The sequence below is a fragment of the Pinus tabuliformis genome, chromosome 5_1, assembly GCF_031772625.1.
Source record: "Pinus tabuliformis cultivar Carrire ecotype Pingquan chromosome 5_1, CPIR1, whole genome shotgun sequence".
Taxonomy (NCBI): Eukaryota; Viridiplantae; Streptophyta; class Pinopsida; order Pinales; family Pinaceae; genus Pinus; species Pinus tabuliformis.
In genome coordinates, this window is record NC_142305.1 from 34,513,956 (window position 1) to 34,586,044 (window position 72,089).

The following is a 72,089-nucleotide window of genomic DNA, read 5'->3' on the forward strand; positions in this document are numbered from 1 at the left end:
ATTAGATTCTGCAGATCTTGAACCAAAACTTACAGATCTGATCTGCAATTTCGCCACCCGAGAAACCCTGCAAAATTGAAAAAAAAAATTCTCCACGGTTTGCCCAAGAAAGAGCTCTGATACCACTTGTTGTAGATATGGGGTATCTAGACCCTGGGCTAACAAGTGGTAGATATTATGGGTACCACTTGTTAGCCTCTAGGTACCCCATATTACAAAGATACAAGGGGTTATCTTTGTAGATCTAGCCCAGGCATAGGTTGTAGATCTGATATGAAATAGCTCCGATACCAATTGTTGTAGCTCTGATACCAATTGTTGTGGATCTAATCCAAGAATATTATAGATAATGCAAACAACCCATAAAGATATATGAGAATAGAAAATAACCCAAGAACAATAAGATCAAAATAGATAGAGATTCTTCTTTATTGATATCAAGACCCTTATGGTAGGGCAACACCATACATTCACTCCTTAAGGAAGGAGAGCACTCCACAAGCCATATGCCTATTCATACAAGAATACTTCTCTTCATATCTCTCCATGTGGAGTCTCTAGCCTCTATATAGGCCTCATACATACAATACCATGCATCATTACCATGGTTTCCTCATACCATCAACTAATACCATGGGCCCTTTACATTATTATTAACTACTTGTGGTCCCTTACATGACATGGGTTAACCACCTTATTTATTACTATGACCCATCCCATTATCACATTATTACCTTGGGTACCTCCCTTGTTACCCCATATTACCCCCCCTAGGTACATAACATTCCACCCCCCTAAGCATGTTTCGTCCCCGAAACATGGGAAGAACATAAATAATAAGATCTACTCAAAAGAGTAGTCCACTGATACCATGCACGTGCATCTAGCCATCCAAGAGAAAGGTGAACCCTCGATCTCGCTGGTGCCTCACTCGCTTGAGATGGAAGTTGACTGCGGTAGCTCTTCTGTGTGGATGTGTAGTAGGTGGATCTTTGTTCCTCTCGATCTGTCCTACGGGGTTTGTTGTCCATGTGGCTAATTGGTTGCCATCTTGATTGTTGTCTTGCTGGGTGATGTGGGTGATGATATGTTGAATTTTTAACCCACGATGGCTTTTTCTTTACTTCACCTTGCTGTGGTGCCTGTTGTGGTGTCTTCTTTTTCAATATGACTTCAACCACTGAACCGTCCTCAGATGTATCAGCACCTGTAACCTTTTCTGCTTCAGCCTCTGTTTGTGTTTGATTGTCGACCATCAATTGCTCATCATCTGATATGTCAGTCCCTGTAACATCTTGTGCGTCAACCTTCGTGGACTCTACCTGTTTATGGATGGAAATATCCTGTAATGTAATTTTTTTCTTTTTATACCATAGCTTCAGGAATTTCTTCTGCACATTAATATTGATAGTACCCATAGATTCCATCCAAGGATATCCCAAAACAACATCGATATTATCCATCTTTGCAGCATAAAAATCACCATGAAACACATACTTATCCATAGAAAGCTTCAAATCCTTATAGATTTGAACATCCTTATCATCAACCTGTGTATTTTCAATTTGTTTTGCTGGGACTTGCAATTTCTTTGTCAAGTTGATATTTATGAGATTTTGCTTGCAACTCGGATTTATATACACAATGATTTTCTCCTTTTGAATCAATCCATGAACCTGCAATAAGGAGACACCCGTAGCAATTAAACCCTTATGTGTCTCATTCTCCTTTTTTCTAGCCCGAGACCATTTGTCTAAAAGGACTTTTTCAAATTCTGCATCTGAGAGTTTGGTCAACTGTTTGATATCAAGTGAGAAATACCATTTGTAAGCCTCATCTTTGAAACCATACCACACTGAATCCCTCCAATATTTTGCCATTGCTGACTTTTTTCGTTTTATGAATTCTTCAATAGTAAGACCATTATCTTTCCCTGTAAAATAATAATTCTCCATGAGATAAATTCACTTACTTGGCGAAAATTTGTAATTGTCACAGTTTCGTCAATATTGCTCAGAATCTCTATTATAACCTGTTTTTGGAAATAGAACAACCATTCTGCATCTGCCCATGTGATAGAAATCTTGATTCAGACACTGGAATTTCAGATCCGCGTTGCTACTCTCCCGCCGTCACCCAAAATTTCTGAAAAAAGAGCTGATTTTAAATCAGCGATATCTCCCTCATCCAGACTCCGATTCGACTGATTTTTTTTTTGAAATCAGGTGTTTTCTCTCAAAGATTCCAGATCTACAATTATATTTTTCAGATCTGGTTCCAAGAGATATAGATTTGCGCCGCAAATTCGCTGCCCCGAAAAATTATCTGCAACCCTACTGATTTTTAAATCAGTGATATCTTCTTCATCCGGACTCCGATTCAACTGATTCTTTTTTTGAATTTGGGTATTTTTTCACAAGGAATATAGATCTGCAACTAGATTCTACCAATCTTGCACCAAAACGTACAGATCTGATCTGCCAATTTGCCACCCAAAAAATCCCTGCAAAAATAAAAAAAAAATTCCACGGTTTGCCCAAGAAAGTGCTCTGATACAATTTGTTGTGGATCTAATCTAAGAATATTATAGATAATGCAAACAACCCATAAAGATATATGAGAATAGAAAATAACCCAAGAACAATAAGATCAAAATAGATAGAGATTCTTCTTTACTGATATCAAGACCCTTATGGTAGGGCAACACCATACATTCACTCCTTAAGGAAGGAGAATACTCCACAAGCCATATGCCTGTTCATACAAGAATACTTCTCTTCATATCTCTCCATGTGGAGCCTCTAGCCTCTATATAGGCCTCATACATACAATACCATGCATCATTACCATGGTTTCCTCATACCTAGGGGGGTAATATCGGGTACCAAGGGAGGTACCAAAGGTAATAATGTAATAATGGGATGGGCCATAGTAATAAATAAGGTGGTTAACCCATGTGATGTAAGGAACCACAAGTAGTTAATAATAATGTAATGGGCCCATGGTATTAGTTGATGGTATGAGGAAACCATGGTAATAACCCATGGTATTGTATGTATGAGGCCTATATAGAGGCTAGAGACTCCATATGAAGATGAAGAGAAGTATTGTAGATCTGATCCAAAAATATAAGAGAATAGAAATAAACCCAGGAATAACAAGATCAAATATAGATAAATGCTTCTTTATTATCAAAACCCTTACGGTAGGGCAACATCATACATTCACTCCTTAAGGAAGGAGAACACTCCACAAGCCATATGCCTGTTCATACAATAATACTTCTCTTCCTCTTCATATGGAGACTCTAGCCCTTATATAGGCTTCATACATACAATACCATGCATCATTACCATGGTTTCCTCATACCATCAACTAATACCATGGGCCCATTACATTATTATTAACTACTTGTGGTCCCTTACATGACATGGGTTAACCACCTTATTTATTACTATGGCCCATCCCATTATTACATTATTACCTTGGGTACCTCCCTTGGTACCCCATATTATCCCCCCTAGGTATATAACATTCCACCCCCCTAAGCATGTTTCGTCCCCGAAACATGGGAAGAACACAAATAATAAGATCTACTCAAAATAGTAGTCCACTGGTACCATGCACTTGCATCTAGCCATTCAAGAGAAAGGTGAACCCTCGATCTCGCTGGTGCCTCGCTCGCTTGAGATGGAAGTTGACCGTGGCAGCTCTTCTGTGTTGATGTGTAGTGGGTGGATCTTCTCTCCTCGCTATCCGTCATGTGACTACTTGGTTTCCATCTTGATTATCTTGCGGGGTGATGTGGGTGATGATATGTTGAAGTTTTAACCCACGATGGCTTTTGCTTGACTTCACCCTGCTGTGGTGCCTGTTGTGGTGTCTTCTTTTTCAATATGACTTCAACCACTGAGCCCTCCTCTGATGTATCATCACCTGTAACCTTTTCTTCTGCAGCCTCTGTTTGTGTTTGATTGTTGATCATCAAAGGCTCATCATCTGATATGTCAGTCCCTTGAACATCTTCTGCTTCAGCCTCCCTGTACTCTACCTGTTTATGGATGGAAAGATCTTGTAATGTAATTTTCTTCTTTTTATACCATAGCTTCAGGAATTTCTTCTGCACATTAATATTGATAGTACCCACAGATTCCATCCAAGGATATCCCAAAACAACATCGATATTATCCATTTCTGAAACATAAAAATCACCATGAAAAACATACTTATCCATAGAAAGCTTCAAATCCTTATAGATTTGAACATCCTTATCATCAACCTGTGTATTTTCAATTTGTTTTGCTGGGACTTGCAATTTCTTTGTCAAGTTGATATTTATGAGATTTTTCTTGCAGCTCGGATTTATATACACAATGATTTTCTCCTTCTGAATCAATCTATGAACCTGTAATAAGGAGACACCCGTAGCAATTAAACCCTTATGTGTCTCATTCTCCTTTTTTCTAGCCCGAGACCATTTGTCTAAAAGGACTTTTTCAAATTCTGCATCTGAGAGTTTGGTCAACTGTTTGATATCAAGTGAGAAATACCATTTGTAAGCCTCATCTTTGAGACCATACCACACTGAATCCCTCCAATATTTTGCCATTGCTGACTTTTTTCGTTTTATGTATTCTTCAATAGTAGGACCATTATCTTTCCCTGTAAAATAATAATTCTCCATGAGATAAATTCACTCACTTGGCGAAAATTTGTAATTGTTACAAATCCGTCAGTATTGCTCAGAATCTCTATTATAACCTAATTTTGGAAATGGAACAATCATTTTGCATCTGCCCATATGATAAAAATCCTGATCCACGCACTAGAATTCCAGATCTGCGCTGCTACGTTCCCAGCGTCACCCAAAATTTCTGCAAAAAGAGCTGATTTTAAATCAGCGATATCTCCCTCATTCGGACTCCGATTCGACTGATTTTTTTTTTGAAATCATGTGTTTTTTCCCAAATATTCCAGATCTACAATTAGATCTTACAGATCTGGTACCAGGACTTCTAGATCTGCGCCGCAAAACTCGCTGCCCTGAAAATTGTCTGCAACCCTACTGATTTTTAGATCAACGATATCTCCTTCATCCGGACTCCGATTCAACTGATTTTTTTTTTGAATTTGGGTATTTTTTCACAAGGAATACAGATCTGCAATTAGATTCTACAGATTTTTCACCAAAATGTACAGATATGACCTGCAACTCGCCGCCCCCGAAACCCACTTGTTGTAGATCTGATATGAAATAGCACCGAAACCACTTGTTGTAGCTCTGATACCAATTGTTGTAGATCTAACCCAAGAATATTATAGATCTGATATAAAAGTATAAGATAATGCAAAGAAACCCAGAGATAGTATGTTATATACCTAGGGGGGTAATATGGGGTACCAAGGGAGGTACCCAAGGTAATAATGTAATAATGGGATGGGCCATAGTAATAAATAAGGTGGTTAACCCATGTGATGTAAAGGACCACAAGTAGTTAATAATAATGTAATGGGCCCATGGTATTAGTTGATGGTATGAGGAAACCATGGTAATGACCCATGGTATTGTATGTATGAGGCCTATATAGAGGCTAGAGACTCCATATGAAGATGAAGAGAAGTATTCTTGTATGAACAAGCATATGGCTTGTGGAGTGTTCTCCTTCCTTAAGGAGTGAATGTATGGTGTTGCCCTACCTTAAGGGTTTGATCAATAAAGTATCATTTCATCTTATTTCTGGGTTTCTTTGCATTATCTTATACTTTTATATCGGATCTATAGTATTCTTGGGTCAGATCTACAACAAGTGGTATTAGAGCCAATTGCCCTACCATAAGGGTTTTGATAATAAAGAATCATTTATATCTATTTTGATCGTGTTCTTTCTTGGGTTTATTTCTGTTATCATATATCTTTTGGATCAGATCTACAACAAGTGGTATCAGAGCACTTAAATAATATCAATTGTTATAGATCTAGCCCAGAAAAGTTTGTAGATAGTAGCAGCGAGATCAGGCCTCATACATACATACATGGGGGGGTAATATGGGGTACCAAGGGAGGTACCCAAGATCTAACCTCCACAAGAGCCCTGGTTAGCTCTAGATCTAAGATTCCTCCAGGTATCCAAGGAGATCAGAGCTATTTATGTTCTACTTCTTATCTTATTGGCATGATAGCCAGGTTGTAGCTCTGATACCACTTGTTGTAGCTCTGCTACCAATGGTTGTAACTCTAACCCAAGAAGTATTATAGATCAGATACAAAAATACAAGATAATTCAAATAAACCCAAAGATAATATGAATTGATACTTTATTATCAAAACCCTTATGGTAGGGCAACACCATACATTCACTCCTTAAGGAAGGAGAACACTCCACAAGCCATATGCATGTTCATACAATAATCCTTCTCTTCATCTTCATATGGAGTCTCTAGCCTCTATATAGGCCTCATACATACAATACCATGGGTCATTACCATGGTTTCCTCATACCATCAACTAATACCATGGGCCCATTACATTATTATTAACTACTTGTGGTCCCTTACATCACATGGGTTAACCACCTTATTTATTACTATGGCCCATCCCATTATTACATTATTACCTTGGGTACCTCCCTTGGTACCCCATATTACCCCCTAGGTATATAACATTCCACCCCCCTAAGCATGTTTCGTCCCCGAAACATGGGAAGAACACAAATAATAAGATCTACTCAAAAGAGTAGTCCACTGATACCATGCACGTGCATCTAGCCATCCAAGAGAAAGGTGAACCTTCGATCTCGCTGGTGCCTCGCTCGCTTGAGATGGAAGTTGACCGTGGCAGCTCTTCTGTGTTGATGTGTAGTGGGTGGATCTTCTCTCCTCGCTATCCGTCATGTGACTACTTGGTTTCCATCTTGATTGTCTTGCGGGGTGATGTGGGTGATGATATGTTGAAGTTTTAACCACGATGGCTTTTGCTTGACTTCACCCTGCTATGGTGCTTGTTGTGGTGTCTTCTTTTTCAATATGACTTCAACCACTGAGCCCTCCTCTGATGTATCATCACCTGTAACATTTTCTTCTGCAGCCTCTGTTTGTGTTTGATTGTCGATCCTCAAAGGCTCATCATCTGATATGTTAGTCCCTTAAACATCTTCTGCTTCAGCCTCCATGTGCTCTACCTGTTTATGGATGGAAATATCCTGTAATGTAATTTTCTTCTTTTTATACCATAGCTTTAGGAATTTCTTCTGCACATTAATATTGATAGTACCCACGGATTCCATCCAAGGATATCCCAAAACAACATCCATATTATCCATTTCTGAGGCATAAAAATCACCATGCAACACATATTTATCCATAGAAATCTTCAAATCCTTGTACACTTAAACATTCTCATCATCAACCTGTGTATGTTCAATTTGTTTTGCTGGGACTTGCAATTTTTTTGCCAAATTAACACTGATAAAATTATGTTTACAACTAGGATTGATAGAAACAATGATCTTCTCCTTCTGAATCAAGCCATGAACCTGCAGTAAGGAGACACCCGTAGCAATTAAACCCTTATGTGTCTCATTCTCCTTTTTTCTAGCCCGAGACCATTTGTCCAAAAAGACTTTTTCAAATTCTGCATCTGAAAGTTTGGTCAACTGCTGGTAGTCAAGTGATGAATGCCATTTTAGAGCCTCATCTCTCAAATTAAACCGTACTACAGTTTTCCAACATATCCCATATTCGGACTTTATTCTTTGTATGAATTCTCCAATAGTAGGACCATTATCTTTCCCTGTAAAATATAGCTTCTCCATGAAGAGGGTTTGAGAAAAATTCACTTACTTGGCGAAAATTTGAAATTGTCACAGTTTCGTCAATATTGCTCAGAATCTCTATTATAGCCTATTTTTGGAAATGGAACAACCATTCTGCATCTGCCCCTGTAATAGAAATCCTGATTCAGACACTGAAATTTCAGATATGCACTGCTACTTTCCCGCCGTCACCCAAAATTTCTACAAAAAGAGTTGATTTTAAATCAGCGATATCTCCCTCATCCGGACTCCGATTCGACTGATTTTTTTTTTGAAATTGGGTATTTTTTCCCAAAGAATTCAGATCTGCAATTAGATTTTGCAGATCTTGTACCAGGATGTCTAGATCTGCGCCGCAAAATCGCTGCCCTGAAAATTGTTTGCAACCCCATTGATTTTTAGATCAGTGATATCTCCTTCATCCAGACTCCGATTCAACTGATTTTTTTTTTGAATTCGACTATTTTTGCACAAAGAATCCAGATCTGTAATTATATTTTACAGATCTTGCACCCAAATGTACAGATCTTACCTACAAAGTCGCCACCCCCAAAACCCTGCAAAAAAAAAAAAAAAAAAATCACCACTGTTTGCCCAAGAAAGTGCTCTGATACCAATTGTTGTAGATCTGATCCAAAAATATACGAGAACAGAAATAACCCAAGAACAATAAGATTGAAATAGATAGAAATGCTTCTTTATTATCAAAACCCTTATGGTAGGGCAACACCATACATTCACTCCTTAAGGAAGGAGAACACTCCACAAGCCATATGCCTGTTCATACAATAATCCTTCTCTTCATCTTCATATGGAGTCTCTAGCCTCTATATAGGCCTCATACATACAATACCATGGGTCATTACCATGGTTTCCTCATACCATCAACTAATACCATGGGCCCATTACATTATTATTAACTACTTGTGGTCCCTTACATCACATGGGTTAACCACCTTATTTATTACTATGGCACATCCCATTATTACATTATTACCTTGGGTACCTCCCTTGGTACTCCATATTACCCCCCCAGGTATATAACAACATTCCACCCCGCTATGGTGGTATCAGAGCTACAACCTGGCTATCATACAAGATGAGGTTGATGGCTAGATGCACGTGCATGGTATCAGTGGACTACTCTTTTGAGTAGATCTTATTATTTGTGTTCTTCCCATGTTTTGGGGACGAAACATGCTTAGGGGGGTGGAATGTTATATACCTAGAGGGGATAATATGGGGTACCAAGGGAGGTACCCAAGGTAATAATGTAATAATGGGATGGGCCATAGTAATAAATAAGGTGGTTAACCCATGTGATGTAAGGGACCACAAGTAGTTACTAATAATGTAATGGGCCCATGGTATTAGTTGATGGTATGAGGAAAACATGGTAATGACCCATGGTATTGTATGTATGAGGCCTATATAGAGGCTAGAAACTCCATATGAAGATGAAGAGAAGGATTATTGTATGAACAGACATATGGCTTGTGGAGTGTTCTCTTTCCTTAAGGAGTGAATGTATGGTGTTGCCCTACCATAAGGGTTTTGATAATAAAGTATCAATTCATATTATCTTTGGGTTTATTTGAATTATCTTGTAGCCAACTAATCTCTCCACCAAAAGATCGCTATATACCTACTTGTGATATCTTTTGATAAACAAGTGGTATCAGAGCTCTTTCTTGGGCAAACCGTGGAGAATTTTTTTTTTCAATTTTGCAGGGTTTCTCGAGTGGCGAAATTGCAGATCAGATCTGTAAGTTTTAGTTTAAGATCTATAGAATCTAATTGCAGATCTATATTCCTTGTGAAAAAATAGTCGATTTCAAAAAAAAAATCGGTTGAATCGGAGTCCGGATGAAGGAGATATCGCTGATCTAAAAATCATTGGGGTTGTAGAGAATTTTTAGGGCCAGCGAATTTGCGGCGCAGATCTGGACGTCCTGGTGTCAGATCTGTAAGATCTAATTGTAGATCTGGAATCCTTGTGACAAAACACCTGATTTCAAAAAAAAATCAGGCGAATCGGAGTCCGGATGAGGGAGATATCGCTGATTTAAAATCAGCTCTTTTTGCAGAAATTTTGGGTGACGGCGGGAGAGTAGCAGCGCAGATCTGAAATTCCAGTGTCTGAATCAGGATTTCTATCACATGGGCAGATGCAGAAAGGTTGTTCCATTTCCAAAAACAGGTTATAATAGAGATTCTGAGTAATATTGACAGATTTGTGGCTATTTCAAATTTTCGCCAAGTTTTTTCAAAACCATTCATGGCTTCTAGCAAGGTTCTACACTTTACAGGAAAAAATGATGGTCCTACTATTGAAGAATACATAAAACACCAGAAGTGGGCATGGGAAAAAAATTGGAGGAATTCATGGTGGTATTGTTTCACAGATGAGGCTTACAAATGGTATCTCTCACTTGATAACAAACAGTTGACCAAACTCTCAGATGCAGAATTTGAAAAAGTCCTTTTAGACAAATGGTCTCGTGCTAGAAAAAAGGAGAATGAGCCACATAAAGGGTTATTTCCTACTGGTATATCTTTATTGCAGGTTCATGGATTGATTCAGAAAGAGAAGATCATTTTTTCTATCAATCCTAGTTGTAAACATAATTTTATCAGTGTTAATTTGGCAAAAAAGTTGCAAGTCCCAGCAAAACAAATTGAACATACACAGATTGATGGTAAGGATGTTCAAATCTATAAGGATTTGAAGCTTTCTATGGATAAGTATGTTTTCCATGGTGATTTTTATGCTTCAGAGATGGATAATATCGATGTTGTTTTGGGATATCCTTGGATGGAATCTGTGGGTACTATCAATATTAATGTGCAGAAGAAATTCCTGAAGCTATGGTATAAAAAGAAGAAAATTACATTACAGGATATGTCCATCCGTAAAAAGGTAGAGCACAGGGAGGCTGAAGCAGAAGATGTTTAAGGGACTGACATATCAGATGATGAGCCTTTGATGATCGACAATCAAACACAAACAAAGGCTGCAGAAGAAAAGGTTACAGGTGATGATACATCAGAGGAGGGCTCAGTGGTTGAAGTCATATTGACAAAGAAGACACCACAACAAGCACCACAGCAAGGTGAAGTCAAGCAAAAGCCATCGTGGGTTAAAACTTCAACATATCATCACCCACATCACCCAGCGAGACAACCATCAAGATGGAAACCAGGTCGTCAGATGACGGATCGCGAGGATATGGCCCATAACGTACCCTAGGGGCTAGATCTAGATCTGATACCTACAAGTGGTCTAGGTGCCCCTTATCTACAAGGTTAACCCACTTGTGGAGGGGTAATAATATTATTGGCCCATACTTGTGGATGGGTAAAAATATTATTGGCCCATACTTGTGGATGTGTAATAATATGGGTTAACCTCCACAAGTGGCCCATGTATCTAACCTCCCTTGGTGTTATATACCTAGGGGGGATAATATGGGGTACCAAGGGAGGTACCCAAGGTAATAATGTAATAATGGGATGGTCCATAGTAATAAATAAGGTGGTTAACCCATGTCATGTAAGGGACCACAAGTAGTTAATAATAATGTAATGGGCCCATGGTATTAGTTGATGGTATGAGGAAACTATGGTAATGTGCATGGTATTGTATGTATGAGGCCTATATAGAGGCTAGAGACTCCACATGGAGAGAGGAAGAGAAGGATTATTGTATCAACAGGCATATGGCTTGTGGAGTATTCTCCTTCCTTAAGGAGTTAATGTATGGTGTTGCCCTACCTTAAGGGTTTTGAGATTAATAAAGAAGAATTTCTATCTATTTTGATCTTGTTATTCTTGGGTTATTTCTATTTCATATTATTTCTGGGCTAGATCTATAACAAGTGGTATTATTTAAGTGCTCTGATACCACTTGTTGTAGATCTGATCCAAAAATATTATAGATCTGATATGAAAATATAAGACAATGCAAATAAACCCAGAAATAAGATGAAATGATACTTTATTGATATCAAACCCTTAAGGTAGGGCAACACCATACATTCACTCCTTAAGGAAGGAGAACACTCCACAAGCCATATGCCTGTTCATACAATAATACTTTTCTTCATCTTCATATGGAGTCTCTAGCCTCTATATAGGCCTCATACATACAATACCATGGGTCATTATTATGGTTTCCTCATACCATCAACTAATACCATGGGCCCATTACATTATTATTAACTACTTGTGGTCCCTTACATCACATGGGTTAACCACCTTATTTATTACTATGGCCCATCCCATTATTACATTATTACCTTGGGTACCTCCCTTGGTACCCCATATTACCCCCCCCAGGTATATAACATTATATACCTAGCCTAGATCTAACCCTCCCATTATAACGTATCTGATCCCAAAATATACGAGAACAGAAATAACCCAAGAACAATAAGATTGAAATAGATAGAAATGCTTCTTTATTGTCAAAACCCTTATGGTAGGGCAACACCATACATTCACTCCTTAAGGAAGGAGAATACTCCACAAGCCATATGCCTGTTCATACAAGAATACTTCTCTTTATCTTCATATCTCTCCATGTGGAGTCTCTAGCCTCTATATAAGCCTCATACATACAATACCATGCATCATTACCATGGTTTCCTCATACCATCAACTAATACCATGGGCCCATTACATTATTATTAACTACTTGTGGTCCCTTACATGACATGGGTTACCCACCTTATTTATTACTATGGCCCATCCCATTATTACATTATTACCTTGGGTACCTCCCTTGGTACCCCATATTATCCCTCCTAGGTATATAACATTCCACCCCCCTAAGCATGTTTCGTCCCCGAAACATGGGAAGAACACAAATAATAAGATCTACTCAAAAGAGTAGTCCACTGGTACCATGCACGTGCATCTAGCCATCCGAGAGAAAGGTGAACCCTCGATCTCGTTGGTGCCTCGCTCGCTTGAGATGGAAGTTGACCGTGGCAGCTCTTCTGTGTTGATGTGTAGTGGGTGGATCTTCTCTCCTCGCTATCCGTCATGTGACTACTTGGTTTCCATCTTGATTGTCTTGCGGGGTGATGTGGGTGATGATATGTTGAAGTTTTAACCCACGATGGCTTTTGCTTGACTTCACCCTACTGTGGTGCCTGTTGTGGTGTCTTCTTTTTCAATATGACTTCAACCACTGAGCCCTCCTCTGATGTATCATCACCTGTAACCTTTTCTTCTGCAGCCTCTGTTTGTGTTTGATTGTCGATCATTAAAGGCTTATCATCTGATATTTCAGCCCCTTGAACATCTTCTGCTTCAGCCTCCCTGTGCTCTACCTGTTTATGGATGGAAATATCCTGTAATGTAATTTTCTTCTTTTTATACCATAGCTTCAGGAATTTCTTCTGCACATTAATATTGATAGTACCCACAGATTCCATCCAAGGATATCCCAAAAAAACATCGATATTATCCATCTTTGAAGCATAAAAATCACCATGAAAAACATACTTATCAATTGAAAGCTTCAAATCCTTATAGATTTGAACATCCTTACCATCAATCTGTGTATGTTCAATTTGTTTTGCTGAGACTTGCAACTTTTTTGCCAAATTAACACTGATAAACTTATGTTTACAACTAGGATTGATAGAAACAATGATCTTCTATTTCTGAATCAATCCATGAACCTGCAATAAAGATATACCAGTAGGAAATAACCCTTTATGTGGCTCATTCTCCTTTTTTCTAGCACGAGACCATTTGTCTAAAAGGACTTTTTCAAATTCTGCATCTGAGAGTTTGGTCAACTGTTTGTTATCAAGTGAGAGATACCATTTGTAAGCCTCATCTGCGAAACAATACCACCATGAATTCCTCCATTTTTTTTCCCATGCCCACTTCTGGTGTTTTATGTATTCTTCAATAGTAGGACCATCATCTTTTCCTGTAAAGTGTAGAACCTTGCTAGAAGCCATGAATGGTTTTGAAAAAACTTGGCGAAAATTTGAAATGGCCACAAATCCGTCAATATTACTCAGAATCTCTATTATAACCTGTTTTTGGAAATGGAACAACCTTTCTGCATCTGCCCATGTGATAGAAATCCTGATTGAGACACTGGAATTTCAGATCTGCGCTGCTACTCTCCCGCCGTCACCCAAAATTTCTGCAAAAAGAGCTGATTTTAAATCAGCGATATCTCCCTCATCCGGACTCCGATTCGCCTGATTTTTTTTTTGAAATCAGGTGTTTTGTCACAAGGATTCCAGATCTACAATTAAATCTTACAGATCTAGCACCAGGACGTCCAGATCTGTGCCGCAAATTCACTGGCCTGAAAATTGTCTGCAACCCCACTGATTTTTAGATCAGTGATATCTCCTTCATCCAGACTCCGATTCGACTGATTTTTTTTTGAAATTGGGTATTTTTTCCCAAGGAATCCAGATCTACAATTATATTTTGCAGATCTTGTACCAAAGCGTACAGATCGGATCTGCAAATTTGCCACCTGAGAAACCCTGCAAAAATGAAAAAAAAAAAATTCTCCACGGTTTGCCCAAGAAAGAGCTCTGATACCACTTGTTGTAGATCTGATCCAAAAATATACGAGAACAGAAATAACCCAAGAACAATAAGATTGAAATAGATAGAAATGCTTCTTTATTGTCAAAACCCTTATGGTAGGGCAACACCATACATTCACTCCTTAAGGAAGGAGAATACTCCACAAGCCATATGCCTGTTCATACAAGAATACTTCTCTTCATCTTCATATCTCTCCATGTGGAGTCTCTAGCCTCTATATAGGCCTCATACATACAATACCATGCATCATTACCATGGTTTCCTCATACCATCAACTAATACCATGGGCCCATTACATTATTATTAACTACTTGTGGTCCCTTACATGACATGGGTTACCCACCTTATTTATTACTATGGCCCATCCCATTATTACATTATTACCTTGGGTACCTCCCTTGGTACCCCATATTATCCCCCCTAGGTATATAACAGAGCTTTCTGATACAGCTAGTGAGTCAGCATGCATATTTTCATCTCTGGGAATAACAGTTATTTTAAATCATTGAAAGAAATTTTCAATTGTGTCCCAAGCTTCATTTCTATAGGACCTATGCCTTGGGTGTTTTGTTTGACAAATATTTCTAACCTAGTTCACTATAAGCTCTGAATCAGAAAAGACACTCATGTTTTGAACCTTTAAACTCCTAGCTAGCTCAAGACCAGGAAGAAAAGCCTCATACTTAGCCACATTATTGGTGACCTCAAATTCAATTTTACATGACTGAGTTATGTTTTCTTTATTTGGTGAAATTAAAACAATTTTTGCTCATGCTCCTTCCTTTGAGCAAGAACCATCAAAATAAAGTTTCCAGATATCTGATTCTACAACTTTAGGTTTGGAAACTATATTTTCAATGGAAATTTGAGTGTTTGATGAATTCTTTGAAGACAAATGAAAGCAACCAAAATCCTAATCTACAACATAAATAGGTTGGTTTTTTTCTTGATCGGATCTACAAAGAGTATGAAGGAATTTGACTACCCTATATACTTTAAATGCTCACGTCCATAGATTGGGATAGTATCAAAAGACATGTCCAACTGAAGTGATCCTCCATGTTTAGCAGATCATGATCTAGATAGAAGCATGTCATACTTGGCAGGAATATCAGTTACACAACTATGTCTAAAACTATGCTCTTAACAGGTATTTGCACTAAGGTCACAACTAGGTCTTTGATCAATTCTAGGCATGGTACTTTCTTTTAAGTAAAGGTGTGAAGGTCATGATAAGAACGGGTAACTTGTAACTGAAGCTGATCCATAATTACCTTTGGCATAAGATTATGAGAAGATCCAGAATCCAACATGCAGTTATACAAAAGAAAGTCATCAGCCTTTAAAGTTACATAAAATGGTGGAACAATTTCATCGATCATATCAGAACTAGGACAAAATACAACTGAGGGATTTTCCTTCTGCAAACTAATAACATCTCCCTCAGCATCTACACTAGAAGACTGTATCCATTTAGACACTTGATTTTTATATTCATGATTTTGGGAAAGTTCAGCTAAAGGTATAGGAATCTTGACCCTTTCCAATTCCTTTTCAATATTAAAAGTTTTCAAAATAGTCTTGTCAGATGAAGAGGTTTCAGTGGATGACTTTGTAGTCTGAGGTGTTGGAGTTTCTGTTTAAATGGTTTTCATTGCAAGTTCAATTATGGTGGTAGATTTTGGAGGTCCACCAGGACCTGATCTAGGCCTTAGATCATATCCTTTATTCAATTTTGCAATCAAAAATTCAGAGAATGCTAAGTATTTCGAAAGTTAATTGTCTCCTGGCTCTTCTTCAAAAGACTGAGGTGAAGGAAATATTGTCCTTTGTACTGATGAAGAATCAATATTATTGATGTCTTCAGTGATTAAAGGGCCTATATCTCATGACTGTTGATCATCAATCAACAAAGGTGGTTGAATGTTTTGATCAGAACCTGGTCTGTGAAGAATTTACATTTCAGGAGTTCTTCGAAATTGATTTTTAGCTTGAGGTATGACAACAATTTGCTGAACGGCTCTAGGTTTTGTTTCAATTTTAGAAATCCTATTAGAAAGGTTTTTGAGCAAAGAGGTAATTTCATCAATTTTCTGATCTTAAAGTTTAGATTGGGAAGAGGATGAATCATCAACCTTAGCTTTTAGTTTTATTTCTTTTTTCTATTTTATCATTGAGTTTGCCAGAAGCTGACCTATTAGCTTCTACCTCTATGGCAATTTTTTTCATGTCTTCTAATGTATTGGAAACCCTTTCCCTTAAAATGATTGCAAAGTCATCATCAAATGCTTTGGAAAATATGACCTTTGTAGCTGCTACTGGTGGTTTAAAATCAATAGGCATTTTATGATAAAGTTTGTTAAATCTTTTGATGAATTCAGCAATTGGTTCACCGGGGTTTCTCTTCAATTCTTCAAATTCAGTGAGAAAGTAAACCAGATCTTTCTTTACCCCCCATTGGTTTTTAAAGATAGTTATGAAATCATTCCATGTTATGATAGAGTCATCTCTAAATTGCCTAAACTAGATCCTAATCTCATATAAACATTTTCCTCTTCTATGTTCATATTGTCAACAAAATCTAGGAAAGTTGATACATGATCTTCTGTTGAGGGACCTGTTTCTCCATTAAATCTAGGCAGATGTTTTAGATAACCATCAAGAAAATTTCCCAAGTTTGTAGGGAGAAATAGAGCAGCATACCTTGCTTACACAATGGGTCGAAAAGCCATTATAGTAGGAGGAGTATGGGGTGACTGAGTGGATGATGACGAATAGGAGGAGGATGATGAGGATGATGAGGATGATGATTTAGGAGATGAAGATGAATCCGTAGGAGTATTAGTATGTGGAGGAGAGGGAGGAGGCCTTTTTGAGGATCTGAAATGGGTTTTAATAACCAACTTCTGAACTCCTGGTGGAAAGTCTTCCTTATTATCAAACAAAGGATTTGAATAGATAGAAAATGTCTCTTCAAGATTAGTAGAGGTTGATGGAATAGAATAAGGAGTTGGAGTAATAAAATCTTGAGGCTTGAATTCAGGTAAATGTAAACCCAATTCTTCCTCAGATGAAGGTGATTTGATAAGAATGGTTGGAACTTGATATGACTTAAGTGACTGTATTAAAAAGGTTGATTGAAGATCTACTCCTCTAGAATGGAGTTCAGAAACCCTAGGAGGTAGTTCAGTCCAATCAGAATGGGATGGTATAGCTGAAAAGGGATCTACATATGAGATGTCTTCATGGTGTAAAGATGAAGAAGAAGAAGGTGTGTTATGAAGAATTTGGTATCTATGGATAAATACTAATTCCCTAGATAGTAGCTATATCTAGAACAACAGTTTAAAGCACTTTAACCTTTCTCTATAAACAATATATAAGACAAAGAGAATGAGATGACCTACTCGTACTTTTGGTTTCCTCTTGTCTCCTTTGTATCGATACTATCGCTCCTTCCTATACTTAACACACTTGAGAAGTACCCATAAACATCAACAGAAGACAAAGAACTGATCAAACCAAAAGATCTATTGATTACAAGTAAATGGAATGAGATACATTCACACATATAAGAATCACATATCAAGATAAGCATACAGAAAAAGGTGCAAATACTTTATTGAATAGAAGGAATAATTACAACCATGAAGCCTGATTCGAAGTCACTCCTCCAGCTTTGGTTCCATCCACATCACATCATAAGCATGAAAATCTAGCAGCATAGTGACACTTACAATAGTCTCAATTATCCAACTAACATTATCTCCTTACAATCATCAAAGTCTAGCTCTTGATCACTTAGATGAGTGCTCAATTTATCGGAAGACGGAGGAGGCTTTGTCATTAATGAAGATATTGAATGGCCTTCCATACTTAGAATTAGTTCCATGGAGGAAGGGATGAGAGGATAGGGTGTATCTTAACTCATTCCTCATCCATTTTCGAGCTCATAGGAGGTGATAAGTGTGGGAATCATATAGAAGGCTCCAGAATATAAGAATATTCCCCAAACCCTATGTGAATTTCACTCAAACTCACCTAGCGTAGGTAAAATAGGGCCTAAGTGCTCTATAGAGCACACTGGCATGGACTCAACTGCTCTGCAGCACACCCTTGCATGGGCCTAACTACGCTGGTCCCTCTAGAGGTCATTTCAGGATGTCTTCAGGCAATGAAACTGTCTGGGAAGGAGGCATTCAAAAGGTTGACTTGTTTATGGCATGTAGCAACTGGAATTAGGGTTTGATGAGCCCTAAAACACTGATCTAGATGATGGGAATGATGTGCCCAAATGGATCTGTAACAGCTGGCCCCTAAAGCATGAAGTCGAAAATTTAATGTCGAGTGAAATTCTTTACGATGTGATGAGGAGGTTACGAAGTGGTTGGTGACTTGCATCGATTACAATATAATATCATGATATTTTGACTTTTTTTCAAGAATCATTGAGGGAAGGCATACCCATGCTCAACATACAAACTTTCTATTGGCTTATTGGGCCCTGACCCAGGTTCGGAAGAGTTATTAGCCAAACAAATCCCGTAGCTACCGCCCCTTTCGGCAATAGCCCGCAGAGCACGGACTGAGGTCTCACCTGAGGTAGTAGGGGAGGGTGCTAGAACCAAGTTTCCACACCCTTGGGATGTCTTGATGTCGTCTGGAGGGGTTGTGAACCATTCTATGGCCCCGCCCCACTCTGTGCTATTACCGAGATTCCGCGTAGATCCGCACGGGTGTACATTCTTATTAATGAAATTATTATAGTTCTGATCTTCTTGTTATAGTCTTTAAGCAACCATTTAACAATAAAACCTAGTGCGTGTAATAAAATGATATAAACTCATCTAACAGATGCATAAACCAGAACCCAATAGATCTGCAATAATTCAGAAACTGCTTATCTTTATTAAAATCTTCCGACAATACAACCAGATCCGCCCTGCGCACATAGCTGTAGGGGTCTGCACACATAGCTGCGGAATCTACTAGACCTCTGTGCACCCAGCTTCAAAGCCCCTATATATCTACTAACACCCTTGACTCGAACTTACAGACGCAAATAATACTGCCTTCAAAAACCCATAACACCAAGATCCACAACAAAACTTCTCAAAAAAACTGACTTCTAGCCATAAAGCCTTGCTCTATTTATACATTCCCATGATCTATGGAACATGGGCAAGTTGACTCACTTCCTATTATTTTTTATTATTTTCGAGTGGACAACCCTTTGGCTTGACTCATTACAATTCACGCTCTGCACACTTCGCGGAGTCTTTACTATACTTTTTCCCAAAATTGTGGACTTAGGGTCCCAAAACTATTACATGGGACCTCTGCTACCCAAAAGCCCCCTAACACAATCAACATGACTCATCTCAAGTCACTTAGCTGGTGCAACGATCTTTGCACGAAGGTCATGCAGAAACTTCTGTGCTTCACTTACACTTGCAACAAATTCTTCCACAACCTATTGTACTTGTTCTACGTGAGCCGTCGATGCATCAATATTTGCTTCAGTCACCTGTCTGGTTGCATATGCTGCCTGCATGTGGGCCACCTTTCACTTGATGGTGGTGGAAACCCTGAACGCCTCATCAAGCCAAGGTTGGATCCGTTCTTTAATCACTACTGCTTTCTGCCGAGTGGCGTCAGCCTGTATCTTAAGAGCCTGAGCCTCCCTCATTTTGGCCAAACGCTGCATAATAGCAACCGTCTGCATAGTCCCCTTGACATTATCATAGGCTTGTTGTAGCTCCCTTGCCTCTGTTTCCAACTATTGTAAGGTTGGATCCTCCTGTAGGGACGTGAGTGTAAGAAGTGATTGATCCAACACATTGGAGCACTCCTGCATAGCACGTGCTATTGTTTCTCGTCTGGATTGAATGATGCCTCTCCACTGTTCGGTGACCTCCGGTGGTGTAGAAGGCTGTGCTTTGAGTTTTAGCTCTACAATCTGCAAGTTGAGAGCCAATTGAATCCTCGCGGCTTCCTCCTTTGCTTCGTGGAACCCACTAGCCAGCTTGTGGATTCGTATGCCAATAGGCAACTTGGCTGCAATCTCCAGCTCAGGGGCACACGAACATGCTTCCCCTACAAGTTGCTCCAACTGTTGATTCTATGCAACCACTTCATCCCGTTGGAGGCTCAACTGTTCTATATTAATTCTCTACTCGTTGAGTACCTATTCTGCGTGTCCTTCCCTGGCATAGATCTCCATCGTTGCACTGTCTTGGAGCTGGTACAAGCTTTTGTGTAGGAGAGCAACCAAATTTAATGCAAGCCCCATAAGCCGGCCCACCATAGCTCTATCCGCTGCATTTTTTGTTATCAACGCTCTTGCTAGGAGCGCAATAGTATTAGTTATTTGGGCCTTTAGTAGCTGCTTAGTGGCTGACATACCCATAACTCCACAAGTAGCGATGGTTCCCAGCTACGAGGCCTGTGTCCCAAGTTCCTGTATCTGTGCATAGAGCAAACCCAACACAATCTGTTGCCCTGAAATGGTCTCATCGATTGCTTCCCGGGTGACTTCGTAAATTGTGTCCCCTGTGTCACCTAGGTCACCTTCACTCAATGTGGTAAGTTCTTCGTCCCATTTATACGCCTTGGCCTTCTTCGGCGGCTTCATTTGTTCTGTCGGCTACGCTGTTTTAAGGGTGCACCCTTGGTGGTTGGTGTCGTTCCTTCTGTTAGTGTCGGTATCTTCATCCCTCCATCAGTGATCAAATTCTCTTGTTGCATTGCATGTTAGGTGTCTCACTCGATCAGCTACATTCCATTAGGATCATGGATCATCTGATGGTAGCGGTATATTATACATTTTCCCTCATCTCCTTTACCTGCTAGCCCATTTTCATACATCTAGATCATCTGCAATCATTTTTTGTATTTAAATCTGCAAAAGTCATTTTTAGGGTTTTAGGTTTCATTAGGTCTAGGGTTTCGTCAATAAGGTCTTCAAAATTCTCAGGAACAGTCAGCGGGTGCATGAGGAGGTCAAATAAAGTCTCAGCAACAATAATTTCCATAATCACATGCTCAGTGATTGATTTTTCCTCAAAACCCTGTTTTGAGGAAAAACAAAGCTTTTATGTTTTCATGTACAAATTTGATGTAATTTAACTTTTTTCCATATGTAATAATTTCATAGGTAACCCTAGCCACCTTGCCAAGCCTTTGTAATTCCACCACCTACAAAAGAAACAAAAAGTCAAAGCGTTCAGTCCATCAAAGGCAAAAATAAAGCAAACTACCCAAAAACAGAGTTTTAAAAGCAAGTCAAAATCAAACATTAGAAGAGTGGGTTGTGTAAGTGAAAAATCAAAACCATATATATATAAAGTGTATTCAAATCAATAAGGTTCATTTGTGTCCTCAAGAGAAAGAGAGAAAGTGTATTTGTCTTCCAAGAGCCAAGAGAGTGATTTTTGTGCCAAAACAAGGGAGAACCCAGGCGTGGCGCACTGGGGCATGGGCGTGGCACACTCATAGAGTGCGGCACATTGGGAAACAGTTGGCAGTGAAAATTTGTAACGGGCGCGACGCATAGAGAGAGCATGGTGAACCTGTGAGGTGGCACGATGCACAGGACTGCAAGGTCGATTTCACTCACAGCCTCTTCCAAACTCACAAAATTGCTAAATCCTCACTTGTCCAAGTAATTCAATGCACCCTCATCACCAATAGATGCATTTATCTTGGTGTTTATGGTGATTCAATGGGAAAAAATTGAAACCCTACCTTCTTGTATTGTTTGTTGCACAAACAGTTGCATAGGGTTTACACTTTGCATATTTTGTTGCTAAATTCCACTCTTAAGCATTTTCATTCCCTCATTCCCTCACTCCCTCACTTCATTTTCTCCCTCCCTTTTCATTCTTATTTACCCACTCCCTAATCCCCATATCCCTAAAACTACTAATCCTAAATCCCTAATCCCACTATCCCAAACCCTAGTCAAATATTCCCAAACCCTAATTATTGTCCCAAATCCTAAATATTATTCCTTAAACCCTTCTATTCCCCAAAAACCTGTCAGCAACATTCCCAAACCTCTCATACACATTCCCTCCACAGTCTCTCATACATTCATATCTTTGGCAGCAAAAACCTAAAGACACCATAAAATCTCTTCATACTCATCCAAGAAAATTCAAAAATTGGCAAACATGGAGTCAGATTCTCCCTATGACAGAAATGAGGAGACAGTCAGTGATTCTTCTAGAGAAATGCATACACCAAGGAAGCCTCACAAGGGTGGAAAACATAACCGGGAGGAGCGTAATTCACTTGCCGAGCTGTTGGCCTATCCTCTAGCTGTCACATGCTTTCAACACCAATCTTGTTATCAATTATGTGAGATGGTGGAGAGAGTCAAATACCACCATGAGCTGGCTAGATTGTTTGTGCTCCATCTTCATGATGGCCAACTCACTTTAGCAGGTGTAACATTCACCTTGACACCTAAGACTATTTCTCAAGCAACCGGTATTCCAAATGTAGGTGAGCAGTGGAATAAGAGGCAGTTGGTAGATAGAGATCATTATGAGCCTTACATCAAGGCTAGTTTTTAGAGACATATCAATAGAGTTTTTCCTTTCAAGTATCTATAGGACACATATGCTCCCTTGATGAAACTCATAATTAGATCTTTCAGCTGTGAGGGCAGATTTTCTTGTCTATACGCCTATCATATCAGATTTTTGATGCACTTTACGAGGGTGAGGATGATGAACTTCCCTTATTTCATTTGCCAGAACATTGAGAAGATGACCACCTTAGTGCAAAGGAAGCCTCCTTAGCAGCAGTATAAAAACATATATCATTTTGCACTAATCAAAATTGTGGTCTTGCATCAGCTTGGTTTACTGAACATCTCATGGGAGGATTTCATTGCACATGAGGTCTTTACAGGTCCTCAATTACCCCCGGTAGTTTTTCTTGAAGTAGGAGAGCCCTCACATTAGCAAGAGGTTCATGAGACACAAACCACTAGTGTGCGAGTGTTTGTCACATACCAGAAAGGCACTAGAAGGTTGTTTGCAGCAGCAAAACGAGTACTATCTCCACCCGAGGTGGAAGAGGTCTCGTTTCCACCATTAGCATAGTATGTACAGGACAAGGGTAAGCAACCCTTGCATGATTAGGGACCTTCAGAAGGTCAAGAGGTAGATTTCATCCTCATTCAGGATGATGACACTGATTTGTGCTCAAAGCTCAAAGAGATCATTCACGAGCAGCAAGATGACATTTAGCATTTGTATCTCAACTTGGATAGAGCCAAATGGATTATCAACTATTTGGAGCAGAGGACCAAGAAGCTAGAAGATCAGCAAACTATCGTGGAGCTCCAAAACATAAGGGCAAACCGACAAGCTGCCAAGAGGAGGAAAACCAAGTTGACATCACTTGAGCAAGAAATTCAAGTTGATCGTGAATCTTGGCTAGAGAGGATAAAATTGCACTTGGAGATGATGCTAGAGAAGGCCAACAGAGAGAAAAATATGTTGAGGAACATGGCATATTACTACTTGGCGAGAAACATGGTGTGCAAAGAAAGAATCAGGAATTTGAAGGCCAAATTGAAGAAAGCCAGGAGGAAGAGAAAAGAGAAAAATAGACTCCAGATCTTGGCTGAGGCCTCATTAGCCCAACACAACACCTGATGAGGAACATTCAGCCCAAATTTCAAGAAATTTGGGAAACATTTTGCAAATTTTGAATTTTTGGCCTAAAAAACAAGTTTTTCTGCCTGATGCACCGCACCACTTGGCGCGCGCTTTTTCTAGAAACCTCCTCTTGATGAAAACTTAGATTTTTTGGATTTCTCATAGAAAATTATGAATGCCCTCACATGGCCAAGAAATTTTGACAGGTTTTGAGCTTCCAAAAGGGTCAAAAACATCTCAAAAATGACCTTTCTGCCCCTTTTTGGACACACAGGAAGCCGTGCTGGGAGAACTCAGTTCTGGAGGGGCAAATGAAGACCAAATTCATAAATTCTACTTGTTCTGGAAAGTAGACAGGTAGACCTTTCCAACAAGCCCACTTGAAGAAAATTTGGTGCACGGGAAGGCCTCCAAAAGCAGCTCCAAATTAGCACGGCTCATAGGGAAATCAGCGCGATGCACATGATGAAATTTTGCTCATTTTGGCCAAAAAGCTTTGTTTTTCACCTAGTTTCTTCACAGTTTAACTTTTCTCTTGCTAATAGTCAAATTCATGATGTAATTTGATGTGATTTTATGGATTTTGATGTAATTATGATAAATTTTCACTCATAGAGGTAGATTCATCATGAAAAAGTAGTTTGCAACTGAATGAATCAGTTTCCTAGGTTTTAGAGGCATGTTGTTCCACTGCCTACTTTTCAGTTCTTAGTTTAGATCTTGTTGAAACAACTCCTAAACTCATTAACTCGACCCCTAAAGCCTAGCATGAGTTTTTTGATGCCTATATCTAGTGGTTTTTCAGTCATTGGTAAATGTTGGACTCTTGTGAATGCTTTGAGCATTATTGTACATTCATTTTCAGTAGTTTGGCAAAGGAATTGACCAGGGTTTGTAGCACTTTATGGGATTATTGTTGCATCTTGATTTGGTATTGTGTTTCCTTCTATAATTGTAAGTTTACATGTGTTTTATGTATGCCATTATATCCCTTTGCTTCATCTTAACTAAAACAAACAAGGATAAAGGTAGAATCCATTGAAATTACAGTGCTCTACCTAGGGTTTGTTTAGTTATATATGTTTTCAGTTGTTTGAAGAGGATCCCTGAGACTTTCATGCCCTCTCCAACTCCTCACTAGTCTAAAATCTCTCCATATCACTCAATTTGAAGTGCTAAACCATTTGCCTACCTCGCCCCATAGAGATCTCTGCAAGACTGTGTCCATTCCCCGGACCCAAATCTACCTTTCACAATTGAGCCAGAAAACCCATCTTCAATTCAACCAAACACCTCTGTACACATACCTAGCATAAACTCAGTTTATACATTAGTCATCTCAAGCTTTATTGGCCATATTTTCTGAGATTGACAAGGAGAAAGCCCTCTCCGGACCTGGTAGGGCTAGCTACCAGGTTAAGCGTGGTTTGATGCTACCCTAGATATTTCCTTTCTCAGCCTAAGGTAGATTTAGGCCCTAACATAGTGGCGAATCCACTGGGGAAGAAAGTTTATTATCATTGTTTTTCTTTGTAGACTACAGGTGGAGCCTGAAGTTAGCCAAATAGCCTTCGAAATGCTCTTACTTTGCATTAGCGAAAGTAGATGAATGCTGCTTCAGTCAATCTCTGGTCTAGTTTATAAACTAAACATCTGATCTAAGCGATTACCCTAGTATCATTAAGCAATTCTAGACTTTGGATGATGAGTTTAGAATTTGATAGGCTAAACAAGTTGATTTTGTCTGTTTGACTTTTGGGATTAATTGAACACACTGGCTTCCAGACGATACACCAGAGCCAATCCTGATCCTGATCCTCCTCCCGTGTATGAAAATCCAAATCTCATCCCAAGAATTCTCCGACAAGAAAGTTCTGTGATTCCTGTGTTCAAATCTCATTCATGTCTTGTTGTTTTTGAATATCTTGAAGATCTTGAGTTTGACGAACGATTTGATCTGTCATTGTTTGATACTAAATCTGAAAGAGTTGCTGGTTCTACTGTTTTAAATCTGGAGTTTGTCAAAGATCTTGAAACTGAAAGGGAAAATAGATCAATTGATAGTTACATCTTGAATCTTCAGACTTCCATTATGGCTTCAAATATTCCCAAGTTCTTAGAATCCGCATCAGTAACTCTTGGTTCATCCGCAATTGCATCTAGTTCAGGAATTCCTACTGAAACTCCTTTCATTCCCACCATTCCTGTGTAGCCCACTAAATCAGATCAGAGACCTCCTGTCTCTTCTCCCCCATCAACCCCATCAACACCTCAAACATCTCGTATTTTATCACATCCTTCGACACCTCATACACCACTTACATCATCAGCTGCCATAATTTTTCTGACTCCTCCTACATCCCCAAGGCCAGTTGTAAATCCACTAGAGCAATGGCTACCCAATATGCACCCCTCGTGTTGCCTCAAAATTTGGATGCCATGCCCGCTGACTACCAAAGAAAAATCCCATTGTTTGATGGCACTCCTCAAAGCATCACAACTCAACAGCATGTGGATAGGATGACAAATTTCTTTGACCTTCATGAGATTGATGCCAAAAACGTGACTATGAGATTATTTCTGCAAACTTTTAGAGGTGAAGTGCAGAAGTGGTTCAGAGCTTTGCTGGCTACAAGTATCACTACATTGGTAAATCTTCAGAGACAATTCTTGGATCGATGGGAGGTAAAAAAAACCCTCTTCAAATTATTTCCAAATATGAGAACATCAAGAGGAATGTTGGTGAGAGTGTCCAAGATTATTGTGTCAGATTCAATACTGTTTACAATGCAATTCCTGCTGATATAAAACCACCTATGGGTTTGGCTTTGATTAAGTTTCCTGATGGCTTCGATCCTGATGTGGCATATCAATTGAGGGAAAGAGATCCGGCCACATTAGAGGACATGTAGAAAATTGTAGTCAGTGTTGAGGCAAATCTGCTTGCTAAGAGAGCTAGAGCAAAGGCTGAAAAGAAGGTGACTATTAAAGAGGAAGCTTCTTCTTCCGATCATTTGCTTCTCAAGATCAAGAAGGTGTTTGATAGGCTCACAATTGCTGATAATCCTGAAGCACAAGTTAGAAATCCAAACTTTCGTGGTCAGCAGCAACCACAATTCAGAATCAAGCAACGAGAACAAAGAGCACAAGATCAAGCGGCGCAACAACAAGTGAAGACACCCCTACAGCAGAATTTTTTACATGGTCTGGAATTAGCTAATGATGAAAACATAATTGGTGAGGAGAATCATTTCTTTACACCTGATGATTTGCCCATTTATATCATCGAAGATGAAGAGTATTCAGAAATCCCAACTGTACAAAAAGACAAAGCTTTCATCTTGGCAAATGAAAAAATTCTTAAAGAAGAGTCTAATGAGTATCAGAGGGGATACATGAATGCTTTGATAGCCTAGAAGCGACAATATTTACTCAGGAGAAGAGAAGTTCCCATCAATTCAATTCAAAAGAAGAAGAAAGTGTCACCACCAAAGAACGATTCTCCGATAGCGTAGAGAAAGTTAAAGGAGACAGCTGATCCTACCACCAGCAAAACACAATCAGCAAATGAAAGATCAAATCAGCCAATTGTATCAAAGGAGAAGACTGAAAAGAAGGATGCTCCAGTCAAAGAGGTAGAGAAAACATCAGCCTTTAGCTTAGAAAATGAAATTGCTAAGTTAAAAGTGTCAATTCCTTTAACTGAATTAATGAAGAACAACAGCTATAAAGGTTAGGTGTCTAAGATTTTGAATTTGGATCCATTATCTGATATGGTAAATGTGGAGGATGATTAGCCTGAACTTATCTTTGGGCCAGCATTAGAAGGTCAGTCTGAGGACAGTGATGTAGCTCCTTTTTACATCAGCCTTAGACTGCATGATTTTGTATTGCACAATGCCATGTTCAATTCTGGAGCCTCTCATAATCTCATGCCTAAAGCGATCATGGAAAAATTGGGTCTAGATATCACTCGGAAGTACCATGATCTATATTCCTTTGATTCTGGTAGGGTTAGATGCATTGTACTTATTAAATATTTGGTGGTCACTTTAGATTAGATCCCGGTAAAAAATGTTTTGATGGATGTGGTTGTGGCGGATATTCCTCCTAGATTTGGTATGCTTCTTTCCAGATCTTGGGGAGAAAAACTCAAAGGGACATTGCAGCTTTATTTCTCCTATGCTACTATTGCCATGTTCGGTCAGTCGAGGAAATTATACCGGGAGAAAAAGATGTACATGATCACTAGCAAGGAGAAACCTATAAATCATCCAATCAACTATGTACACACTGATTTGGAATATTTTGTTTTATATTCTGATAGTTTTAATGATGTAAATAGTCAAGTAGTTGTAGTAGAAGATATTCCAGAGATCACTAAAAATTTCAGAGCTATACTAGATCAAGAAAGAAGAAAGCTTGATAGTACCACTGAGCAATCATCCTTCCGACAACAGCAAAAAGTTTATGGATAGCAAGAAAAAGAAGAAGAGCAAATAGAATTTCAGCATTTGGAGGATGAAGCCGGTTTGTGGAGCATGGATTTTGATGATGCAGTAGGCAGGGAAGGTGTTGGAATTGGTATTTGGATACGCAGCCCTTCATTTCTTCCAAACAAAGTGCCAAGTAATGTAAGGGTATTTTCGTATAAATTGGGTTTTGATTGTTCAAATAATGAGGCTGAATATGAGGCTTTAATTGCTGGTCTGAAAATCCTTAAGAAGTTTATCTCTAAAAGAATTTCAGTATATGGCGACTCTGAGTTAGTTATCAAACAATTGATAAATTCACTTGACATGTGTCCCTCGTGTTCAAAATGTGATTACAGATTCACTTGCAACAGCTGCAAGTAATTTGAAAATTATGATAAATTCAAACAATAAGTTTGAAATTCATGTGAAACATCACCCCACTGTCCCAGATAATCAAAGATATTGGCAAGTGTTTCAAGATGATAAAGAGATCGAAGAATTTCTGCAAAATGAAGGCAAGTACAAAGACACTTCTATAGACGGAGAAAATTATGATGGTGAAGCAGATGTGGAAGTAAATCAGATGCAAGTTTTGCAGCTCAAGGACAATGTCATTCCTAAAGGTCTAATACCTTTAGAGGAGTTGTTTAATCAAGATGATTTAGCCCGAAAACCGAGCTTGACACCCACCTAGAAAGGAGTTGAAGATGTAAACATTGGATCAGCAGAAAATCCTAAAATGGTCAAGTTATCAAAGGCCTTGCCTCCACAAGTAAAGTAGAAATATATTAGTTTATTATCTTCATTTACTGATGTATTTGCTTGGTACTATTTAGATTTGAAGGCATATGATAAGAGTATAATTTAGCATATCATCCCGATCAAACCAAATCAAAAGCCTTTCCGACAGAATTCAAGAAGGATAAATACAAAACTACTGCCCTCAATAGAGAAGGAAGTGAATCGATTATACAAAGCTGGTATAATCATTCCCATAATATTTTCAGATTGGATTTCTAATTTGGTGCCCATGTGCAACAAAATAGGTGAGATTCAATTATGTATTGATTTCAGAAATCTGAATAAAGTATCTTTGAAAGATAACTATCCATTGCCCAAGATGGATCACATACTCAATGAGTATTTGGAGCATCTCGCATGTCGCTACTCGATGGTTATTCCATTTATAACCAAATTCTGGTCCATGAGGATGATAGAGACAAAACAGCATTCACCACTCTGTGGGGAACTTTCCATTATGCCAAGATGCCTTTTGGATTGAAGAATGCTGGTGCAACCTTTCAGCGAGCTATGGATATCGCATTTGCAAATGAGAAAGATGTATTTTTAGTTGTTTATCTTGATGATTTGATAGTTTTTTCTAATTCAGATGAAGAGCACCTTTATCATTTGAAGATTGTATTTCAGCAGTGTAGAAAGTATGGCATATCTCTCAATCCAAAGAAGAGCTTGTTTGCCATGGATGAAGGCAAGCTTCTTGGTCATATCATATCCAAGGAGGGCATCCACATTGATCCAGCTCAAGTGGAGGCCATTCAGAAAATTGATTTTCCACGAAGTAAAAAGGAGATCCAGTCATTCAACAGTAAGATGAAGTTATTACGTTGTTTTGTGCCAAATCTTGCAAAACATTTGAGGGAAATCACAAACATGTTAAAGAAATATAGTGTAGTGAAGTGGATCGAAGAGGCCATCAAGTTTTTCAATTTGGAGAAGCTATCCCTTTCTTCAGCTCCAATTTTGATCAGCCTGAATTATTCCCAAGATTTTATTTTATTTTCATTTGCTTCGAATCATACTATGGCAGTGGTCTTAATGTAGAAAAGAGACCAGCTTGAGAAGCCAATTGCTTTTTTCAGCAGAACAATAAGAGATGCAACATTAAAGTACAATATTATTGAAAAGAAAGCTCATTCTTTGGTAAAGGCATTTAAAGATTTTCGAGTTTACATTCTGCATTCTCATATCCTTGCCTATGTTCCTAATGCTACCGTTAAAGATGTCTTAGTGCAAACAGATCCTGAAGAGAGATGAGCCAAATGGATTGCTGCTTTGTTAGAATATGATGTTGTTATAGACATTTTTGGGCACTGCAACCCCAATCATATATGTCCATAAACCAAGGGCTCCTAAGTCCCTAAAAGTGTTGCTTAACACTAAAGAAACAAGGTTAGTTGATTACATCATCTCCCAGAAGTTCTCCATGAAAAACTACTCAGAAATGGTCAAACCTGGACCATACTGATTGCTCAGTGCTGAGGGTGATATGCATCCCACCTAAATGCACACAGGAGGTGTGATTCATACTGAAAATTCCTTCTATAGGGTGTGATGGACGAGAATAGACAAGTGGCAGAGACAGTTTGCAAGGTGGATGATCATGGAATCTTCTAGAAACTTCTCCTATGACACTTGCCTCTCAGAATCGCCCAAGGATGAGTAAGAGATCAATGAGATCTCCAAGTGGAAGCAAGAACTATCAGAGAGAAGACACTAATCAAAAACCCAGAGCTGACTCACACCTCTACAAATATCTATATATAGATCTCTCATCCCAGAGATCCAGAGGTTGGAGGCTGGAATTATGTATCGTGTAAGGAAGTGCTGCTGGTTTCTTGGTATAACATCATAGTGTTGGGTGATCTAAGCTTTTCATGAGGTGAAGGATGGCTTTCTTGCTGAGAGGATGACACTGGGTCAGAACAATTGGTTGTAATCCTCTTTGCTATTCTTGATTATTAATAAAGCTATTCAAGTTTTCCTCCACATTCTTGTATGATTGATGATATATGCATTTGTGTGGTCAATATATATCTGGTCCTATATTGTTTATGATAGTAGATCTCTGTTCTTGGATAGTGTTATGCTGCTTTGATTTCACAGGTGCTCTTTGAAGCTGGGTAGATGAGGAAGCGAGTGGCAAGGATCTATCAGAAGGGAGAGGAATCAAGCAAGGAACCAAGCGCAAGACAGAGGTTGGTCTCCTTTGTTCCCCTCTTATCTACTTCTCATAAAGGAAAACAAAAGCAGTTTTAGTTTGTTTGTTTCTAAGATAGCTACCAGTCTTAGTGGGACTAGCAGCTCTGCATGGACACTAGATTTCCCGATAAAAAAATGGTGACTCCACTGGGGAACGAATAGATTGTTCATTTGTCTATATTTGTTTACTTTATAAACTTACAGATGGAGCCTGAAGTCAAGCCAGCTAGCCTTCGAACTGCATTTTCTATGCAAATGCAAAGTAGATCAATGCTGCTTCAATCTTTCTCCAGGTTTTGTTTATGAATTGAACAATCGATTTACAAGCTCTCTAATTGCCCTTGTGGTGTCTCTAGTAACCTCCTTAGATCTACCCCTATGATTTATTTACTGATTACCACTTGCTTGGCCTAAATCCCTGAACTGTGCTGCAAACTGTGATCAAGAACTGGATCAAAAGTCTCGCACTGTACCATTGCACCCTCTCTTCAAGGATATCAGTACGCATCACACTTCCCATGTGTTGTAGGTGGGATGCATACTGGAATCCCTGTGTAACAGGTGCGCTGATCAGAAAGGGCTAATTTTGCCTCCAGACTTTGGTTTTTCTTCACTTTTTTCAGCTCTAGTCAGGAGTTTTGTTGTCTGTAGTTAGTATACCTCTATTGGAACCCCCCTTCCTTGCCATTATTCTGCTTCCATTGTGCAAAGAACTGTAAATGTTTTTATGTATTGTGAGCCATTTTTAGTTCTCTTTTACAAAGAAGTAGCATAATTGAACTGTCGTTTCTTGATTTGGAAGTGTCGCAAGTGTTGTTTTCAGTCATAGAAGAGAATCCGATTGTTCTTGATAGTCGATTACACTGTTACTCTTGTATTTGATTTGAATTATTAGTTTTTCAAGTGTCAAAAGAAAGTTTTCAATTCCAAATCGCAAAGTGTCATCATTGTCTTCATTTTGTCTTGAAAAGAAACTTGTTAGTAATGTCACTTTGAAAAATAATTCGGATTTGCGCTTAGCTTTCTTTTTATCATTCACACATTAAGAAGGCTGAAAACAAATACATGCATGTGCATTTGCATTTAGATTGTTTGTTGGTTTGATTTAGGACAATGCATATAGTGTGTTCTCTCTGCTCTATGTTGAAAGAATATCATCTCTCTTTCTTTAGTAGCTAGGATTTTCATTGTAAAAAGAAGATTAAACGATTGTTTATCATCTTAGATTGCATTTTAGGAATTGTAAATCTACATCATGCGGTGAACCTGAAAGGCAAAGTTCTTAAGCAAGATCAACTATAAAATAAATTTAATGAATCTAAAAACACTTTGGAACCTAACGCACAACATTTAGAAGTCTAGGCTAGAGACGTATTCCAGCGTCGTAAAGCCTGGTAACTATTGTTTTCATTGCTGGTTAGGTGATTCCTCCACTTTGAGACAATAAGTTCCAATACGGACTTGTGCTCCCATGTACCGTCGAGTATATATTGTGAGACCACAATAGGCTTTATCCTTTATCCATAGGAAGCCGTGTCTACCGCCCTATAGATCGCAATGCACTGAACACAGCATTCGGGAAGATTGACTGTCGTACCGTAAAAAGTATTCTGCAGTTTTGTGATTGGTTTGGTAATCCCTCTGTCTAGATTTCCAGAGTAGTCTCTTTCATTCCTTTTCAGACTCCTTAAAGGAAAAGGTCGATCTGAGCACTTGTCGCTTCAAGCTCATTAAAAATCAAAGGCGACTAGAGTCATCTTTTGTTTTTTCTCGACTCTTAAAAATTGAAAAAACAAGTTGTGTCAAAGCGTCTAAAATTTATTTTAATCAGAATAAACATCATCTTTCCTACGTTGGTCTTAGGTTGAGAAAAATGGAGTCCACCAACCAAGGATTTCCCCTTGGAGGAAATCCTAGTCCTTTCTCCTCTTGGGGAGATGTTGGTGCACCCCATATGGCCACATTGTCGCTTCCAGTATTGACAATCAGCTTGCCCGTATGGCTCTTCTCGACCTCTATCATTCAGAACACCGTGATTCCTGAACAATCAAGTCAACAACTAAATGATACCAGAGTTACCCCCCAACCTTTTACTTCTTCCAATTCTCCCTCTCCTCCTTCCTCTTCGCTTGATGAAGCTGGTAAAGCCAAAAATCAAGTAACTAAGAAGAAGAAGGAGAAGAAGAAGAAAGAGAAGAAGAAGAAGGAGCCAAAGGCGAAAAGGGGCAACCAGGCATTGTCTAGCGAAAATCCACACACTGCACCGTCCAGGCCTAAATCACCATGTGTCATTTTCAAAGGAGACCACTATCATTGAGATTGTCCTTGCATCCCTCGGATCTTAAGGGACTAGTCTCCTCGTTTGCACAACCCGGTGTCATCAACCTCTGACGATCATGTTGAGAATACACCGTCAACCAGTGAAAGTGAAGCCCTTGGACAAAAAGGAAAATGTAAATTTCCTTGTAAACTGTGTGAATGTGATCATGCCGTCCACCATTGTCCCTTCTTAGATGAGGCTAAAAGAGTTTTGGACGACCGTCCGGTTTCACCGTTATAAGAAACTCTTGCCAAGTCCGTCACTAGTTGAAAATCTGGCTGACACGCCATTGTGGTCAGCTAAAGCGTCTATCATTGAAGATGAACCCTCTGAATCCACACCAGACGAAAGTCAAAAGGTAGAGGTGGCAATTGCCCTGGTCTTGCTTTCAGAAGGTCCATCTTCAGATGATACAGTCACCAGAGAGAACAAGAATGACACCGTTCAAATTCTCTTCGTAAGCACAGACTTCGATGAACATGGGGGCAGTCTACCCGTTCCCTTACCACAGGAAGGAAGTTCATCAGAGTCATATCCGGCCGTCTATTCAGTCCCACCTCCAAGCAACCTAGTTGTTTCCTTCAATTTGAATCTACTAGGCAGACCCCATTTACCGGCTAGTGTACCATTTCGAATCATTGCTCAAATATATAGAATGGTCATGGCTAGTACCATCATAGATGAAGGGGCTTCTGTGAGTATCCTTTCCTCAACTTCTTGAAAGCACTTGGTTCGCCATCGCTTTTGCCTGAAATGAGAAATCTAATAGGCTTTGACAAAGGAACCAGTCGATCGTTGGGGATCCTTCCCAATGTGCCGATAACATTGAGAAGGAAAACCATTCACATGAACGTAATGGTAGTCCAAGGACCCCTGGATTATAATCTACTCCTTGGACGTGACTATATTTATTGCATGGGAGCCATTGTCTCCTCACTCTTTAGAGTAATGTGTTTTCCGCATGAAGGAAGAGTGGTTAAGCTTGTAGACCAACTTTCATTCCCCAGTTCACACATAGCAAATAGTCAAATACCATCCCTGAATGGTCTTTTCGTGTAAGGAATGTCTCATCAATCCCCTGTCCGTCCACTTGATGAGCATGAGTGATTCGGAGGACATGACTGAAACCCAGGGGGCATGCACCCTGGTCTGTTTTGATAGGAAAACCTTGGGTATAGGGTAGGTTTCTGCGAAGGGTATATGACTGGTTTATGAGATTAGATTGGAATAAAATTCCTTCGTCAAAGTTATGTGAGTGGAGCCAGTTGCGCCACTCACCTTTGTTTATTTCGGTAGACATCGCCGAGGAAGTGTTTTGTCCCCAATGCGGATAGAACAATCTTTGGTAACTTGGAAATTTTTCGCTATACCTGAGGGCATGCAAACCTTTTGGCATGCAAGCGAAGAGAGACCATTTTTTTTTTAAATTTGTAGGTCCTCTAACCCTTTAAACCCATAGGATTGGCCGTCTCCTAACTTGCATAAAGAAAGGATGTGGGGCAAAGCTTTGAAAAAATTCCATTTTAAATGAGACATCCTTATTATACGACTGAATCGAGCAGTTTTAACACGGAATTCAAGCTCGTTAAAAAATAAACATAAGCAATGAGCAAACGTTCCCCCAGAGTTTAAGCTCATTAAAAAATGAACAATTTCCGGTAAATAACCATCGTGAATGAATTATCATCAGCCTTTGAAACCTTGGTCGTGTTCTCATCATCACCTCCACTCTATATTGGCCGATCATTCACCTATATTTGATTGTTTACCCTTTTTGAGGAACAACTACTAAGAGTGATCCTGCTAGCCATCCTTGTGACACTGCCATGATTGGAAAATTCCAAACCTTACCTGGAATTAGTTGCTACCCGAATTTATCACTCGTTCCTCAAAAAATGAGTCTCCTTTAAGCTCTTTTCATCTGACTCGTAAAATATGAAAAGATTGCCGAGAAATTGGCCTCTCCAGCTCATTAAAGTGACTGGAAGTGCTATCCCTCATTTAGATTTTAATATTTTTGGACCTGAGGGATTATTACGCAAAACGATCGAGCGCTTGTTTTGTTCGGATCGTTAAAATTACCGAAAATTCATCCCTTTTGTATTGTTTTATACTTTTTTGCACTCAAGGGATAAAAGGATTATTGGAGTTTTCTTTACGTCCCTTTTTAGACTCTCTAAAATTGAAAAGGATCGAGTTATCTTTGTCGTTAAACTTGTTAAAACCGAATAGCGACAAACTTGTCCATATAGACAAGAACGAGTTTCATTATTGCTAGGCTCGTTAAAACATAGTGATGGGTTTGTCCGAAGGGAAAATTATAGAACAAGCATATGTTATCCTCCTCAAGCTTGACAAAAATAAAGAGGTACTGGTCAGCAATGACTGGGGAAAAAATGGGAAGAAAACTTGAAGAAACTTTATTGGTAGCAAGTCGCTCTTGAACATGACACTTTCGCTCCGCATCCGAGTCGGGTTGGGTTGTTCCGTTCAATAGTCATATCACCATTGGTCCATCACACCATCCACATTTGGGGTTAACGCTACCAATCCATCATGTCAGTGTCGTCGATATGTTCAAGAGAAGTCACTCAGAGAATTCACCTGTGTCTCATCCACTGTAATACATTTACACTCCATTATTTCATGACCGCCACCCTGAACCTTATATCATCAAATCATTTTCACCTCCATTAAAATCATTTGCTCCATTCTGTGTCATAGATGTGGGATTCACTAAGGCCCTCCTATGACGGATCGCTTCTTGCTGACATCAGCTCATTATCCAGGAAGTCGATCTAGGAACAACCCTTTCAGTACTTTGAAGCTTGCATGCCTCAATGGCAAGTTTCTCACTTCCGGCGACAGGTTTACATCAATGGCCTTCGACTGAAAGATTTTGCATGGTGTTCGATGCCAAGTCCCTTATTGACATCACGTGAATTGTAGTGTAGTACCTTGAGGGTCATCATCATTATCGGTGATTCCTCTCATGCCTGTTAACAATTTACATCATTGGTTGGTAATCAGGTGATGTCTTTCCATGTTCGACTCCAGAACATCTCTCACATGGATTGATTTGTACATTGAGTGAAGATCAAACGAGACTGAAGACCCCAGATCTAGTTTCATCCATTCAGGCTGTGATATATATTCAGGAAAATAAAGACATTAAATGTACATAATTGCTGCACAGATAATCATCCAATCTAAGGGATGATGGCTCTACTAGAATCATCAGTCTGCACTCAAACGATTGTCTGTCTTATGTACATGAAAATGAATTTATAAAGTTAAGCATGGGAATTCCAACCTCAGCTATATCATGAAAATATTATGAATATAATGTACTATATTGTATCTTATTACAGGTCGCCTTCCAGCTCGAAAAAACTTCAGATCCTCATGATAAAGCATTTCACTCGACATCAAAAGATTAACGACCTCATGCTTTAGGGGGCAACTGTTATAGACATTTTTTGGCACTGCAACCCCAATCATATATGTCCATAAACCAAGGGATCCTAAGTCCCTAAAAGTGTTGCTTAACACTCTAAAGAAACAAGGTCAATTGACTACATCATCTCCCAAAAGTTCTCCATGAAAAACTACTCAGAAATGGTCAAAACTGGACCATATTGATTGCTCAGTGCTGAGGGTGAGATGCATCACACCTAAATGCACACGGGAGGTGCGATGCATACTGAAAATTCCTTCTATAGGGTGCGATGGATGAGAATAGAAAAGTGGTGGAGATAGTTTGCAAGGTGGATGATCATGGAATCTTCCAGAAACTTCTCCTGTGACACTTGCCTCTCAGAATCGCCCAAGGATGAGTAATAGATCAATGAGATATCCAAGTGGAAGCAAGAACTATCAGAGAGAAGACACTAATCAAAAACCTAGCGCTGACTCACACCTCTGCAAATATCTATATATAGATCTCTCATCCCAGAGATCCAGAGGTTGGAGGTTGGAATTTTGTATCTTGTAAGGAAGTGTTGCTGGTTTCTTGGTATAACATCATAGTGTTGGGTGATATAAGCTTTTCATGAGGTGAAGAAGGGCTTTCTTGCTAAGAGGATGACGCTGGGTCAGAACAATTGGTTGTAATCCTCTTTGCTATTCTTGATTATTAATAAATCTATTCAAGTTTTCCTCCACATTCTTGTATGATTGATGATATATGCATTTGTGTGGTCAATATATATCTGGTCCTATATTGTTTATGATAGTAGATCTTTGTTCTTGGATAGTGTTATGCTGCTTTGATTCCATAGATTCTCTTTGAAGCTAGGTAGACAAGGAAGCGAGTGGGAAGGATCTATCAGAAAGGAGAGAATCAAGAAAGGAACCAAGCGCAAGATAGAGGTTGGTCTCCTTTGTTCCCCTCTTATCTACTTCTCATAAAGGAAAACGAAAGCAGTTTTAGTTTGTTTGTTTCTAAGATAGCTACCAGTCTTAGTGGGACTAGCAGCTCTGCATGGACACTAGATTTCTTGATAATAGATGTGGAGATCAAACCAACAAAGCTCATAAAAGGACAGGGGCTGGACAAACTGATGGCGAAATCCAATTTGCATGCCTTGGACATAAATCTCATTGCTAATATGTCTGAAGACGATGAGGAAAGTTCTCTTGTTCAGGTAGCTGAAATGTTTTTACTTTCTCCTTAGTACTCAGATATTGTTTATGTGCTCCAACATCTTTCACCGCCACCTAGATTGGCTAAAAACAAAAGTAGGACCCTGAAACTAATCGCTGCCAAGTTTTGTATAATGAATAATGCACTCTATTGGAAAGATCCCGGTGGTGTCTTGTTGAATTGTTTGGTTGAAGAAGAAGCAAAACAGGTGACGGATGATTTTCACAAAGGAGATTGTGGAGGTCATGTATTTTGGACGACAACAGCTAATAAAATTTTGAGATTAGGATATTATTGGCCAACTCTCTTTCCTGATGTATACAAAACTGTTACAAGCTACCACGAATGTTAGATTTTTCAAGGTAAGAGAAAATTACAGCCTTTTCCACTCAAACTGGTTGAAGTAAGTGCTCATTTTCAACAGTGAGGTTTAGATTTTATTGGTGAGATCCATCCTACTTCTTTAGCACAACATAAATGGATCCTCACAGTGATAGACTACTTCACTAAATGGATAGAGGCGATTCCTACTCGGCAGGCCACTGATGCGGTAATAATTCAGTTTCTTGAGAACAATATTTTGACTCGTTTTGGTTGTCCCAATAAGCTGATTACAGATAATGCAACAACTTTTAAATCTAAAAAGATGATTGATTTTTGTAATAAATATCAAATTACCTTGGGCCACTCAACTGTGTACTATCCACAAGGTAATAGTTTGGTGGAATCCTCAAATAAATCTTTAGTCAACATCATCAAAAGGCTACTGGAAACAAAAAAAAAGAGCTAGCACAAAAAATTGGTCAATGCACTATGGGCGGATAGAGTAAGTCAGAAAAAGTCAATAGGTATGTCCCCTTTCAAGATCGTGTATGGTGTGGACATGGTTTTTCCTACATCTCTCGCAGTTCTGGTTGTTAAACTTCTGCAGGAAGCTGGTAGTGAGGAAGATCATTTGCAGTGGAGAATCAATCAAACGATCCATTTACAGTAGACTAGAGAGGAGGTTTTTCAGAATACCTTCAAGCTGTAAGAGAAAATAAAAAAGATATATGATCGAAAGGTAAAGGCAGACAAGTTTCAAATTGAAGACATAGTGCTAAAATGGGATACCTGAAACGAAGACAAAGGGAAACATGACAAGTTAGAAAACCTGTGGAAAGGACCTTTCAGAATTGTTGCATACCAAGGTCAGAATGCTTTCTTGCTGAAAGAAATGGATGGAGGAGATTGTCCAGGTGGGCTGCTGAAATGGTACAATCTTTGAAATATCTTTTGCTGTCATATGTATCACTGTATATACCATTTTATTTCCTTCATTGCAAGTGTGTACTATAATCATTCATTCAGTTTGGGGCCCAAAGTGAAGGCTATAAAACTGAAGGTTTGATTTCACTTTTGGTTTGAATCGTTTGAGTCAAGTTTATAGTCAATTTCAGTCTTGAAATTGAGTCAGTTTTGAGTCAGATTTCAGTCCTGAAATTGAGTCAAATATTAATTTTGTTTGTCGAAGTTATTGACTCCATAGCCCAATGGAAGAAGGAACTGTCTACTTTCCAGAGCTCTGTAGTTCTTGGCACCTGCAAGGAGCTACCATCCCCATTGGAGCCAATGTTAGTGTCAGTATATTCATCCCTCCATCAGTGATCAAATTCTCTTGTTGCATTGCATGTTAGGTGTCTCACCTGATCAGTTGCATTCTATTAGGGTCATGGATCATCTAATGGTAGCAGTATATTATACATTTTCCCTCATGTCCTTTACCTGATGGCCCATTTTCATACATCTAGATCATCTGCAGTCATTTTTTGTATTTAAATCTACAAAAGTCATTTTTAGGGTTTTAGGTTTCATTAGGTCTATGGTTTTGTCAATAAGGTCTTCAAAATGCTCAAGAACAGTCAGCAGGTGCATGAGGAGGTCAAATAAAGTCTCAACAACAATAATTTCTATAATCACATGTTATGTGATTGATTTTTCCTCAAAACCCTGTTTTGAGGAAAAATAGAGTTTTTATGTTTTCATGTACAAATTTGATGTAATTTAATTTTTTTCCATATGCAATAATTTCAGAGGCAGCCCTGGTCACCTTGCTAAGCCTCTGCAATTCCACCACTTGCAAAAGAAACAAAAATTGAAAGCATTCAGTCCATCAAAGGCAAAAATAAAGCAAACTACCCAAAAACAGAGTTTTAAAAGCAAGTCAAAATCAAACATTAGAAGAGTGGGTTGTGTAAGTGAAAAATCAAAACCATATGTATATAAAGTGTATTCATATCAACAAGGTTCATTTGTGTCCTCAAGAGAAAGAGAGCAAGTGTATTTGTCTTCCAAGAGCCAAGAGAGTGATTTTTTTGCCAAAACAAGGGAGAACCCAAGTGCGGTGCACTGGGGTGTGGGTGTGGCACACTCATAGAGCACGGCGCATTGGGCAATAGTTGGCAGTGCAAATTTGTAATGGGCGCAACACAAAGAGAGAGCGCAGCGCACCTGTGAGGTGGCGCGGCGCACAGGACAGCAAGGCCGATTTCACTCACAACCTCTTCCAAACTCACAAAATTGCTAAATCCTCACTTTTCCAAGTAAGTTAATGTGCCCTCATCGCCAATATATGAATTTATCTTGGTTTTTATGGTGATTTGATAGGAAAAAATTGAAACCCTACCTCCTTGTATTGTTTGTTGCAAAAACAATTACATAGGGTTTACACTTTGCATATTTTGTTACTAAATTCCACTCTTAAGCATTTTCATTCCCTCACTCCCTCACATCATTTTCTTCCTCCCTTTTCATTCTTATTTACCCACTCCCTAATCCCCATATCCCTAAAACTACTAATCCTAAATCCCGAATCCCACTATCCCAAACCCTAGTCAAATATTCCCAAACCCTAATTGTTGTCCCAAAGCCTAAATATTATTCCTTAAACCCTTCTATTCCCCAAAAACCTATCAGCAACATTCCCAAACCCCTCATACACATTCCCTCCACAGTCCCTCATACATTCATATCTTTGGCAGCAAAAACCTAAAGACACCATAAAATCTCTTTGTACTAATCCAAGAAAATTCAAAAATTAGCAAACATGGAGTCAGATTCTTCCTATGACAGAAATGAGGAGACGATCAGTGATTCTTCTAGAGAAATGCATGCACCAAGGAAGCCTCACAAGGGTGGTAAACATAACCGGGAGGAGCCTACTTCACTTGTCGAGCTATTGGCCTATCCTCTTGATGTCGCATGCTTTCAACACCAATCTTGTTATCAGTTCTATGAGATGGTGGAGAGAGTCAAATACCACCATGAGCTGGCCAGATTGTTTGTGCTCCATCTTCATGATGGCCAATTCACTTTGGCAGGTGTGACATTCACCTTGACACCTGAGACTAATGCTCAAGCAACCGGTATTCCAAATGTAGGTGAGCAGTGGAATAAGAGGCAGTTGATAGATAGAGATCATTATGAGCCTTACATCAAGGCTGGTTTCAGAGACATATCATTAGAGTTTTTCCTTTCAAGTATCTACAGGACACATATGTTCCCTTGATGAAATTCATAATTAGATATTTCAGCTATGAGGGTAGATTTTCTCGTCTGTACGCCTATCATATTAGATTGTTGATGCACTTTATGAGGGTGAGGATGATGAACCTCCCTTATTTCATTTGCTAGAACATTGAAAAGATGACGATCTTAGTGCAAAGGAAGCCTCCTCAGCAGCAGTATAACAACATATATCATTTTGCACTAATCAAAATTGTGGTCCTGCATCAGCTTGGTTTACTGAACATCTCATGGGAGGATTTTATTGCACATGAGGTCTTTACAAGTCCTCAAGTACCCCCAATAGTTTTTCATGAGGTAGGAGAGCCTTCACATCAGCAAGAGATTCATGAGACACAAACCACTAGTGTGCCAGTGTTTCTCACATACCAAAAAGGCACTAGAAGGTTGTTTGCAGTAACAAAATGAGGACTATCTCCACCCGAGGTGGAAGGGGTCTCGTTTCCACCATCAACAGAGCAGGTATAGGACAAGGTAAGAAACCCTTGCATGATGAGTGACCTTCAGAAGGTCAAGAGGCAGATTTCATCCTCATTCAGGATGATGACACTGATTTGAGCTCAAAGCTCAAAGAGATCATTCAGGAGCAGCATGATGACATTCAGCATTTGTCTCTCAACCTGGATAGAGCCAAATGGATTATCAACTATTTGGAGCAGAGGAACAAGCAGCTAGAAGATCAACAAACTATCATGGAGCTCCAAAACATAAGGGCAAACTGGCAAGCTGCCAAGAGGAGGAAAACTAAGTTGACATCACTTGAGCAAGAAATTCAAGCTGATCATGAATCTTGGCTTGAGAGGATAAAATTGCACTTGGAGAGGATGCTGGAGAAGGCCAACAAAGAGAAAAATATGTTGAGGAACATGGCATACCACTACTTGGTGAGAAACATGGTGTGCAAAGCAAGAATCAGGAATTTGAAGGCCAAATTGAAGAAAGCCAAGAGGAAGAGAAAAGAGAAAAATAGACTCCAGATCTTGGCTGAGGATTCCTTAGCCCAACACAAAAACTGATGAGGAACACTTAGCCCAAATTTCAATAAATTTGGGAAACATTTTGCAACTTTTGAATTTTTGGCCTAAAAGACAGGTTTTTCTGCCTGATGCGCTGCGCCACCTGGCGCGTGCTTTTGCTAGAGACCTCCTTTTGAGGAAAACTCAGCATTTTTGGATTTCTCATGGAAAAATATGAATGCCCTCACATGGCCAAGAAATTTTGACAGGTTTTGAGCTTCCAAAAGGGTCAAAAACACCTCAAAAATGACCTTTCTGCCCCTTTTTGGACACACAGGAAGCAGTGATGGGAGAACTCAGTTTTGGAGGGGCAAATGAAGACCAAATTTAGAAATTGCACTTGTTCTGGAAGGAAGACAGGAAATTTTTTCCAACAAGCCCACTTGAAGCAAATTTGGTGCAAGGGAAGGCCTCCAAAAGCAGCTCCAAAGTAGCTCGGTGCATAGGGAAATCAACGCGACGCACAGGACGAAATTTTTCTCATTTTGGCCAAAAAACTCTGTTTTTCACCTAGTTTCTTCACAGTTTGAATTTTCTCTTGCTAATAGTCAAATTCATGATGTAATTTAATGTGACTTGATGGATTTTTATGTAATTATGCTAAATTTTCACTCATAGAGGTAGATTCATCATGAAAAAGTAGTTTGCAACTGAATGAATCAATTTCCTAGGTTTTAAAGGCATGTTGTTCCACTGCCTACTTTTCAGTTCTTAGTTTAGATCTTGTTGAAACAGCTCCTAAAATCATGAACTCTACCCCTAAATCCTAGCATGAGTTGTTTAATGCCTATATCTAGTAGCTTTTCAGTCATTGGTAAAGGTTGGACTCTTGTGAATGCTTTGAGCATTATTGTACATTCATTTTCAACAGTTTGGCAAAGAAATTGACCAGGGTTTGTAGCACTTTATGTGATTCTTGTGGCATCTTGATTTGGTATTGTGTTTCCTTATGTAATTGTAAGTTTACATGTGTTTTATGTATGCCATTATCTCCCTTTTCTTCATCTTAACTAAACAAACAAGGATAAAGGTATAATCCATTGAAATTGAAGTGCTCTACCTAGGGTTTGTTTAGTTATTTATGTTTTCAGTAGTTTGAAGAGGATCCCTGAGACTTTCATGCCCTCTCCAACTCCTCACCAGTCTAAAATCTCTCCATCTCACTCAATTTGAAGTGCTAAACCATTTTTCTACCTCACCCCATAGAGATCTCTGCAAGACTGTGTCCATTCCCTAGACCCAAATCTGCCTTTCACAATTGAGCCAGCAAACCCATCTTCAATTCAATCAAACACCTCTATACACATACCTAGCCTAAAATCAGTCTATACATCAGTCATCTCAAGCTTTATTGGCCATCTTTTCTAAGATTGACAAGGAGAGAGCCCTCTCCCGACCTAGTAGGGCTAGCTACCAGGTTAAGCGTGGTTTGATGTTAACCTAGATCTTTCCTTTCTCAGTCTAAGGTACATTTAGGCCATAAAACCTTCAGTCCCTGTATCCGTGGCTAGCTTTGTCGTCATCTTTAAACCACTTTCATCCTTCGTCATCGCAGCCCCTTCTGCGGGTGTCTTACCTATAGAAGCCTGCGCTCCCTCCCGGGCTGCTCGTACTTCTGTAGCGTGTTGTTCGTTCCTCTTTTGATGTGCTACATGCTTAGCTTTGGCCTTCTGTTTTTGGATAGTGGTCTCATCACGCCCCACCGTGTCAGGTCTGCACCACTCTGGTGGCCAGGTATCCAATACCGCAAAGACAACCTCGTTAATGGCAATGAAGGGGAGTGTGGACCTTGTTTGGTCTGGGTCCTTGCACGCTCAGATGTATTCATGGTGCATGTCTGCCTTAAACTCGGCAATGTTCTTCACACTTTCATATGTCTCGTCGGATAGACGAGGTTGCTGGTTTATCCATTATCGGACATTTGCTTCCATTAGTATCCAAAAAATCTTAGTGCCCAAAATTCTTGTAGCGTCCATCGTCGCCCAGAGTGATGCATATTTGGTAGGTTCTAGCCAATCCTGGTCCAAGGAAAGGAACTAGTTGTCTTCAGATATTTCACTTGTAAACAACATGATGGATAACAAAAACCATGCATAGTGGAAAGTCTTACCCTCCTCTTGGACCTCCCTACAGTTGGTCAGGAATTCGTCGTAGAGAAATTGCGCCCAATTGAACCATTCCCCTTTTGTGCATTGCTCTATGAGTGCGACAAATATTGTTGGGACCTTGTTGGCACGGCATTTCCGCATCACTTTTCCTGCCAGCAACTAGGTAGAAGTGTGAACCCCTTTGTTTGGAATACTGTCAATAGCATACCCTCGTTGCTTCTTCTCCAAATTGTATTTCTTTTTCAAGGTTTCTGTCATCGTCACATCACCACTCATAGCAACTATTTCCATGGGGTCCTTGCCTTCACAAGGAAGCTGCGTGATCTTGTGAATAAGTTTGGTCGTGATGGGAACGAGTTTGTCTATCCATAAGTATCCATCGTGTACCAAACAGAGTAGTTGTTGGATGACCAATATTGTGATGGGGGGCCGTTGAAAATGTGGAATGGACAGGAGACAGAGTAACCCAACTTCCTCCACCTTTCGCAGCCACTTCTTCGGCTGAAGTGTCGTAACAGTTCCCTCCATGCTTTGCTCCATTAGTTCGCTGGTCGCCAAATGGGGAAACTTATCGGTATCTGCAAGGTCCCAGTCTTCAAACTTCATAGTCGAGATGCGGTCAGTCATCGTTCCTTCGAGCGGAACCTCTTTAGGGAGGGATGGGGTGATGAGTATGTTGTCAACGTCATCCAGATTTGTAGGGACCTTGGCCTTCCCTTTGCTTGGAGGAACATACTTGGGTCGTCTTACTAGTTGGATATCTTCTTCACCTTCTTCGTCTGGTTCTATTTCTTCAACATAGGTCAGAGGTCCCTCTTCCTCCTTGTCGCTTTCAATAGTAACAGCTTTGCCCTTTTCTTCCATTGTGAGCTTGCTAAATCACAGATTTCACGGCGACATCCTTACTGGTCCTGGTATCTGGGGGTCCTTCTTGGTCTGCGGCGTCCTGGGTGATTTAGGGATTTTGGCTGCCTGTGGCGTAGGATTCTATGGAACCTCCTTGGTGGGGGTTATCAACCTGAGTAATGACTCTCGTAATTCCTTTGGCAATTCCTGAAACCACGGGCTTTCTTTCATCAATTTTTCATTCATCTTTCTCCTCTCAGTTTGAACCCAGGGCATCCTATTCTTCGAATGATCAAGCTTTGTTGTGTGCCCCTTCACTTGTTTGTTATATATGATTTCGAATTCAAATTTGGCCTTTCGCCCTATTCGTGGCTCATTAATGCAATCTTGGTGGTTAACTCTATGCATTAATTTCCCGCTACCCACACCTCAGTGTCTTAAATGGGACATCTTATCATGAACAATAACTGCAATGGTTGCCTTCCGTCCCTCCCATGTGGCAGTGCAGCTCCTGGAACACAGGTGCAATCTATGCTTTTGACTGGCCCTACGCACCACAGCTAAATCGAGTATCTTTCCTGCAGCCTGTTTTATACTCCCACACCCTCTTTCAACTATGTGGAGCGCTGAGACTGGGCCTCCTACAGATAGTCAAGTGGTCGCACCTTTCGTGCGAGCCTTCCTTTTCACTACTAGCCCGGGCCACGGAACCCTTTGCGTACCTTCGAATTGAATAGCTTCTTGTGGTTTGTACTCCCTTGTTCAGTAGGGTGTTGTCGCAACCATGATAACAGGGTCATGGCTTGTGCTAACATCGTAGGAGGGTCGGCCATGTCCGGTTCCTTCCCTTGTGTGCTCGCACAGCTCATTTGTGTGTCTCATATTTCTATTTTGTCAATTTCTTCATCCAACCTCGCACTTTTCCTTCTTAGCCTTGCCCCTATTTCCTCCAGTTTGCGAAGTCTCAGGCTACCATGCTGAATGGCTTCCTGCAACCGTTAGATCCCTTTGTCTAGGTTAGTTCATTCAGGTCGAACAACAGGGTAGTAGTCGGGAAAATTCCCTTTACTTCCTATCCAACCATGGATAGAGGTTACTTGGCACACCCTGCTATGTTTACAGTCTTATCGGCACAACAGACCCTTGTTACGCGCAGACTCAGTTGGGTCGATGGTTGTGTAGCATACCACTGTGTCTGCTTGTTATCAGGAAAACTAGTGTCTATGCAGAGCTGCTAGTCCCACTAAGGCTGGTAGCTACCTTAGAAACAAACAAACTAAAACTACTTTCATTTTCCTTTATGAGAAATAGATAAGAGGGGAATAAGGAGACCAACCTCTGTCTTGCGCTTGGTTCCTCGCTCAATTCCTCTCCCTTCTGATAGATCTTTGCCACTCGCTTCCTCGTCTACCCAGCTTCAAAGAGTACCTCTAGAATCAAAGCAGCATAACACTATCCAATAACATAGATCTATTATCATAAACAATATAGGACTAGATATATATTGACCACACAAGTGCATATAACATCAATCATACAAGAATGTGGAGGAAAACTTGAATAGCTTTATTGATAATCAAGAAAGAGAAAAGAGGATTACAACCAATTGTTCTGACCCAGCATCATCCTCTCAGCAAGAAAGCCCTTCTTCACCTCATGAAAAGCTTAGATCACCCAACACTATGATATTGCACCAAGAAAGCAGTAGCACTTCCTTACAAGATACAAAATTCCAACCTCTGGATCTCTAGGATGAGGGATCCATATATAGATGTTTGCAAAGGGGGGTGAGTCAACTTTTGAGATTTGATTAGTGTCCTCTCTCTGGTAGTTCTTGATTCCACTTGGAGATTGATGATCTCTTACTCATCCCTGGGCGAATGCAGAGAGGCAAGTGTCACAAGAGAAGTTTCTAGAAGATTCCATGATCCTCCACCTTGCAGATTGACCCTGCTGTTGTGGAGGTAAATCCTCTCTGCGGATAGAGACAATCCCTACTAGCCCAAACCGGGTCTAGCAACAATCACACAATGCTATCACGCAAGTTCCTAATTGAAAATAAAAAATGGATGGTGAGAACCTACTTGGATTCCAACGCTAGTGTTTGTAGAAGAGATGTTTCCCTCGTTCCTTTGCCTCGATCGGTCACGATCCCCTCGATCTTCGTGATTGGACACCTGCACATGCAAAGAACAACACGAATACAAGCATAAAATCTAGTAGATGCAATTATATATCAGTCAGAAAAGATATAACTCAACATCAAACATAAGATAATGAGAGTGGAACCATAATGATAGTCATCTATTATTAATAAATAACAAAGAAGAATACAACCATTGTTATGACGTCAAATCCTCCTTTGGCTGGGTAGTCAGCTACACAATTCTTGCAAAGCTTGTTGGGATGAGGAACAAGCCTCACTCTCTTTGGGTGACAAGAATCTCCTTACTTAGATTTGGCCTTATGGGTGCAAATAAGGCTCTTGCAGCTTCAAACTCTCTATCACTATGCTGGAATTACTGACTAGAACTACTGTAACTAGCTTGCTCAAGGCATAGAGGCAAGATTTTATAGATAGAGAAGAAAGAGATAGGATCAACCACATTATTCATGGGATTGGCTTTATCACTTGGAAACTTCCATGAAAGGTGGCAAACCACTTTCCCTTCTATGGAGATTCGAAGCCAAACCATCCTAGCTCAACATAGATTCAGTTGGAGAATGGGTTGAAGAGAACCTTCGAGAGCTTGTTGGTTAAAAACTTTACTCAATTCGGTTGGCGCGAGTGCGACTCTGAGACAAAGTGCCAATGGCGTGCCCTCTTTAGAGGATTTCCCTCATTGGCGCGAGCAGTGAACAGTGGACCCGCGCTAATGCAAAAAGAGCTGTTTTCATGGGTATTTTGCAGGAGATGTCTTCAGGGCATATGAAGCTCATACTTAGAGGAATATGATGCAAGTGGTTTCAGGTCATGCCACTTCTCACAGGTCCCAGAATGAGTCCTCCAGTGTGCGGGTGAGAGGTAATAGGGACGGTGACAAACGATGACAAATTGCTGTGTAACAGATGCCCCCTAAAGAATCAGGCCCGAGAGAGAGAGGGGTGAAATGCTTTATAAGAACATGCGTGAATGAAAACACGGCCACCGGAGAACCTGCGTAAAGAAGTACAACTGATATCTCAAGTACATGATATATGTGGTATGGGTGCAGCCATCCATAGCAGAGTACATAATAATCTAGATCCAAGGTATGGGCGCAGCCATCCAGTGAGGATCGATATAGAGACTCAGGCATGGTCGCAACCATCCAGTGAATGAGTCATGTAATGATCATAATAATCCAAAAATCGCAACCTAGATTCCAACAGACAAAATCCAGGGTCTTGTGCTCCATCTCGACCCGAACAGAGTACAAGTCCAAGCATGTGAATACAGGAGTTGAAGTCGAATCATGCATGAACATCGTCTGATTACCAGCCAATAGTGAAAGTTGTTAACAGACACGAGAGGTACCACCAATAATGACAATGGCCCTCAAGGTACTATAGGTACAATCTACGGCGTGCGAATGACTGAGCTGGCGTTGAACACCCATAGAATCATTCGATCGGAGGCCAATGATGAAAACCTCTCGTCAAACACGAAGAACCTGCCATTGAGGCATGCAGGCTCCAAGGCACCAAAAGGGAGTCTCTAGATCAGCTTCCTGGATAATGAGCTGAAGTCGACAGGAAGTGACCTTGATCAAAGGTGGGCCATAGTGTTTCCCACATCAGTGACACGAGACAGAGAAAGGATGTTGTGGTGAATCAAAATTATGTGAGGTATCAGAGGGAGGTTGTAATGCTGCAGAGGTCAACTTCTCTTGAACATATCGGTGGCACGATAGTGGACTTGGCAGTATTTGACATCAAATGAGCAGAGGTCATGGTGACAAGGCAATGAGCAGATGAGAGGCCAAATAGGATAACCCAAACCCACGGAGGCTAGTGTAAAACAAGATGAGATGGTCCCACCCAGACACGAATGCAGACTAGTGCCATGTTCAAGAGCGACATACTGTCGACATGACAATAATTATGGGTCCATTTTCCCCACCATTTCTGGCGAGTACCCCAGTTATTTTTAACAAGCTTGACGGGGATAGCATATGCTTGTGAGCGGCATTGCGACGGAACCTGATGTCATTAAGTTTTAACGAGTCTGGAAAAGGAAGAACTCGGTGTCTTTTCCTGTTTAGAGAGTCTGAAAAGACAGCAGAAAAGAAAACTCTAGGGGGGTCCTTTTTCGTAAAGTTGTGTCTCCCGAGCCCGAAAAAGTATAAAACAATGCTCGAAAGAACCGCCTGACCATTACGATCGAGGAGTACTTTTCATATGTAGTGACATCGACTTGAAAAAGTAAAAAAGCGATCGATATCATGTCGTTTCGTAACCATTAACGAGCCAGAAACGACAAGGGCCCGACAATCTTTTCATTTTTACACGGCCGAAAAAGAGTTTAAAGACAACCGCCTCATATTCATGTTTAACGAGTCAAGAGGAATAACTCGGCAATCTTTTTGTCTTTCAACGGTCAGAAAAGAGCTAAAAGTAGACCTCCATTTTTATTCGCTTTAACGAGTCAAAAAGGGAAAATACTCAACAATCTTTTCATATTTTATGAGTCAGAAAAGAGATTAAAGCTGACTGATCCTAGAGGAATGAGTGGTATAAAGGGTAGCAACTGGTTCCGGAAATGGTGGAACTGCTCAAAACATGTAATGGTCAAGAGGCTGGCTAATAAAACCACTCATCACTACGGTTCCTCAGGAAAGAAAAACAACCAAGTGAAAGCATATGATCGGCCAAAGAGATGGCAGCGATGGAATGAAAACAACCAAGGCTCATCTAGCAGAATTTAGCATATAAAGACAACGATCACGAGATGTAAAATGGGTATGGGTTCATTTTTACACAAGCTTGAACCATGGAGAACTCTGCTTGGATTCGGTTTCATGTTTACACAAGCTTCAAACGAAAAAACTATGCTTGTTATAAGTTCGCATGCCCCCAGCATAATGACGCAAAACGAGGTACATGCCCCCCAAGCTTCATTGCATTCAACACAGTGGATGGAATGAAGGTTCACTTTCGAGATCTTGGAAAGACTCGACTTGGATTTTACGAGATCTTAATCAAAGACTCGATTGGGAAAAGGGGTTGTTTCATTTTTTAATGAGGTTGACACAGTAAAAGAACTATCCTCATAACCCTTGTTTCATTTTTTAATGAGCTTGACACAAGATCAGGAACTATGCTCGACCACCTTGTTTCGTTTTTTAACGAGGTCGCCACAAGATCAAAACTATCCTCGGGACACATTGTTTCGTTTTTTAACGAGGTCACCACAAGATCAAAACTATCCTCGGGACACAAGCTTGAACTAGGAAGGACTCTGCTTGTTGGAAATGCGCATGCCCCTGGTGCAATGGCGCAGGATGAGGTACATGCCCCCCAAGCTTCATTGCATTCAACAAAGTGGATGGAATGAAGCTTTACAAGATCTTAATTGAAAGACACGATTGGAAACAGGAAATTGTTTCATTTTTTAACGAGCTTGACACAAGATCAAGAACTATGCTCGGGACTCTTTGTTTCATTTTTTAACGAGCTTGACACAAGACAAGGAACTGTGCTTTGACACCTAGTTTCATGTTTTAAGGAGCTTGACACCGGAAAGGAACTATGCTCCACCCGAACTTCATCATAATGAATAGAAAGTCAAGGCTTCCAAGATTGCCACTCCCGGTGGAAGGAAAACATCTTGGAAGTCAGGGCCCAATGCCCCCAGGACACTATGCACGATGGCGGCATCACTGGATCCAGGCATGGGATAGGTGGCCACGTAGTTGATCTGTGGTGGGGTAGATGCAACTGATGGATGAAAACTAGGAGGGGACGACAACAGCGCAGGAGGCATCGGGGGACTAACGAATGACACTTGATCGATAGTCACAATTCTTCCATTGTGCGGAAAGCAAACCACACGGAAAAGCGAAGAAACGAGGGCCCCCATGGCGTAAACATAGTCGCGACCAAGGAGAAGACTAAAGTCTAAAACACCTTGGGTAACCAAGACGTCTATATAGATGGTTTTGCCTCCCAAAGTAATAGGGAACTTCGGGAGAACTCCTAGAGATGGACAAGCTCCTCCGTCGAAGGCCAACAGATTCTGAGTGACTGACCCAAGCTGCGAGGAACCTAAAGCTTGCCAAGTAGTGTACGACATAAGACTGACAGACGCCCCTTCATCCAAAACAGTGCCAGGTATTGCCTTAGCATAGGCATGTACTGTGATCTGGAAAGGCATATGGGATGGAAGGCAACCGGCAATCAGGCGATTCCAATCAAAGGAAGTGACCAGACTACTTGGTGGGGGAATCTTATGATTACCCCCATGTGCTAAAGGAACCGAAGGAGAACCTTTAGGAGCAGCTGGGTTAGAAGAGTCATTTCGGGACTCAAGAGAATCTGAAGAGATGAGAAGAACATGGGCGTGATTCTCTTCCAAAACAGAGCGAGCGAGCAGCGGACTCGAGTCGACACTCTTTCCGACCAATGGTTGGTCTGGAACAGGCTGGGGACAGCCGGGTTTGGGAACAAGGGCTTGGACAAGAGAAGAATTTGAAGCAATCTCTTGGTCAGCAGGGGGACGATCTGCAGCTACAGAGAGATGTCGATATCCAATGGGTAGTTGGGGTGAGGGAGCTGTAAGACTTTCCAAGACAACGAAGGCTTTATCCATGAGTGGACAAAGGTGAAGGGGATGATTGCCTTCACAAAGTCTACAGGGGATTCGAATCTTCCCTTTTCCCTTACTATTCCCGACTGATAAGGTAGCATCGTCGTGAGCTTGAGAGGATGATGAGGGGCGGGTTGGATCGCGGGACCATACTTCTAGTACCCTGGGAATGCCAGGACAATCGCGAAGAAGATGGTCCTCCTTGCATAATCGACAAGGAAACTTGACCTTCCGCGGAGGAGCGGAAGGGGGCCCGACTTCAGGTGTACTCAAGGGGGTAGCTGCACTTGTAACCTCACCCTTAGGAACCTTCCTCTTCTTCGTCTTCTTCTTCTTCTTCTTAGTCACCTGGTTACTCGAATCTAGACTTTCACCAAGTGAAGTAGAAGATGAGGACGTAGAAGTAGGCGCAGAAGGGGAGAGATCCACCTTAGAATCAACATGATGTTGTTCAGGTGGAGGGACTGATTGATCAGACGGTGATACGGTAGGGACCAAAGAGGTTGAGAACAACCAAACCAGCAACCCAACAGTTAACCCTGGGAGGGACAACGTTGCCATATAAGGAGCACCAACATTTCCAAAAGGAGCGAAATGACCATGGTTCCCATCAGAGGGGGTCCCTAGGTTGGTGAACCCCGGAAAAGTTGCCATCGAGAACGAAAAGAAATCTACTCAATCTAACACAAACAAGATCTAACAGGGTAAATGTTAATCGCGACCAAATAAATTTTAAGATGCAAGGACACAACTTGACCTTTTCATGTTTTAAGAGTCGAGAAAAGGACAAAAAGGTGACTCTAGCCGCCTTCGAATGTTTTGTGAGCCCGAAGTGACAAGTGCTCAAGTGAGCCTTTTCTTTTAAGGAGTCCGAAAAGGGTCAAAAGTGACTACTCTGGAGAACTAAGCAAAAAGGTTTACCAAACAAATCCGTAAAACTACATATACACCTTGGCAGTCATATGAAAACCAAGGACTTCCCGTACGGCAGTCAATCTTCCCGAATGCTGTGTTCGGTGCGTTACGGCTTGTAAGGCAGCAGACACGGCTTCCTGTGGATAAAGGATGATAACCTAGTGGGGTCTCCCCTATATACGCGATGGTACGTGGGAGCTCAAGTCCGTGCTAGACCACTATCGAGTCACAAAAGGAGGAATCACCCAACCGTAGTGTGAAACAATAGTGACTAGGTTTAACGACGCCGGAGCACGTCTCTAGCCTAGACCTCTAATCAGTGAGCGTTATGTTCCAATGCGTTTTTAAGTTCATTCAGTTCATTTTATGGTTGATCTTTAGTTAAGTTTCAATTTCTAGGTCCTACCGTATGTAATCTCTCACAATTCCCTAAATGCAAACTATATGCCAAAGAATATCATTTCGTTCGATGAATACTAACTACGAGAGAGTTGAGAATTTTTCAAACAAAATGACCACAAACAATCAAGAACCACTCTAATGCAGCTAATGACAAATAAACGAAACTTTTTTTTTTTTTTAAATCACTAATCAATGAAAAGCTTCTAATTTCAATTAACTAATTCAATGCAAAAGAGATTGTTTGTTTTCTTTTCAATGGCAAAGTGCACTAAACAAATTTTGAGAGATAGTAACACCGAGTAAAAGAGACAAATTTCACTCAATGAGAACACAATCGAATCGCCAAAACACCAATATAGTCATTCAGATCAAGAAGAGAACACAAAGACCTCTACGAGCTATGTAATCTAAGCCCAAACAAAGTCAAGCGACATCCAAGCGGAAAAGGAGCAAATCACTTGAATATCAATAAAAGGCTTTGACAACTACTGATCAAGCGCAAAAAAGTAATCACAAAGTCGACTGGACAATCAAAGAACCCAAGACTCCTACAGAAGACTCGATGCACAAAGCCACTAGGTGCCCTAGGGCTAAAATGTGAAATCGATAGAAAAAAGCAAACACCCGAAGGATGGAGGTCTAAAACCAGTCAAACAAGGATCAAACACACTCCAGTAATCGAAAAAGATGTGGCAAGATAAAAATCCAAGCTCAGAGGGCTTGAAAACAAGCAAACTAGAAAAGTTGACAGGCCTCGCGCGACTGTCAGGCTGCAACTCGCGCTTTTATGGGATTGGCGCGGGTTGTCTTTGAGCAACTTGTGCCAATTGGCGCGACTGTAAGGCTAAAAAGCGCACTAATCAAGTTTGCTAAGTCAAAAACAAAAACAAGCAACCCAGGGCTTGAAAACAGTATCTAGGCAAACCAGGAAGCAAGAGACAGCAAGAAATCCAACCCAGAAAGCTATCTAAGCAATCAAAACGAGAAAAACCAAAGATACAAGACAAACTCCAAGTTTTTTAGTCCGTAAACCGAACCGGAGATTGACTGAAGTGGCGTTGATCTACTTCGCTAATGCACAACAATAGCGTTTCGAAGGATACCTAGCAGTACTTCAGGCTCCGTCTAAAGTTTACAAATCAAGCAACAAGGTTCCCTAGCAGATTCACCAAATTGTTGTGGAGGTAAATCCTCTCTGTGGAAAAAGGCGATCCCTACTAGCCAAGACCGGGTCTAGCAACAATCACACAATGCTATCACGCAAGTTCCTAATTGCAAATAAAAAATGGATGGTGAGAACCTACTTGGATTCCAACGCTAGTGTTCGTAGAAGAGATGTCGCCCTCGTTCCTTTGCCTCGACCGGTCACGATCCCCACAATCTCCGTGATTGGACACCTGCACATGCAAAGAACAACACGAATACAAGCATAAAATCTAGTAGATGCAATTATATATTAGTCAGAAAAGATATAACTCAACATCAAACATAAGATAATGAGAGTGGAACCATAATGATAGTCATATATTATTAATAAATAACAAAGAAGAATACAACCATTGTTCTGACGTCAAATCCTCCTTTGGCTGGGTAGTCACCTACACAAGTCTTGCAAAGCTTGTTGGGATGACGAACAAGCCTCTCTCTCTTTGGGTGACAAGAATCTCCTTACTTAGATTTGGCCTTATGGGTGCAAAGAAGGCTCTTGCAGCTTCAAACTCTCTATCACTATGCTGGAATTACTGACTAGAACTACTGTAACTAGCTTGCTCAAGGCATAGAGGCAAGCTTTTATAGATAGAGAAGAAAGAGATAGGATCAACCACATTATTCATGGGATTGGCTTTATCACTTGGAAACTTCCATGAAAGGTGGCAAACCACTTTCCCTTCTATGGAGATTCGAAGCCAAACCATCCTAGCTCAACATAGATTCAGTTGGAGAATGGGTTGAAGAGAACCTTCGGGAGCTTGTTGGTTAAAAACTTTACTCAATTCGGTTGGCGCGAGTGCGACTCTGAGACAGAGCGCCAATGGCGCGCCCTCTTTAGAGGATTTCCCTCATTGGCGCGGGCAGTGAACTGTGGACCCGCGCTAATGCAAAAAGAGCTGTTTTCATGGGTATTTTGCAGGAGATGTCTTCAGGGCATATGAAGCTCATACTTAGAGGAATATGATGCAAGTGGTTTCAAGTCATGCCACTTCTCATAGGTCCTGGAATGAGTCCTCCAGTGTGCAGGTGAGGGGTAATAGGGACGGTGACAAACGGTGACAAATTGCTGTGTAACACCTGCCATTTGTCCACTCTCGCCCATCAAACCCCATAGAAGGGATTTTCAAGATGCATCACACCTCCTGTGTGTATTTAGGTGGGATGCAGCGCACTTTGACCATGGAGCAGGTGAGATGGTCCAGTTTTGACCAGTTCTGAGCAGTTTTTCATGGAGAAATTCTGGGAGAAGATGTAATCAGTTGACCTTGTTCTTTTAGAGGTTGGAACAACAATTTTAGGGACTTAAGAGCCCTTAGTTTATGGACATTTATGATTGGGGTTGCAGTTCCCAAAAATGTCTATAACAGTTGCCCCCTAAAGCATGAGGTTGTTAAACTGTTGATGTCGGGTGAGATGCTTTATCATGAGGATCTGAAGTTTTTTCAAGCTGGAAGGCGACCTGTAATAAGATACAATACAATACATTACCTTCATAATATTTTCATGATCTAGCTGAGGCGGGCATTCCCATGCTCAGCTTTATAAATTCATTTTCATGTACATAATACAGACAATCGTCTGAGTGTAGACCGATGATTCTGGTAGAGCCATCATCCCTTAGGTTGGATGATTATCTGTGCAGTAATGATGTACATTCGATGTATTTATTTTCCTGAATATATATCGCAGCCCGGATGGATGAAACTAGATCCGGGGTCTTCAGTCTCGTTCGATCTTCACTCAAAGTACAAGTCAATCCATGTGAGAGATGTTCTGGAGTCGAACATGGAAAGACATCGCCTGATTACCAGCCAATGATGTAAGTTGTTAACAGGCGCGAGAGGAATCACCGATAATGATGATGACCCTCAAGGTACTACAGTACAATTCATGTGGTGTGAATAAAGGACTTGGCGTCGAACACCACGCAAAATCTTTCGGTCGAAGGCCATTGATGTAAACCTGTCTTCAGAAGTGAGAAACTTTCCATTGAGGCATGCAAGCTTCAAAGTAATGAAAGGGTTGTTCCTAGATCAACTTCTTGGCTAATGAGCTGATGTCGATAAGAAGCGATCCATCATAAGAGGGCCTTAGTGAATCCCACATCAATAACACGGAACGGAGCAAATGATTTTAATGGAGGTGAAAACGATCTGGTGATATAAGGTTTAGGGTGGCGGTCATGAAAGAATGGAGTGTAAATGTATTGCAGTGGGTGAGACACATGCGAATTCTCTAAGCGACTTCTCTTAAACATATCAGCGACACTGACATGATGGATCGGTAGCATTAACCCCAAATATGGATGGTGTGACGGAACCATTGCGATGTGAATAGTGAATGGAACAACCCAACCCGACTGGGATGCGGAGTGAAAGTGTCATGTTCAAGAGCGACTTACTACAGATAAAGTTTCTTCAATTTTTCTTCCCAATTTTTCCCCAGTCATTGCTAACCAGTACCTCTTTATTTTTGTCAAGCTTGAGGAGGATAACATATGCCTGTTCTATAATTTGCCCTTCGGGCAAACCCATCGCTATGTTTTAACGAACCTAGTGATAGTGAAACCCGTTCTTATCGGTATGGACAAGTTTGTCGCTATTTTGGTTTTAACGAGTTTAACGACAAGGATAACTCGGTCCTTTTCAATTTTAGAGAGTCTGAAAAAGGGACATAAAGAAAACTCCAATAATCCTTTTTCGTCATATAATCCCTTGAGCCTGAAAAAGTATAAAACAATATAAAAGGAATGAATTTTCTGTACTTTTAACGAGCCGAACAAGACAAGCGCTTGATCTTTTGTGTAATAATCCCTCAAGTCCAAAAAGATTAAAATCTAAAGGAGGGATAGCACTTCCGGTCCCTTTAACGAGCTGGAGAGGCCAATGGCTCAACAATCTTTTCATATTTTACGAGTCAGTTGAAAAAAGCTTAAACGAGACTCGTTTTTTGAGGAACTAGTGATAAATTCGAGTAGCAGCTGATTCCAGGTAAGGTTTGGAATTTTCCAATCATGGCAGTGTCACAAGGAAGGCTAACAGGATCACTCTTCGCAGCTATTCCTCAAAAAGGGTAAACAATCAAATGGAGGTGAACGATCGGCCAATACAGAGTGGAGGTGATGATGAGAACACAACCAAGGCTTCAAAGGCTGATGGTAATACATTCACGATGGTTATTTACCAGAAATTGGTTCATTTTTCCAGAAACTTAAACACATTAATAGACTCATTGGCGAATTATGTGTTAGATAGACATTTGAAACATTTATAAAAAGAAGCATTTCATCAACATTTGCATCAGGATCATGTAATTTAACCAAAATAAAGCTCCGAAAATCAAAAATATATATATATATATAACTATTTATGGTTTACACATAATGTTCTGTAACCAAGAAAAAATTGGTCAAATGACCCAAAACTCAAAATTCTAGGGGGCACCCTAGTCTAATGATGCTGGTGATAACAAGTCACCGCCTGTGCAATCATGCGTAAAAGCCTAGTCCACCGACTCGGCACACCAGTAGTATGTCGCTACAACCTCAGGGGCAACTCGTCGGTCCTCACATCTGGAATACCAAGAGTAAGGCCCTCGACCTAGTCCTGCAATTCCGAAAGAGTCTTGACCAAATCAAGGTTGCGAAGGATAGCCCTTCCCGCACCCTCTCCTGCTGGAGCGGCAGCTAGTACTCTCAGGCGTACTACTGGTCGAACTGGTCCAACATCTGCATGAGCACATGAGTTTTGATTACTCCTGATAGAAGAAAGCACAAGAACATTATAAAGATAAATGATAAACAGAGTTATGGTCAGACTAGAGATATGGTGAGATCTGGATTTGTTAATGATCTGTTTTCTGCCTCTGTCTTGCGCTTAGTTCCTCGCTCGATTCCTCTCCCTTCTGATAGATCTTTGCCACTCTCTTCCTCGTCTACCCAGCTTCAAAGAGTACCTGTAGAATCAAAGCAGCATAACACTATCCAAGAACATAGATCTATTATCATAAACAATATAGGACCAGATATATATTGACCACACAAGTGCATATAACATCAATCATACAAGAATGTGGAGGAAAACTTGAATAGCTTTATTTATAATCAAGAAAGAGTAAAGAGGATTACAACCAATTTTTCTAACCCAGCATCATCCTCTCAGCAAGAAAGCCCTTCTTCACCTCATGAAAAGCTTAGATCACCCAACACTATGATATTGCACCAAGAAACCAGTAGCACTTCCTTACAAGATACAAAATTCCAACCTCTGGATCTCTAGGATGAGGGATCCATATATAGATTTTTGCAAAGGGGGGTGAGTCATCTTTTGAGATTTGATTATTGTCCTCTCTCTGATAGTTCTTGATTCCACTTGGAGATTGATCATCTCTTACTCATCCCTGGGCGAATGCAGAGAGGCAAGTGTCACAGGAGAAGTTTCTAGAAGATTCCTTGATTCTCCACCTTGTAGATTGACCCTGCCATTTGTCCACTCTCGCCCATCTCACCCCATAGAAGGGATTTTCAAGATCCATCACACCTCCTGTGTGTATTTAGGTGGGATGCAGCGCACCTTGACCATGGAGCAGGTGAGATGGTCCCGTTTTGACCAGTTTTGAGCAGTTTTTCATGGAGAACTTCTGGGAGAAGATGTAATCAGTTGACCTTTTTATTTTAGAGGTTGGAACAATGCTTTTAGGGACATAAGAGCCCTTGGTTTATGGACATTTATGATTCGGGTTGCAGTGCCCAAAAATGTCTATAACAGTTGCCCCCTAAAGCATGAGGTCATTAATCTGTTGATGTCGGGTGAAATGCTTTATCATGAGGATCTGAAGTTTTTTCAAGTTGGAAGGTGACCTGTAATAAGATACAATACAATACATTACGTTCATAATATTTTCATGATCTAGCTGAGGTGGGCATTCCCATGCTCAGCTTTATAAATTCATTTTCATGTACATAAGACAGACAATCGTTTGAGTGTAGACCGATGATTCTGGTAGAGCCATCATCCCTTAGGTTGGATGATTATCTGTACAGTAATGATGTACATTTGATGTCTTTATTTTCTTGAATATATATCGCAGCTCGGATGTATGAAACTAGATCCGGGGTCTTCAGTCTCGTTCGATCTTCACTCAAAGTACAAGTTGATCCATGTGAGAGATGTTCTGGAGTCGAACATGGAAAGACATCGCCTGATTACCAACCAATGATGTAAGTTGTTAACAGGTGCGAGAGGAATCACCGATAATGATGATGACCCTCAAGGTACTATAGTACAATTCATGTGGTGTGAATAAAGGACTTGGCTTCGAACACCATGCAAAATCTTTCGGTCGAAGGCCATTGATGTAAACCTGTCGCCAAAAGTGAGAAACTTGCCATTGAGGCATGCAAGCTTCAAAGTACTGAAAGGGTTGTTCCTAGATCGAATTCTTGGATAATGAGCTGATGTCGACAAGAAGCGATCCGTCATAGGAGGGCCTTACTGAATCCCACATCAATGACACGGAATGGAGCAAATGATTTTAGTGGAGGTGAAAACGATTTGGTGATATAAGGTTCAGGGTGGCGGTCATGAAAGAATGGAGCGTAAATGTATTGTAGTGGGTGAGACATAGGCGAATTCTCTGAGTGACTTCTCTTGAACATATCGGCAACACTGACGTGATGTATCAGTAGCATTAACCCCAAATATGGATGGTGTGATGGAACCATGGTGATGTGACCATTGAATGGAACAACCCAACCCGACTCGGATGCGGAGTGAAAGTGTCATGTTCAAGAGTGACTTGCTACCGATAAAGTTTCTTCAAGTTTTCTTCGCAATTTTTTCCCAGTCATTGCTGACCAGTACCTCTTTATTTTTGTCATGCTTGAGGAGGATAACATATGCTTGTTCTATAATTTTCCCTTTGGGCAAACCCATCGCTATGTTTTAATGAGCCTAGCGATAGTGAAACTCGTTCTTGTCGATATGGACAAGTTTGTCGCTATTTCGGTTTTAACGAGTTTAACGACAAGGATAACTCGGTCCTTTTCAATTTTAGAGAGTCTGGAAAAGGGACGTAAAGAAAACTCCAATAATCCTTTTTCGTCATATAATCCCTTGAGCCCGAAAAAGTATAAAGGAATACAAAAGGGATGAATTTTCGGTACTTTTAACGAGCCGAACAAGACAAGTGCTCGATCTTTTGTGTAATAATCCCCCAATTCCAAAAAGATTAAAATCTAAAGGAGGGATAGCACTTCCGGTCCCTTTAACGAGCTGGAGAGGCCAATGGCTCGGCATACGAGTCAGTTGAAAAGAGCTTAAAGGAGACTCATTTTTTGAGGAACGAGTGATAAATTCGGGTAGCAGCTAATTCCAGGTAAGGTTTGGAATTTTCCAATCATGGCAGTGTCACAAGGAAGGCTAACAGGATCACTCTTCGCAGTTGTTCCTCAAAAAGGGTAAACAATCAAATGGAGGTGAACGATTGGCCAATACAGAGTGGAGGTGATGATGAGAACATGACCAAGGCTTCAAAGGCTGATGGTAATATATTCACAATGGTTATTTACTAGAAATTGGTTCATTTTTTAATGAGCTTAAACTCTGGGGGAACATTTTCTCATTGCTTATGTTTATTTTTAACAAGCTTGAATTCCGCGTTAAAATTGCTCGATATAATGGTCATTGATTGTCTTGATTTTACCATTGACAACTTTGTTCTTTCAAAGGTTGTACTGCCTGCTCAATTGCTTCATCAAACTAGTTAGAAACGAACAATACATGTTTGAAAAATGAGTTAAAACACTAATATTTTACTTGAATTACGTGAAAAGTAATTTAAAAGTGCTTTTTACCCCTCATTTTACCATTTCATTTGAAATTTGGTTTGTTGGAGCTTTGGAGGTGCTTTCCCCTTTGATTTTCACTAGCTGATTCCAGGAGATTCTGAGGACGATTCTCAGCGCTGTTTGGACCAGGTAGGAGCTAAACCTGAGCTCTTTAATTTCGTCCTTTCCTTTTTGCATTCTGAGCATGTTTTCTGGTTTTTATGAGCCTCTGGGGTTTGAAAAAATCGCTCTGGCTCCATCGCACCTCTTCTACATCGAAAGGTGCGATGCATGCTAGCTTGGCCATTTGCCAGTCAGCATGCATCCCACCTGGAACACTGTTGGGGGTGCGATGGGCGCAAAGAGGGCCATTTACACACAGTTTTTCATGGAAATTTTTTCTTGTTTTTCACCAAATCAGGATCTTGACTCTTCTCTTGTTTGTTTCAGAGATTCATTGGAGCAAAATGCCTGTTACATGGCGAGAACGTGAGCATGAAGAAGAGGACATGCTTGCTTTACATGATCCGGTTACGGTAAATGCACTGCGGAACTGTGGCCTGTTCAAGTTTTTCCGCATCTCTTGCATGAGGCAAAAAATCAACCTGTTGCAATATTTTCTCGATGCATGGGATCCTACCACCTAGGTGTTCCAGATTAGGGGCAAATCTATCCCCTTGACTGTTGTGGACATCTATTTTTTGACCGGCTTATCGAGGCGGGGTGCCCCTATCTCATTATCAGGTTCGGCCCGTGGGGGTGAATCTGTGAGAGATTACATTCACAGGTATTGCAGAGAGGGATCTCAGCCAAGTAAGGATGGAAAGATCATTATCTGAGATGTTACTGGTAGGTTCCTGAGGACCATTCTGTTCACTTTTTCTAGACTGGCTGGTAGTGCGGCACTTCACGTGGCCAACAGGTCTTATATGCAGTACGCCTTGGAATGCCTTGAACCAAAGGTGTTCAACTGGTGTGATGCAGTACTCTCTGTGATGAAAGAACAACTAACCAAGGTGAAAAATGGAAGATTGAAGAACTTTGGATATGGTTCTATCTTGACAGCTTTCGCCTTTGAAAAGATCCCGTTGATGCAGCCGTAGTATGTTTCACTTGGTTTACCTCCATGAACTGAGATACGGATGCAGAGATGGGTTGACCTTATTGCCAGACATGGTAGTCAGTCCCAGATCTCCTTCTCTGATACATTTTTCGAGTGGTTCAACTGTCAAGTGATGGTTTTTTCTGAGTATCCATATGCTGGTATGGATTTCCGGGGTGATCCGGATTTGGTATTGCCTGCTGGCAAGCAGTGGGGTGTCATCGGTAAATTCTCTGACCATATCTCTGTTTATCATTTCTCTTTATAATGTTCTTGTGCTTTCTTCTATCAGGGTTAATCAAAACTCATGTGCTCATGCAGATGTTGGACCAGTTCGACCAGTAGTATGCCTGAGAGTGCCAGCTGCCACTCCAGCAAGAGAGGGTGCGGGAAGAGCTATCCTTCGCGACCTTGATGTGGTCGAGACTCTTTTAGCATTGCAAGACCAGATCGAGGGCCTTACTCTTGGTATTCCAGATGTGAGGACCGACGATCTGCCCCTGAGGTTGCAGCGACATACTACTGGTGTGCCGAGTCGGTGGACTAGGCTTTTACGCATGATTGCACAGGCGGTGACTTGTTATCACCAGCATCATTAGACTAGGGTGCCCCCTAGAATTTTGAGTTTTGGGTCATTTGACCAATTTTGTCTTAGTTACAGAACATTATGTGTAAACCAAAAACAATTATATATATATTTTTGATTTTCGGAGCTTTATTTCGGTTAAGTTACATGATCCTGATGCAAATGTTGATGAATTGCTTCTTTTTATAAATGTTGCAAATGTCTATCTAACATATAATTTGCCAATGATTCCGTTAATGTGTTTAAGTTTATGGAAATATGCTAATATTGAATAAAATCAAATTATCTTTCCAAAATCTTGACCCTTAGGAACATGCGATAGATAGCTTGATTTCAAACGGAATAGATACCAGTGAGTTGTAGTATGACGAGCTGTGAGTCTAGCCTGATGACCAGTCGGCTTATGCCATGTGTGATGGAATCAGAGAGAAGTTCTATCAACGCGCTATATTCAACGATGTTATTTGTTGACCGACCAATACATACCCCTCTGAAACTTACTAACTCACTGCTAGGATAAAAAATGGCCCAGGGCGCAGAAGATAGGCTCCGCAAACTATGATTCGCTCCATTGGCATATCCAACAAAATATTCCAATGGGTTTGACATCTGTGAAAAATGTAAAAAGTGGATTACTTGACCAAAACAATTACTCTTAGCGAAAACAAAAATTTAACAAAATCATATACGTTACCACACTGAATCATGCGTAGTAACGCTTAAGGTACAACCCGTTACGGGGTTGCGCCAGTGGAATCCCATCATAATCCATTAACTCATAGACTCCTTTTGCTAACACTCACTTAACAATATACGAGCCCATCCATAAAGACTTGAACTTACCTGCTCCCAATTTATCAAATTCCTGGTCATAAAGTAAGACCAAGTCACCTTCTGAGAAGACACGGGGTTTGACATTCTTGTCGAACTCTGCCTTGACTCGTTTCTTATGGGATTCGTTAGCCAAAGCGGCATCATGATGGGTTTCATGCAATTGGATTAGTTCCAAGAAATGAGCCTCCTCTTCTGAAGTTTCGGGGAGAAGGTCGACTACGAGTTTGAGGGACGAGATTTCACACTGAACTGGTAAGATTGCTTCTAGGCCATATACCAATTGAAAAGGTGTGAACCCAGTTGCATTCCTTACCGACGTTCGGCATGCCCACAAGGCTGAGTACAGGATTAGGTGCTAACTCCTTTTGTGGACTCCAATCATCCTTTGCAGCATCCGCTTCAGGACTTTGTTGATTGCTTCAACTTGTCCATTTGCCTGCGGGTAATATGGAGTAGAGCTATCATGGGAAAACCCTAATTTGGCAGCCAATTCAGCCATCATGTGATTGCAAAAATGTGATCCATGATATGTGACTATAGCCTGTGGAACGTTGAATCTGGCGACTACATGATTGAAAAAGAAAAGGGCAGTTGTTTCACCAGTGTTATCTAATGTAGGCATCGCCTCGACCCATTTGGTAAAATAGTCTACGACGACTATGATATACCCATGCCCCCCGGTCGAGGTGGGGTTACATGTCATGAAATCAATGCCCCATTTGGCGAATGGCCCAATAGCAACTATCGGTTGCAGAGGTGCGGGTGGTTTTCTGGTTTTGCTATCGAAAATTTGACATGCATGGCAACTTCTGATTACGGTTATGCAATCTTTGAACATTGTTGGCTAGAAGTATCCTGCTCATAAGATGTTTTGCGCTGTAGCATAACCAAATTGATGCCCCCCACACACACCTGAATGGCAATCATTCAGGACTTTTTCGGCCTCCTCGTGGGTGAGGCACCTCCTTAGAACTGTATCAACACCAAGACGGTAAAGTGTATCACCGACGATCATGTAGTCTTTTGATTGGTGTCAAATATGTTTTTGTTCTGAGCGAGAGGTATTAGACATATATTTTTGAGTTTGGAGATAGATGATTATATCTCCATACCACGGATTGCTTGAAGATATCAGAAACAAAGATTCATCCACGATGGTTTCTTTGGATGTTTCATCATTGGACAACGATGGGAGATCGCATAGTAATTCCGCGAAAACCAGGGATTTCTTTGATTTGGATTTTACAAATTCCATATCAAACTCTTGGAGAATTGCTATCCATTTTGAATATTTGGCCCCCAGCAACTGTCGCGACAATATATAAGTCATGGGGTTGCAATATGACAAAATGGTAGTTTTTCGAAAGAGGACATAGTGTCAAAATCTCTGTATCGCTTGAACAACTGCGAGAGCCATCTTTTCAACATAGGAATACTTACTTTCTGTATCATTTAAGTTCCTACTCAAATAATATATAGGATGTTCAATTCCGTTGTCTTCTTGAACTAAAACCATTGCGATGGTTGTGTCCGTTGCAGCCAGATATAGGTTAAAGTCTTTTTGATAATCAGGAGCATACATTAATGATTCTTTCATTAGGGATTCTTTTAAAGCATCAAAGGAAGCTTGCGCGACCTGATCCCAGACGAAGGGTACTTCTTTTTTCAATAGACGCATATAACCTTTACCAAGTTCGGCATAATTTGGAATGAACCTCCTCAGAAAGTTTGCTTTCCCTTGGAGTTTCTGAATTTGAAGCAAATTTGAAGGTGGAGGAAAATTTATGATTGCCTGAACCTTACATGGGTCGAGACGAATCCCATCCCTTGAGACTACAAAGCCAAGCAAACGCCTAGAACTGACACAGAACACACATTTGTGTGGATTGAGTCGTATCTTGTAGTGTCGGCAACGTAGAAATATCGCTCTCAAATGCTGTGGATGATCGGTCCGCTTTCGCGAATGAGCCGGAAGGTCATCGAGATATGGTTGAACGATGTTTTTGATGTCATGGAAGGCATAATTCATTTCCCTCTGAAATGTTGCCCCTGCATTCTTTAAACCAAAGGGTAATTTGCGATATGCAAATGTGCCCCACGGAAAAATGAATGCAGTCTTTTACTGGTCCTATGGGCGGATATTTATTTGATTATACCCGGAGAATCCATCCATAAATGAAAAGATTTCACATCCGGCGCATTCATTAGTTATCTGGTAAATAAAGGGTGTAGGGTAGTTGTCTTTCGAACAAGCTTGATTTACATCCCTATAATCGACGCACACTCTAATTGTTCCTTGTTTTTTCATCATAGGAAAAATGTTCGATACCCAATCGGTTAGAGGAACTGGGTAAATAAAACCAGCATGGAGAAGTTTCTCAACTTCTGCCTTGATAGCAGCGGATTTCTTGGGGTGCACCTTCCATAGCCGTTGTCATACCGGTTTGACATCTGGATACATCTTGATTTCTTGTTCAACTATACTCGAGTCAATGCTTGGCATTTCATCGTATGACCAAGCAAAGACATCTCTGAATTCGCAAAAAAGAGCGTTATATATTTCCAGTTTTGAAGGAGAACAACATTTGCCAACATAAATATTTTCTACAACATCCGTTTTGGTCAAGATCACCCAACACTATGATATTGCACCAAGAAACCAGCAGCACTAGAAATGACTAGAAATGTCTGAACAACCGTCAACATCTAGGACTGTGTCATCTGACACAGCGACGGCAGAACTTCCTGCTATCACTCCAACAATGTTCCCAGTGGAGTCGCCATTTTGTTATTGGGAAAACTAGTGTCTATGTAGAGCTGCTAGTCCCACTAAGGCTGGTAGCTACCTTAGAAACAAACAAACTAAAACTACTAACGTTTTCCTTTATGAGAAATAGATAAGAGGGGAATAAGGAGACCAACCTCTGTCTTGCGCTTGGTTCCTCGCTCGATTCCTCTCTCTTATGATAGATCTTTTCCACTCGCTTCCTCGTCTACCCAACTTCAAAGAGTACTTGTAGAATCAAAGCAGCATAACACTATCCAAGAGCATAGATCTATTATCATAAACAATATAGTACCAGATATATGTTGACCACACAAGTGCATATAACATCAATCATACAAGAATGTGGAGGAAAACTTGAATAACTTTATTGATAATCAAGAAAGAGTAAAGAGGATTACAACCAATTGTTCTGACCTAGCATCATCCTCTCAGCAAGAAAGCCCTTCTTCACCTCATGAAAAGCTTAGATCACCCAACACTATGATATTGCACCAAGAGGCCAACAACACTTCCTTACAAGATACAAAATTCCAGCCTCTGGATCTCTAGGATGAGGGATCCATATATAGATGTTTGCAAAGGGGGGTGAGTCAAATTTTGAGATTTGATTAGTATCCTCTCTCTGGTAGTTCTTGATTCCACTTGGAGATTGATGATCTCTTACTCATCCCTCGGTGAATGCAGAGAGGCAAGTTTCACAGGAGAAGTTTCTAGAAGATTCCATGATCCTCCACCTTGCAGATTGACCCTGCCATTTGTCCACTCTCGCCCATCGCACCCCATAGAAGGGCTTTTCAAGATCCATTGCACCTCCTGTGTGTATTTAGGTGGGATGCAGCGCGCTTTGACCATGGAGCAGGTGAGATGGTCCAGTTTTGACCAGTTCTGAGCAGTTTTTCATGGAGAACTTTTGGGAGAAGATGTAATCAGTTGACCTTGTTCTTTTAGAGGTTGGAACAACGCTTTTAGGGACTTAAGAGCCCTTGGTTTATGGACATTTATGATTGGGGTTGTAGTGCACAAAAATGTCTATAACACCACCGTTGTAGATGGGTAGCCGCCTTGCTCCGTCTTGGCTGCCCTGGCTCCATTCACCGCGCACATCCTCCAATCCGTACCTAGAACGGCCTTCTATCTCCGTGCTCATTCCTCCTCATCTTCCTTTGTGAACACCACCTTGGTGTGATTTCCGTGGGCAGTGCCTCTTCTGTCGCCCCCTGTGGCTTCGACCTTATGATTGAAGTTCCGCAAGGATTGACAAAATCCTCCTCCTTTGTTGCACCATTGTCCATTGGCTGTTGTTGTACCTCGGTTGTCATGTGTCGTAGCAATCTAATCATCATGTTACAATTGAGAGTTGTGACTTCGTGAAATCGGTTCTGCCATCTTTCGATCTCTTTGTCTAAATTCGAGGTGCAGGAACTATCACGCTCCCATGAGATTCTCCCATCCGCTGTGGGATTCACCTGATCCTGGTCTTGCATTGTTATCTGGTAGATGCAATCTAGTTCATCATCATTGTCCTCGTCACACATCAGTTCGGTGTAGCACACTCCTTTAGCTGGGTCCAATGAAACTATTACCTGGAGTGACTTTTTTTCAAACGTCATTTGCTGTCTTTTTAAGTTGATGACCCTATTCATGTCCATGGCCAAAAATATTCCTAGCAATGTAGGGTATGGATTATTGTCATCAACAATTTCTATTACCTCGAAGTCGGTCTACATACTTACGCCTTCAATTTCATCACCCCTTGCAGTCGTCCCATTAGTAAGATCTTTTGTTGGTTTTCCATCCTAAGTTGAATAGGAGACCACTGCAGTGTGGGCCTACCCATGCATTCCCATGTTTTCTTAGGCAACACATTCACATCCGACCGTAAATCCAGAATGACCTGGTCCATCTCGTACTTGCCGATTTGTGTCGTCATTCGCAACTCCTGTCAAATGTGCAGAGCATGTCTTCCCAGTTTCCGGACTATGCACGGCTCCCCTTACTTTGCGCACTTAGTGATCAGCTCTTGCAGTCCTTTAATGACTCTATTGTTGCGAAACAACTTCATACATGTCTCTAAAAAGGTGGTAAGCATAGAGGGATCCATTCCCAGCTCAATTGGGTCCCCTCTACCTAGAGTAGAGACTTTCGTGAAGCTCTTTTGAGCTTCCTTAGACGTCTTCTTCACCTGTTCCATCTCAAAGTCAGGTTCCCTTGTAGGGGCATCATGACCCTTCTCATCTTCTGTAGGTTGTTTCCGCGTATCTCCCCCTGTAGTTGTGCTGCTCCTTAGTACCATGTTTACACTGTGGTCCTCTTCGCGCGGTTCTGACTTCATCATTTGGACATTTTAGTTGGAGTGGGCTGTAAGACCCCCTTTTCACGCATCTGGGCAATTAGCGTTGGATAGTCTACCATTTCATCATCAAACTGCTCACAGTATGACACAATATTCTCATAGGGTTAGTAAAATCGTGAGCGTAATGCCTCAGCCTACCACAATTATAATAGATCAGCTATCTATGGCCCCGTCCAAGCCCCATTCCTCTTCCTCATCCACATCCCTGGAATCCCCGCGAGGCCCTGCGGCTGGGTCAAAACCCCGCGCCTCAGTTTGCATTCGATAGTTTGGGGTCCTCTCCATCATTAGCTTGTAGCTTCGATAACTTTTCTCATCGTGAACTAATGACCTACAGAAGTTGCAATATAGCTGCTGCGGAGTCTAGGTATACTTCTGCAACAGGTGGTCATTGTTTGTGGCATGCTTTCCTCCTACTTCACAAATCGCACACCATAAAGCAAGCGCCGCACTTGGTCCTGCTTGTACTTCCAACCTTAATGGAATCGACCTCCCTCCTGCCAGATAATTCGTAAATACAGGCTAGTGGTCTTTGTCGTGACCATGACCTTTGCATTTGATGCATCCTACTTCTATACGCGCCTCCAATCGGGGCACCCTTTCTTGCTTCAAGCTTTGCATTTCTAAGTATAGGTTTTGTAGTTGCACGTGGATTTGCTAAACTCCCAACCCTAGATCCTGTATTGGAGTTTCATGCAACCTCATCGCTGTCTCCAATGCTTCAGCTTGGGTTGAGATCTTTTGTTATGATAGCTCCATCCTTAGATGTCGTGTCAATGACGCCACAAACCACATGTAGTGTTGCACATCTGTCAGGGTCATTTTTGCCTCACAGATTGTACTTTTCAATCTCTAATCTAGATCCCATGAGGTTTCACCAGGCATCATAGCGATCTCCTTGAACCTGATGATCGCGTGCGTTTCCGATTTTGGTTGGCTAAATTCTTTGTTCAATGCATATTGAATCGCCACTATTCCTGCATTCAGGTGATTGCTAGAGTACTTTATATACCACATCAATGCGCAGTCCTGAAGAGCACTCACTAGAGAAGCCTTTTTGATGTTCTCATCTGTTATCCTTAGGCTTCCCATACAGGCTTTACCACAAACCGAAACTAATCTGGTTCCTCATTTCCTACGCCTCTAAGTACCAGCAACTTGATCACACCTGCCATCCCTACCCTTGGTCGTGGCGTCGGTGGGGTAGGTGAAGATGGGTTGGATGTAGGTGAAGTAGGTGATGGCATGGACAGCAGTGGTATTGGTGGAAAGCGCTGCTTTATCAAGTGGACTACACTTCTGAGAGAGAACCCTGCAAGCTCCTCCTCACTTTCTTGTGAGAATGAAATCAGAGGATTGTTTTCTAATCCTTCAGTCCCTCGGTAGCCTCTTCCGCTCATTGTTACCCCAGACATCAATGGATGTGCATAACCCATTCTTCACATAACAACATTTTAACCCAAGTATTCAATGATTTAATGTACTTACCCTGTGTCCCTTGGAGAAAGTGCCTTTCTGCCTCACTATAACTCACAGTTGTGTCTATCACGAACTCAGTTATAAACCCTCCTATTACTCGATCCAACCAGTGATCTACTGCTCGTGTGATTTTGTCTTCAGATGCTTCCAACCTACGCACCAACTCTGGAGTCCACACGATGGGCTGATCCAGTCTGCACCTTCCTTGACTGTCAACTAGCCTCGCGATCAACTCATACAGCTCTGTCAAGAATGACGGGAAGAAAATCTCATGTATTTCTATGTATATGTAGCAATCCAGCCACTTTTCCTCAGATATCCGCAGGTTTTTGTTTTCTTGTACCACGAATTCATGAAGCTTCTGATCCAACCAATCTTCAAGTTCTTTCTTTGTAGGGTTCCAGTGTTCTAACATCAAACATCCCTTAGGTAGATCTTGGTCCCAACAACAGAATCATTTCTTGGCTTATTGGGCCCTGACCCAAGTTTGGAAGAGTTATTAGCCAAACAAATCCCACAGCTACCATCCCTTTCGGAAACAACCCGTAGAGCGCGGATTGACGTCTCACTCGAGGTAGCAGGGGAGTGTGCTAAAACCAAGTTTTCGCACCCTTGGGATGTGTTGATGTGTTCTGGAGGGGTCACGAACCGTTCTATGGCCCCGCACCACTTTGTGCTATTACCGGGCTTCCGCATAGATTCGTGCGAGTGTACGTTCTTATTAATGAAATTATTATAGATCTGATCTTCTTGTT